Source organism: Glycine max, chromosome 11 (genome assembly GCF_000004515.6).
Source record: "Glycine max cultivar Williams 82 chromosome 11, Glycine_max_v4.0, whole genome shotgun sequence".
Taxonomy (NCBI): domain Eukaryota; kingdom Viridiplantae; phylum Streptophyta; class Magnoliopsida; order Fabales; family Fabaceae; genus Glycine; species Glycine max.
The window spans coordinates 17,742,045-17,814,133 of NC_038247.2; the positions used below are offsets into that span (position 1 = coordinate 17,742,045).

Consider the following 72,089-nt stretch of genomic DNA (forward strand, 5'->3'; position numbering starts at 1 on the left):
TATCAGAGATATGAGGTTTTTAAAATTGATTTATTAAAATTTCAAGAATTAAATTCAAATTCAAATTAATTGATGTTTAATTAAAATAATCATAGGATTCAAATTATCAAGATTAGAAAAATAATTATTAGTTAATAATAGTAAAATAGTATTATAATACATACTTAAAATAAGATAAACATATTTATGATATTAATGAACATAATAAAATGTTAACTAATATTTAAAATATAATATATATATATATATATATATTATAATCTTCAAAAAAATTTAAAGTAAATAAAAATAACACCGATAATGAATATAAACAATACTAATAACATATTTAAAAAATAATAGCAAATTAACACTATAATACTAAGAGAACTTTTTTAAACACGTTACTACAAAATAGTATAATAATATCAATTTAAAATTGCGCAAAAATATTATAAAAAGAAAAATAAACATGAGAAAAAAGTATTACTCATTAATAAATGGTTATTATAGTAACAATAAAAACTATATAATAATATAAAAATAAAAAAATAGGTTTAAATATGATTTTGGTTCTTAAAAAATATAATCATTTTAATTTTGGTCCTTTAATTTTTGGTTTTATTTTGATTTTACTCCTGGTAAATTTTAATATTTTTTATTTTAATCTTTGCTGTCAAGTAATAAAAATAATATATGACATAGCAATGAAATTAACAATTAAGTGACATGTCAAAATTATGTGTAGTTAGTAAGGACCCACCTTTGTTACATAACTAACAAAATTATTTGATTTTTATGTAATGTAGAAACTCTTTCATTAGTTTATTTATGAAAATACTATAATTTTTTAATTTCCAAAATCAACAAATAAAGCTCAAAACTACAGATATAAATGATAAGTTTATAAAACATGACTAAATCAAATATAATGTCTCATGCCACTTCAATCTTTTAAAAGAAGATATAACTTTAATTACATAAAACTCTTAGAAACACATGCTCAATTCAAATCTAAGTTGGTCATCTCTATACATGAAACTAAACTAAGGAAAAGAAAGAGAAGAATGCATAGTTTGGGATCATCCCAGTCCTAGTCACGTGTCACACACAAGAGCTAACTTACCAAAACAAAATATACACATATACAAATGAACAAATTCCATTTAAGGAAAAGAGAGAGAAAGATAATCTTATATACTTCGAAAAAGTTGAGGGATTAAAAATCTTAATGGAAAAAGAGTTGAGAGACCTTGACCAGTCAAACAAAAGTTTAAGGACTAAAAATAAAATTTTGAAAAAGTTTAGAGACTAAAAACTTAGTTAATCCTACTTCAAAAATACTTTCCATAATAATTTGAAATTTGTAATAAGAACTTAGCTTATATAAAACTCATTTCCTATTAATAGTCAATAATCACCAACATTTTTTCGTTCAACTATCTCAATTGATTCATACAACATAATTATAACACAAAACCTCAATTATCATCAACAACATACTTTTATCACTAGTTATCATCATGAACCATCAAATATCACGAATCACATATAATCATTAGCTATCACAAATTCTCATTCTGCCTAATCCCCAACAACCATCATCATAACCAAAATATATCATAAATCAAGACAACCTCAAACATTGACTCTGCTCCATGCAGTTTCAACACATGACAACATCTTTGGAAGGGTAACTTATCTTTTAGGTCCCTTAACTTTTTAAGATTTTATATTTTAGTCCCTAAACTTTTTTATTATTGTTTCTATCCCCTTAACTTTTCTTGTCATTACTTTTAGTCCTTAAACTTATTTTTATCCTTGTATTAATTTTTAAGGACTAAAAGTAAGGGAGAAAAAAAGTTAATGGACTAAAAATAGCAATAGAAAAAAAATTAAAGGACTAAAAACAAATAAAAAAGTCTAAGGACAAAAAACATAAATTCTATAAAGTTTAAGGACTAAAAATATAGTAAACCCTATTTGGAATTTATGTGCATCCAATGTGTTCCCAACAACAAGGTAATATTTTTGTCTACCCACCGAATTCCCAACAACAAAGGAATATTTCTATGCACCAACTAGGTACCCAACACATTTCAATGACAAAACATATTTGGAATCTCCTTTGATTCTAGATACATCATCTCCATATCCATCATTTCAAATGGTTTGACTTAAGGATCCAAATACATCTCAACAAACAACAATTCAGACAACAACAAAGAATCCATCTTAACATAATATAAACATCATATCCTCAACATAATCATGACCATATGATAAACTCACCAACATTTCATTCAAATCTCATTCCATCTTTTCAAAATCATTCTCTTCTTAACAAGAAACAATATTTCTCAACACATATTTTAAGTATCTTAACCAACAATAAAATAGTTATTTCTCCTCTTTATAGGTAAATAGAAACTTGAGGACAAAAGGTATTAATCTCAATTTTCTTTCAAAGTTTACAATATCATTAAAAATTCACCTCTTCAAATCACAGATATTTCAAACAAGGAAAATAATCCTCTTACAACACTGACAATTTTAATCAAGTTTGCAATATGTTTCCTTGCTTAAGCAAGAATTCCATAGACCATTTCCTTTATTATGGTTTTGGTGCTTAAGCATGGGTCAATCTATGCTTAAGTGTCATCTTGCTTAAGCCTGAATTCACTCTCGCTTAAGCCCCACAATCAACAACAAAATTATTAGACAAGTGGTCTCAGAAATTTTAAGAAGGGGGGGTTGAATTAAGATTTTGTTGACTATTCCTAATTGAAAATTTCCCTGCCTTAGATATTCCCTAGATTCAATTATTTCTTTAATTATAAGTTACTCAAATAATAAATAAGGAGAAGTAACCTTAAAGAAATATAAACACAACAGAAAGTAAAAGAGATTAAGGGAAGAGAGAATGCAAAATCGGATTTATACTAGTTCGGCCACAACCCATGCCTACGTCCAGTCCCCAAGCAACCCGCTTGAGATTTCCACTATCCTTGTAAAATCCTTTACAAGCAATGAACCACAAAGGACTTCCCTCCTTTGTGTTCAATGATTACAACCAAGAAGTTATTCTCACTTCTTGCAATGAACTCCAAGGAGCGTTGGTCCCTTGTGTCCAATGATAACAACCAAGAAGTTATACCCACTTCTTGCAATGAACTCAAAAGACGTTGGTCTTTTGTGTCCAGTGATCAACCAAGAAGCAAATCCTGTTTCTTACAATGAACCCAAGGAACGTTGGTCCCTTGTGTTCAGTGTTTGCAACCAATAAGACATTCTCTTGAAAACAATCACCAAGAGTAGGTCTCTTAAAAAGCTTTTTGTAAGAATGAAGGAGAGGAAGAAAATAGAATAGCACAAGTTTTTGCCCAATGAACTTTTCTTGACAAAACAAGTGTTGAACAAAAACTCTTAGAAATATGTTGAGAATTAGTGTTAATCAATGTGTTGAAATTCGTGTCATGGTCATATATTTATAATCATTTGATGGCTCTTGAAGAACCATGTTAAAAGTTGTGACTTTTGACAATTTCTTCAAAACCAGTCACTTTAAAAAGTTGTGACTCTTGGCAATTTCTTCAAAATCAGTCACTTTAAAAAATTGTGACTCTTGGCAATTTCTTTTTCAAAACCAGTCACTGGTAATCGATTACCATTATGGTGTAATCGATTACACAGTTTATTTTATCAAATGTTGTGACTCTTCATGTTGAAGTTTGAAATCCAACGTTCAGAACCACTGGTAATCGATTACAAATATTGTATAATCAATTACACTATTTTGAAAATAATTTGTCACAAGTTGTGACTCTTGAGATTTGAAATTCAACGTTCAAAAACATTGGTAATCGATTACATGCCCATGGTAATCGATTGCTACTTTGTAAAACAGTTATAAAACTGTTTTGGGCTTTTGGTAAACGATTACTGCCTTATGGTGGCAGTAATCAATTACCAGAGAGTAAAAACTCTGGTAAAAGATTTTTCTTTGAAAAATTCTTTTGGACAAATTGTGCTATTCAATCTTTTCTTTGAAAAATTCTTTTTATACTTATCTTGATGCTTTTCTTGAGGTTCTTGTATATCTTGAGTCTTTTCTTGAATCTTCACTTGAATCTTCTTGATTTCTTTAATCTTGTTTGAATGTATCTTTTTAAAAATCTTTGGCATCATCAAAATAATCTTGGAAGCTTTGCTTCTACAAAAATTTCCTCTGCAACCTATCTTGCTTAACTGAGAGTAACTCTTCGTTTAAGCAACACAAGGAGTTTGAAAATTTTCATATTCGTCTCCAATGGCTTTTATATCAACCCCAATTCGAATTCTACTCAAAATACATGCTTTCAATACCAATCAACACCAAAACAACACCATAGAAGGTTCCCAAAGACATAGAGGCAAGCTTCCCTTACCTACAACATCCACAAGCTAGGTCTTTGAAGGAGATACGGGATCTTGAGCTCCATCCAAGGGATTTCCTAAAGTCAACAACACCATCGCACCACAAACATGGAACCAAAACCAAAAACATCACTCAATTAAAGGTTCTATATCAAAAACCCATCATGGGTTTACCCAAGGGAAAAAAAAAGAGAAGAGGAAGGAGCTCACTTTCCATGGAACTCAACCCAAGCTCACAAAGAGAAAGAAAAATTAGTTGGCCATGAAGAGTTCCAGCCTTAACTCAAAGAGATTCCATCGGAGGAGGAAGGAAAGGAAAACATGAGTGGAAAAGGAAGAAGGAGAGGGCTCTAGGAAAAGCAAAGGGAAGAGAGGGCTTTGGAGAGAAAAATGAGATTTTCTATTTATACTTGCTACCATCGACCATTCTTGCTTAAGCGCCACCCAAAACTCGCTTAAGTGCCACTTCTAGAGACCCATTTCATCCCCTTTAACACTTGCGCTTAAACATAGATAAAATTGAGCATAGGCATCATCTCACTTAAGCTCAATTTTACTCCTGCTTAAGCCCCAACTCGCTTAAGCTAGAATCTTCCCTCGCTTAAGTGACAGTTTGGCTGAGATGAATCTCTCCTCTATCACTCAACTCTCTTCAAGATAAGTGATCCAAAAAGTTAATGGGAAAAACCCAAACTACCCCATAGATCACTCACATACTTTATTACTTAAGGTTTTTAAATCCTCAAAATTATACTTAATTTCTCTTGCATTTTAAATCAAACACTTATCATCCATTATGAAAATCATAGTGTTACATAGTTTTTTTTTTTTTATAATAAATTGTTTTTAAATCCCTCATTAGCTAGTTTGATGTTATCAACTATTTTGAATTTAAAAACAGATCACTAAAAAAATTACACACAACTACTTGTCATATTCTTCAATGACATGATAAGTCATTGGGATGTTAACGTTATTATGTCATCAATTAATGATGTTACTTGACTACAAGAATTAAAACAACAAATATCAAAATTTACAAGGACTAAAAAAAATTAAAGGACCAAAATCACATTTAAATAAAAAAATTAAACTTATACGAGATACCAAGTCTATTTATATAATGTGTTGAAATTTACTTAAGCTTAATTATATATTTTACCATCCAACTTTTATTGTTTCACAATTTTTGCCACACAAGTTTGTTTTTCACAGATACCACTCAAATTTTTATTTTTAGTGAAATTATGTTGTTTTGTTACTAATATGATGATAAAATGTAAAAAATTAAAAAATTGAGTGTTAGAATTAGCAAAATGATAATAATTAAGTGACAAAATATATAATTAAGCCATTTACATGTTGGCAGCCCTTTTCTTATATACTTTCTGAATCCGTACGTCTTTGCTTGCTAGCTAGACGTTTTGTGGGATTTAGTATCGTTTGCCTTAAAATCATGGTGTTGTTACGGAGGGGAGAAAGTAACTTTATCAAAGAACTCAGCGGTTATCATGCTTAACCCATATGGGGGATAACATATTACATTTTAAATTTATTTTAATTAAATTTATGAATATTTAGTGGATGAAAATGACATATTTTAAAAATATATAATATTATTTTATCTTTTGAAAATATAATACAATGAAAAGCATATGGAATAAACCGAATATTTATATTATAGGTGTTAATAATACATCATATCTTACTAATTCAATGTGACTAAAAGTTACTTTTTGTTTTAGTTTAAGATATTAGCTGTGTGGGATCATTAGGGTGGCTGGTGCTAACCTAGATTAGTAATCCTCTAATGTGATGCCGTTATGAGTAGTTTCATGCAAAAACAAAAATAGTCTACATGAATTTAAAGGCGAATTTGAATTATATTTCACACCATCTAAATTTAGTTTAAATTTTTAATGCCTTATATCTTTTAAGAAAATATAAATTCTAAATTATTATGTATTAATAATATTTTTTATTTAATGAATAATATTTTATGCAATATTATATTGTATATATATATATATATATTATTTATTTTAAAACATAAATTATAAATATGTTTTAGTTATAATTATTTACTTTCTACAATATTAAGATTGCCATATATTATGGCAATAAATCAAATTAACCTAATTTTATCTCATATAAAGTTGAAGTCTTGATTAAATTAAATTCAAATATAATTATAAAAAGCGATCAAAATTTTAATTCAAACAGAGACAAAAAAAATCATTTTGAACTCGTTGGACACAAATGCTATCAAATGTGTACTAGCTTATTCAACTAAAGAGGGAGAGAAGTTGCAAGAATCATTAGATTTGACCAAGTTTATATAGAAATATTAAACAAGACTATGGAAGACGCACAAAGAAAGACCAACTCTCACCATGTTCTTGAGTCCGGTTGATGTGATATACGATTCTTAGTGCATGAGACAATTAACCCAAGAGAGGTGCGACAAGTTAAAAATTTCACGGTTAGGTTAGATCAAAGGTGATGTGATTGTGGTTAATTCTAAAAGGTACACATGACTTGCTCACATGTTGTTGTTGCTTGTAAGCATGTTCGTCATGAATATAGGACCTACATAGATCCTGTGCATACATTGAAAAGTGTCTCAAACATTGAAAAGTGTCTCAAACGTGTACAAAGGGTTGTTTGGCAAATTGCACAATGAAGTATATTGGGCGCCACAATGTCATGAAACACGAATTTGTCCAACAAAAAAATGTTTAGAAATTCAAAAAATCATCCAATATCCTCTCGTATACACACTGAAATGAATATGAGGGAAACAAATCAACCCAACAAAGATTCCATGTGCCGCATCCCAAAACATTCAAAAAACAAATGTATTCAACGTGTTAAAAATGCAAGCTCAAGCCAACAACATTAATTTTATGTTGTATTGTTTGTAATTATCAAATGAAAATGAAAATAAAATGGAAATCCACTCTTAAAAAAATGAAAAATAATTGAATAAACAAAAAATATGCAAAAAAAATTAAAAAAATATGCAAAATATTTTTTTTAAAAAACAAATATATACGATTGATAAAAAAAAAATATTTTAAAAATATAGAAAAAAAGGCAGTTAAGAAATTGGTTTGAAGTAAAAAAAAAAAAAAAAAACTGTGCAATAGTGATTTGTATTATTGGGATAAATAATTTTTGCCTTACGTAATTTTTTTTATATCTTTTATGTAAAAAACTCTCGTAAAATCGATCAAAAAGTTGATCTAAAATGCATATTTCCCGTAGTGTACTTAATTTATTTTTCTCCCAAGTCACCGAAAATTATCATTTGGACTTAAACCAATCCAATTCGGCCCATTCCACTTAATCACCATCGATCGACTACCGTATCATCTTGGGTCTATGTTACTGAAAATTTAAATTTCGATTAGCAACACTAATATATCTTAATTATTTTTACATTTTTTTTTTATCAATTTAGTTTTCTACAATGGCTAACATATTTATATAGGGAAGCTTAGGTGACAAGTTATATTGATTGATAGGTAAAACAAGGTAAGACATAAACCTCATTCCATTCATTTTTATCCGAACAAATCGGATATCAGAGTTATATATTTTCAAATTATTTGTTTTCGGATGTTGGCCACAGCCACAACTTGGGCCATCTAGAATGATTTATAATCAATCTCTCTACTAGATTATACCTTGTGTCTCTTTTTAATTATGTGGTCCTATACATATCTACTTCTATATTTGGACACTCTTGTTTTGCCTACTGCTTTATTCTCGTTCTGATCACTTTATGTAATCTCTTTCATTAATAGTGGATACATGACAAAATATTGTTCTCTTGTATATACAGTAGTTATTGTGAGATGACCTTTAACACAAGGCATCATGGGGATGATGGCCATCAAATGGGTAAAGCTTCATGTCTTAGAAGAGCCATGGAAGATACTCAAAACTTAACATTTTGTATTTGTCCATTTAAAGATGCTTTTCTTAGAGTATTTCTAATGCTAATTGCTTAATAAGTTGTTTATTTTTAGACATTATTGTTTAATTATTTTTACCATTAAAGATGATATACATGTCATATTACCTAGGTTGCTTGAAATTAAGTTTCAATTGCTTGTATATACAATGGTTGCTTATGAGTAAGAGAAAATATTTTCTTGTCATTTAAGGATAATTTAAGAGCTGCTGAAAACTATCTATTGGAGCAAAATATGAGTTGCTTAATTATAACATGACATTGTAGGAACCAATTAACATAAGATGAAAAACTCAATGAAGTTCTTATATTTCATCCGTTAAAAATGCTCTTATACATGTAAAGTCATTACACTTTTGGTTGCATTTGGTGTATGGAAAATATTTTAGAATAATTTTGGATTTCATTGTTCTTTTAAGATCAAGATTTGATATGTTTTTTTTTCTTGCAGTGATACATTAACATATTATTTTCTAATACTTACATGCAAATATTTTTAATTTAATTAAATTTGATCTTAATTAAAAGCTAACCAAAGATTAACACACTATGATATGACATTGTAGGAACCAATAAACATAAGGTAAAAAATTCAAAATGAATTCCTTAAATTTCACTCATGAAAATACTCTTATACGTATAAAGTCATCACACTTTCGGTCGCATTCGGCATATGGAAAATGTTTTAGAATAATTTTGGATTTCATTGTTCTTTTAAGATCAAGATTTGATACATTTTTTTCTTGCAATGGTACATTAATATATTATTTTCTAAGACATACGGTGCATGCAATTTTTTTTAATTTAATTAAATTTGATCTTAATTTAAATTTAATCAAAGATTAACACACTATGACGTGACATTGTACAAACCAATTAACATAAGGTAAAAAAACTCAATAAATTCCTTAAATTTTACCCATTGGAAATGCTCTTATACATGTAAAGCCATCACACTTTCAATTGCATTCGGCGTATGAAAAAAGTTTTAGAATAATTTTGGATTTAATTGTTCTTTTAAGATCAAGATTTGATACATTTTTTTTCTCAGTGATACTTTAATATATCATTTTCTAAGACTATACATGCAAATATTTTTAATTTAATTAGATTTGATCTTAGTTAAAAGCTAATCAAAGATTAACACGTTATGCATGACATTGTAGAAACTAATTAACATAAGATAAAAAAAACTCAAAATATATTCCTTGAATTTTACCCATTGAAATTGTTCTTATACATATAAAGTCATCAAAGATGAACACTTTCGATTGCATTTGGCATATAGAAAAAAATTTAGAATAATTTTAGATTCACTGTTCTTTTAACATCAATATTTAATACAATTTTTTTTAAGTGATACATTAATATATTATTTTTTAAGACTTACAGTAGATGTAAATATTTTTAATTTAATTAGATTTGATCTTAATTAAAAGCTAATAAAAGATTAACACACTAAAGATCGACAACAAGCTTGCCCTTTATCTTTCTTGTCAATGGAATCAGAGCAACAAATGTAAGGGCCCCGGTCTTAATTTATATAAGTACCCTAAGCTTTACAAAGGGAAATTAACAGGCATTTTGTTTTCACTTGATGAATAAATGACACTGATCAAAGTCACAACAAGAATAGAATTGGGGTGATAAGGGATTTAGCATTTAGATTTAACCTCTTATGATTGGTGGTGAGACAAGGAGACATTGATTAAAGTGGAATAAAGTGGGATGGGGAACATGATAAGAAAAAATATTTATAATCTAATGGTCTTTAGCATCCTAAATCAAATTTGTGCCCTACCAACCCCTCTAAGGAGAATATTTTAATCACCATGGGATGATGATGGGGATCGAGAGTACCCTTATGTGGCGATTCCGCCTCTCAAGTTCGGCTTGGTGGGTCCTTATCCTATTTGCAATATTATCATTCGTCAGTGAACAATTTCTGACTATCCAATCGTGATGAGGCTGATGCAGTAATATTTTTTGTTTTAGTTTTAATAATTAAATGGCTCGATTGTGAAATAACACTTGTGGGCAAGGATCCTCTCCCGTAATGGTGAGAACTGGAGGTGCACTCAAGAAGATGTCAGCGGTTGGATCATTTGAATTTCTCTGATCTCGTCACCTGTCCTTTATTAATAAAAAGAATAAATTCATATGGGTGAGAATAATTTATTTAATAAAAAATTTATATAAATTTATCATGTATAAATTTTTTTATTAGTGATAATCAAACATCATAAATGAAATTAGTTTATTGCCAAGTGAATTGAATGATCCACCTGACAAAAAGAAATTCAATCTCTTAGTACTTCAGTTCAGACTCTAAAAAATACAAAACACTGTTGTCTATCTCTTTACTATGTTATTACAGGAAAACTGAGAAAGATTACCCATTAATCGCATATTGACATGGCAAACAGGTGAACATAAACTTTCTCTGCAGTTAATGTAAATCGTCGGATATGACAACTCATTCTCTGCCACTTTCACCCTCTCAACGGCCTATATTTGTGTCCACGCATGTATGAAGGGAGTGTAGTGCCTTTCCATATGAAATGTTCACTGAGCAGCAATCAAGCCCGGCTCAATTATATAATTTCCATCTTTGGGCTTTTGGAGTTGGGGAAAGTTACCAAAAGGGTAATTATTTTTGTAATTTACTAAATGAAAGTGAATTTCAAATTAATATCCATAAAAGAATAAGTCCCATTTTATGAATTTTGAAGATAGAGTCGTAAATTATTATACAATTTTTTTTATTGGAGTCGTAGAAAAGTAAACGACTTCTATTTTTTTAAAAAAAATTATTTTTAACGAATTTAAATTAATTTTAATTTTTAATTTCTAGTTCAATGTTTTTAATATTTTTGTTACTAATATTAACAAATAATATCAACTTAAAATTTATCAAATATTATTAAATTCTTTTAAAATATTTTTTATTTAATTTTTACAGTAAACTAATAATTTCATACAATATTATTAATTAATTTTATTTGATAAAATTATTTTAATATTAACAACAAAAAATAATTTAGTAATAAAAGTAGTTGTTAAAATAAAAACACCACACTACATTAATATAAAATAAACAATACAAATTAAACACAAACATAAAATTTAAAAGTAGAAACAATATTAGTCGTCAACGTGCTTGTATGGACAATTATCACGATTATGTCCTTCAGTTCTCCACAATGAGTATCTCTTAAGCCTATTTAGAATTGGTTCGTCCATCTCATTATGTATATGACTAGTGGTTGACCTTCTTGCTATGTCTTATCGCTTCGAAGGACCAGACATAAAATATAGTCCTAGATATTGAAGTCATTTATCTTCGCTTCCAAGGGAATGAAATTAATGATGATAAACTTTGTAAATGTTTTTCAACTTGTATACAGGGTAAAAAAAGTCATCGCATTCTAAATTGCAAGAAGAACATGCAGTAATTGCATGCGAGCAAGGAATTTGAAGTGCCTAAAATTCTCTACAATCACACCACCATTTGTTCAATTTGACCGTGTATGCCATTCATCGTCACCCAAGTCGGGTATTTGCAATCTATTAAACCTCAAACTCCCCTGCCTCCCGAACGTACATCCGAACATAATGTAAGGAAGTAATGTGTCGATTTTCTTGTATCATGACATATACCTTTTCATAGTACCTATGTCCTGCTTTTATCATATTCATGATTTTAATCCCATTAGTAACAAATGAGTAATTTATTTTATTAAATGTGTCCTTGACTAAGGTAGTAATAGGCAATGTCTGGGCTCCTTTCAAAATAGAATTCATACACTCGACAAGGTTGGTAGTCTTATGCTCATATCATTTTCCTTCATCATAGACCTTAGGAATTTGGTCCAACCAATTTGCTGCTTGTCGAAACTCTTATTGCATTGCGATAAACTTTGCCTTAAATCCTAGTTTTCTCATCTCATATCCTATGACAAAAGAAAAAACATAATGAGTAATAAATATGTTGAACATGTAATAAATAAATTATTTGACACATGAAGTGCTTAAATGTTTACCCATATTGATGACTTGTTTTATTAAGTCAACATTTTTAAACTCTTTATAAAAATTTGATGCAATGTGGTGAATTAATTACACAGAAGCTACGTCCGGTCCAGTCCATCCAACTCATTCTGATTGCAAAGCTGCTAGCAAATCGGTTCACTTATCTAATATAATACATAAATTTGGTTTATGTGTGACATATCTCCGTGGCATAGATATGAGATGGAGAAAAAATATTTTTTGGCCTTACAATCATCGTCACTGGATTAACAAATGGAATCATTAAAATGATTATATTGTTCAAGGTGAAGTTCACCATGGTATTTTGTATGAAAATTCAGAATAAATGCAATGATATATATGTCTAATTAGACGATATATATTGTGAAGGGACACTATCTATCGAAGTTGTAAGTTTACTTAAGAATTTTGATAAAGTATTACTATTATTATTCATTATTATTTCTAACTTGGTAATTCTTAATTTTTAGTATTATCCAGCTCATCACCACCATTAATCACATTTGAACCCAATGTAACTCTAGTGCATGTTTATGGGTATATGCCCCAACATCATTAATTGCGTACACAATCTATTTATTGATTAGCAGGCTTCTCTGGATATATGTCTCAAGGATGTGAACAAAGTTTTCAAAAATCGAGAGTCTCATCATATATGTCTCAATACTCATTTCAAGTTCTTTCTACTTCAAATATTTCTGAAGGACACTTACAAAAGTTTGCTATCACTTTCAATACTCTGCCATCTATATACAACCCACCAAAAATAGTTTCTTTCCTGTATTTTTGAGGATTTTCTTGTAATGGAAGGCTAAGCCTCTTTGTTTGGGAGTTACTACTGAACCTTTTGATGTAATACTCTTACTACTTATTTAATGTTATTTCTCTGTGTTCATTGCTTCTATGGCTTGATCACCCATTTGTATGTGTAGTTAGGCTTTTTAGTATTGGAAAATGCTTTAAAACCTTAGAACTTGATAGAGCAAGCTAGAAATTTGTATGTCTAGGAATGAAGTACAGTGATCTAATCCATTTTACACTGTAGGCTTAGTGCAACTCTTATAGAACAAGTTTGTTGAGGAATCAAGGACAAAGTCTAAAGAGAGTTAGGCTCATTCATGTGAGGAATCATGATTTGAGTAGTTTCTCAGTGTAAGAACACTAGGATAACGTTAAATAGAGAAAAACACATTTTATATAGCAAGAGAAATTCAGTAGGACACTCCCCAACGCTTTTAACTTGATAGTTGTCACTTTTTATAGCTTTAAATATTTTGTTTATGTTCGAATAGATTTTACAGTACAAAACCCAACATTTGCTTTATTTCAACCCTTATAAGTGTTTACATACCGAATATATGTGGTCTAGGTGAAACAAATTTCCTGAGGATATGATACTTAGTCTTACCGCTTTATATACTACTTGTGCGAATCAGTACACTTGCCGATAGCTACCAACAAGTTTTTGGCGCCGTTGCCAGGGAATTTCTTTCCTCTTAGATAGTATAATTCAGTTTAGAAACATTTATTCTTTGATTATTTCCTGTGAATAAATAGAATTCAATTTTTTTTCTCGACTTGGTTAACTGCTGCTCTGTTTAGTTGTTTCTTGTATGCGAGGTAATTCTTCAGCAGGGGATTTAGCTCCATTAGATTTGGAGATTGAAGCTACTTGCAGGAGGAACAAGGTAGAAAGAAGGAGGAAAGCTTTACAAGAGAGGACAGTCCAACCAAGTGCCGAGGGAACTCTTTCATCATAATCATCTTCGTCATTTCCAACAAACTTGAGGGAATCCGAAGTTGTTGCATCTAAAGCTCACATCATGGTGGATGAGCAACCACAAAGGGTTACTCTTGAGGACTACTCCAGCTCTACCGTGCCACAATTTTTCCCAAGCATTGCGCGACCGGAAGTTCAAGCTCATAATATTTCATATCCATATTCCTTGATTCAGCTGATTCAAGGAAATCTATTCCATGGTTTGCCTAATGAAGACCCTTATGCACACCTTGCAACTTACATAGAAATCTACAATACAGTGAAGATCGTATGGGTGCCGGAAGATGCAATAAGGTTGAGCTTGTTTTCATTCTCCTTAGCTGGTGAAGCTAAAAGATGGTTGCTTTCTTTCAAAGGGAACAACTTGAAGACATGGGAGGAAGTAGTAGAGAAATTTCTGAAAAAGTACTTCCCTGAATCAAAGACAACTAAGGGCAAAACGTCTATTTCCTCATTCCATCAGTTTCCAGATGAGTCTTTGAATGATTTCGTGGTTTGCTGCGGAAGACACCTACTCATGGATTGACAGAGCCTATTTAGTTGAATATCTTCATTGATGGTTTGAGACCACATTCCAAGCAATTGTTAGATGCTTTTGCTGGAGGATAGATTAAGTTGAAGACTCCAGAAGAAGAAATGGAACTCATTGAGAATATGGCTGCTAGTGATCATGCTATTTTGTGTGATAGAACTCATATACCCACCAAGAGAAGCCTGTTGAAACTTTCTTCACAAGATGCATTGTTGGCACATAATAAGCTGTTATCTAAGCAGCTAGAATCACTCATCGAGACACTCAACAAGTTGCCAACATAGTTACAAACGACTTAGCCTTCTCATTCAGTTGTTATGCAAGTTGGAGGCTGCAGTATTTGTGGAGGAGCTCATGAATTCGGCTATTGTATACCCTAAGATGATGCTGCTAAAGAAGTAAATTACATGGGGAATCAAAACAGGCAGGGATTTCATTCAGGCGGCTTTTCAAGTTACCAGCAAAGAGGAAATTTCAATCAAAATCAAGGGCAAGGATGAAGGTCACATCCAGGGAATCAGTTTAACAAGGATTAAGGAGGACCTTCCAATAGACCTCCTAATCAAGGACCTAACTTGTATGAGAGGACCACCAAGCTGGAAGAAACTTTGGCTCAGTTTATGCAGGTGTTAATGTCTAATCATAAGAGCATTGAGTCAACCATCAAGAACCTGGAGATCCAAGTGGGGCAGCTGGCCAAGCAAATAGCTGAGAATTCTTCTGGAGGCTTTGGAGCTAATACTAAGAAGAATCCAAAAGAAAAGTGTAAGGCTGTCATGACCAGAAGAAAAAGGGAGACCATTATGGAGAATGAAGGAAGGGATAATGACGAGGAGGAGTTAGGAGTTGAAAAAGAAAAAGAAAAAGAGGGAGATCATATGGAGGAGAGAAAAATAAAAAAAATGAGGAAGAAAAAAATGCAAAAAAGAGAGATAGTGAGGAGGAGAAGAAGACTAAGAGTGAGTTGGCAAGAAAGAAGAAGAAGAAGGTTGTCCCAAGTTCTGGAAAGGAAGCACCATACCCTTTGGTGTCATCTAAGAAGGACAAGGAACGAAACTTTGCTCGTTTCCTTGATATCTTCAAGAAATTGGAGATCACTATTCTGTTTTGAGAAGCCTTGCAACAGATGCCACTCTACTCCAAGTTTCTCAAAGATATGCTGACCAAGAAGGGAAAATGCATCCACAGTGACAACATTATGGTGGAAGGAAATTGTAGTGTTGTCATTCAGAGGATCCTTCCACCAAAATATAAGGATCCAAGGAGTGTTACCATCCCTTGCTCAATTGGTCTTGTGTTAGTTGGAAAAGTACTTATTCACTTAGGGGCTAGCATCAATCTAATGCCCCTATCCATGTGTAGAAGGATTGGAGAATTGGAAATCCTACTAACAAGAATGACATTGCAGCTGGCGGATCACTCAGTTACGAGGCCATATGGTGTAGTAGAAGATGTATTGGTCAAAGTGCGTCAATTCACTTTCCCTGCAGATTTTGTGATTATGGACATTGAAGAGGATGTTGAGATTCCATTGATTCTAGGCCGTCCATTCATGTTGACAGCCAATTGTGTGGTTGATATGGGAAAGGGTAACCTTGAGATGAGTATAGATGATCAAAAGGTTACTTTCAACCTATTTGATGCAGTGAAACATTCAAAGGACCAAAATGTCTGTTCCAAGATGGAGAAGATTGAGAATGAGACAACTCAGATTGCCAGAGCTAAAGTGTTACAAGACCCTTAGAGGTAACATATGTAAAGCTAGTGACGTTAAAGAAGAGCTTACTGGGAGGTAACCCAACTTTTTCTTAATTTTCTCAATCATTTTTCTGTTAAGCATTGCATGTAGTTAGGTTTTGACTCATTTGAGATTCCTAGAGTAAGGTGTTACGCATGTTTTGTATGATAAACGGGTCGGCCAAAAGCTTCTCAGAAGCATTGGATGAGGAAAGAACTTAGGAAATTTTTAGTCATCCAACTCGCTCAGCGTGCCCCATGCGCTAAGCGAGATGTACCCTATGCGCTGAGTGAGTATCAATTCTCGCTAAGGGAGCCAACCCCCATCCATTGGTTGTTGGGGTCTCGCTAAGTGAGATAGTCGTGCTAAGCCTAAGATCCTCTGGGGTTGTGCATTTATTGAAATTGGGCTAAGCGAGTCATCTTGCTAAGCGCGACATAGTCTCTCGCTAAGTGCGCCTATGCGCTAAGCGCAAAATGCTCTCTACCTGGACCTTCATGATAATTGGGCTAAGTGGGCCATCCCGCTAAGCCCAAAACCCTCTTTGGAATGGCAATAGCGCTAAGTGAGACCATCTCGCTAAGCGCGACCCCACTACTACATCAAAAGAGCTGCATAACTCGCTAAGCGTGCCTCCTGAGCGCTAAGCCCAAAAACCTCTCGGGTTTCCTATTTTTCGAATTGAGCTACGTGAGTCAGTCTCGCTAAGCGCATGAGTTTAAATTCTAAAAATTCAAACATCATTGAGTGCTCATTTAGTGAGTCACTCGTGCTTAGTGAGCAGATCAAAATTGCCAAAAATAAAACATAACTGCCTTAGGCAGTTACCTTTGCATAATTTTATAACCTCGTACACACATCATTGGAAATCATTTGCATTCTTGCTTTGTGCTCATATTCTTTCTCTGCTTCTTGCCTTCAATTCACTTCAATCTCAGCAATCCAAATAAGTTTCCTTATTCTATTGTCATTTTAATTTTCTGAACCCTAGGGTAGAAGACCTATAAGTTGTTCTGTGATTTTGTGTTGTTGATGTTGTTGTTACTTTGTGTTTACTTGCTTAGTTAGTATGTTTTTAGGGCTTTAATTGAGTGTATAATGTAGGTTGTTTGTAGGTCTAAGCCTCAGGCTTCCTATGCCTGAAAGTGGCTAGGGAGTTGAGGCATCAAAGCCCTATTTTCTGGAAATTTCGATGCACTCGCTAAGCGAGCCCTGCCCGCTAAGCGAGTACATCCATTTTGGTTAAATTTCTGGGTTTTCTGATGAAAACGCTAAGCGGACCCTGTCCCGCTAAGCGAGTTCATCATTTTTGTTTAAATTTCTGCATATTTGTATGAACTCGCTAAGCCATTGCACTACGAGTTAGTGAGCCTTTAAATTTCAGTTTTTAATTTCTGAGTTCGCATGAACTCGCTAAGCTGGCATGCCGTGCTTAGCGAGTACACTTAGTTAGGTCTGTTACTAAGAGGCTTTTTGCATTCCCTTCTGTGAATGTATGAATACATGATTTTGATGATGCCAAAGTAGAATCAAACAAGGTTGCTTTAAAGGAGAAACATTGCTTCAAAATTTATACAAGGTTGCTTCAACAAACAAAGCCTTGCTTCAAGATTAACTAAAGATCAAGCCTTACCTCAAAACAAAGTGTTTCCAAGACATCCAAGGCTCTGTTAATGTTAAAAAGGGTTTTGAATTTGAATTTTGAACCTGTAATCGATTACCTGATGTTTGTAATCGATTACCAGCAACGAAACTCTTGAAATTGAAATTTAAAAGTCATGACCCTTCAAAATATAACTATGTAATCGATTACTAGAAACTCGTAATCGATTACCAGTGAAAAATTTCAGAATTTTTGTTTTTTGAAAAGACACATCTCTTCAAACCATTTTGAAAAGGCATGAAGGGCCTATATATATGTGTGTCTGATTTCAAAAAGCAAGAGAGAGATATTCCAAAAGAACTTCATTGTAAAATGCTCTCTCAACAACTCTTGGGTAAACACTTGCAAATCTATTGAGAGTTCATCCAGGAACTTCAAATTGTATTATCCACTATAAAGGAGAGAAATCTTTCTGTTCTTCTCAAAAAGTCAATTGTAATCAAGAAACTGGTTGTCTCTTGAATTGTGAGTTTCCTGAACACAAGGGAAAGAGATTCCTTGGGTGTTCAGAAGTTGTAAAAAGGTTTTTTACAAAGATAGTGGAAAATCTCAAGTGGGATGCTTGAGGACTGGACGTAGGCATGAGAAGTGGCCGAACCAGTATAAATCAAGTTTGCATTTCTTTCTTCCCTTATCTCATTTATGTTATTGCAATCAATTTTGTCTTACATGTTTAAAGAATACTATTAAATTGATTGCTGCTTCTTCTGCATTATGAGCCTATCATTTAGAAGGGGGTTAAAAGTTTGTTAGTGGGAAATTTTGAAACTTAATTCACCCCCCCTCTTAAGTTATTGAGACCGCTTGTCCAACACCTTCGCGGCTAAGCGGGCCATGCTCGCTAAGCCCAAAAGTGCCTTTGTAATAAAATTGGGTTAAGCGAGTCTGTCTCGCTAAGACCAAGGTAATTTAGTTTCTGTAGGTTTTGTTCATGCGCTAAGTGAGTCATGCTCACTAAGCGCAAATACCTCTCTGTCTTAGAATAAGGCTTAGTGAGCCTGTCTCGCTAAGCCATTAATGTTGTAGTAGTTAAGTCCGCTAAGCGCTCACTGGCGCTAAGCATAGGTAGTGTGTCGCGCTAAGCGAGCCATGCTCGCTAAGTGCAATTAGCTCTCTTAGAGAATAAAGCTTAGTGAGTCATGCTCGCTTAGCCAGTGTGTTGTTTAAGCTAAGCGAGGGTGTCTCGCTTAGCCAGAGTCTATGTTTTTCTATTGTCGTGCTAAGCGCGCCCTGGGCGCTAAGCACATATCTATTATTTTCTGAAGGCGCGCTAAGCAAGCCTGTCTCACTAAGCGCCTAACTCTTTTTTCCTATTTTGATTTTCTGTTATCTATTTTCAATAAACCTTATCTAACTTCATTTCTTTTGCTTGTTTTGGTGCAAATGGCCTCCAGGAAGAGAAGAGCGTCCACCTCCCGACCTCAGGAACCCTATGACACTACACGGTTCGTTTTTGAGGTCGCATGGGAGTGATATGAGTAGAACATTCACACCATGAACATCCTCCCCGAGAGGAATGTTGAACTGGCTATTACACAGTACGATGAGTTCTGCTAGGAGCTCGAGAAACGCAGATGGCACAGGGCCTTGACCAGGCAACCGGATAACCACATTGATGTGGCCCTGGTCAAGGAATTCTACGCTAACCTCTTTGATCCAGAAGACAAGTCCCTGAGACAGGTCAGAGTGCGGGGAAAGCTAATTAAGTTTGACGCGGCTACACTGAATGAGTTTCTGGAGAGCCCAGTCGTCCTAGAGCCTGAGGAGAGATATTCTACATACTCCAGATTCTGTCACACTCACCCCGTTCCCCAGGAGCTCGCCGCCAGACTATGCATTCCAGGGCGGGGTTTCGTACTTAATGTTGAGGGAGCGCCTTGGAAGCTCCTTAGGAAGGACCTCACCATACTCCCACAGACCTGGAGTGTCCTATCCTACTCTAACCTCGCCCCCACTTCTCATATGTCTGATCTTAACATGGATAGGGCGAGGTTGGTATATGGACTCGTCATGAAGATGGACATGGACGTGGGATCGATCATCTCTGGACAGATTTCTCAGATGGCCCAGTCTAACTCCTTTAGGCTTGGTTTCCCTGCCCTGATCACAACTCTATGCATTGCCAGAGGAGTTGTCCCTGATCCCTTAACCTCTGAGTCCTTGAGCCCAGCCATTAACTTGGCCTACATCAGGAAGAACTGCTGGAACCTGGATGATCCTACCATCACATTTCCCGAGTCCCGTGAGGCCAGGGCTCGGGGACCCTCAGATGCTTCCACTTCTGCCCCTGCTCCTACTCCAACTCTGGTTCCTCCTCTAGCACCTCTAGGACTCTCCGGTCCTTCCGTGTAGACCCCAGACGTCATAATGCCGATACTGCAGAGCCTCCACCATGGCTTATGCCTGGTGATGCAGAGTATCCATGACTTGGCTCAGCATCGGCCCATCATCAGCATAGAGGACTTTATGGCCCAGGTGGCCTGGCCAGGAGTCTAGCCTTCTTCTGCGGGGGAAGGTGAGACTTCTACAGCCCAGGAGCCGCAGCCAGAGCCAGAGGAGACGCTTAAGGGCACTCCTACTGCCACACCTATGGAGGTCACAGATGAGGGATATGGCACTGTCGACACAGATTACATAGCAGATATCACAGCAGCGCAGGGCACCTGGGATCCTTGGCCCACTACAGCTCAGGACACACCTATGCCAACTCAGGATGCCCCCACATCACCTCATGATGACCTAGCACCGGCTCAGGATGATTGATGACAAGATTCCATTTTATTTTTATGCTATTTAGACAACTTTTTAGTTTTAGTTTAGTTTTATTTATTTACTTAGCATAGTTTTATAGCTTTTTGAACAGTTTATGGTTTTTAAACTATGCACAGTGGTTTTTGGTTTTTGAAACATGTTTTGGTTTTAATTTTTGGTGTTTTTTGATTGTTTTGAATTTGATTGATTGCATGAATTGAGTGATTTGCGATACTAGACCACATGCCTTAAATAAGTATGCGGTAGTTAAAAGAGAAAGAACATGAAATTAGGGTTGTGAGTGAAAATGTTAGTGTGTTTGACAAGTAAATAGCGAAGGTAATCATTGGATATAACCTGGTGAGATGTGTGAATCAAAATTGTGAGAGAACGGCTAACATCAAGTACCGATTTTTGCATGAATCTCTGAATGCTGAATGAATGCATGATTTGGAAATAATGAAGGCCATGATTGATTGATTTAGCCACTTAGCCAAACAGCCTTACCTTGTTCATGAATGATTAAACCCTTGCACCCATTTTGAGCCTGAATATGATTGAATGAATTCTTGAACCCTAAGCCTGATTGAAATTATAATCTTCGTTGACCTTTCCTTAGGTTATAGGAGACCATTATGGTTTAAGACAAATTTGTCCCAAAATTGGGGGAGTGTGTTTGGGTGATTTTGATTGCAGGAAGGAAAGCAACAACCATAAAAAGTTATATATAGTAGCAGCAATCATAAGCTACTAAAAAAAAAGAGAAGATGGAAATTTCAAGAATAAGTGAAGCTTTGTGTGTTGTTGCTTGAGCTGAATGTCTATTATGCTTGTGGCATATCAATAAAAGCTGGGGATTAAAGAAGAAGGTGATCTAAGGATGAATGCTCTCCTAGAACCTAAGATTTGCATCCTAGAAAAACCATGAATTGTTTGTAGCCTAGCCTCATTACAAGCCAAGAAAGTCCTTCAGATTCATTTTGTGTATTTGTGATTGTATGAAATGAGATGAAGTGAAAAAGTTGAGACTTGTGTTAGTTGTTGATTGAAGAATTACCTTAAACACTTGTGCTTATGAGAGAAATAGTTGTCGTGAGGATTAAGCTTGGTTAACCTTCCTTGATACCTGTCATGCTTGCTAGTTTATTTCATTTGTGCTGCTTAATAGACATGTTCATATCTTTGAAATAATGCATATCTTTGTGAAAGTTTGTTGGTTGAAGCATTGCTAGGTTTCTCTATTCATATGATTGAAACATTTGAAACAAGCACGATTTTGGCTAACCACTGTTGATTCCTTTCACTTGAGGACAAGTAAACTATTATTTCTTTGTTTAAGGACAAGCAAAACTATAAATTTGGGGGAGTTTGTTAGTTTCTATTCATAAGTTAACTTGATATTGAAAATTTGCAAGGAAATAGCAATGTGCCTCCAATTTGTGGTTCCTTGTGTAGGAATTATACATATTTTCTTTATGGTGTGATTTTAGAGGGTAGAAACTCCAATTTTGTGACCTTATGTTGAATCCAACTCAATTTCAGGCCAAAGAAGAGAAGGTTAAAGCTGTTGATGCCTCGCTTAGCGAGGCAGATCCACTCAGCGAGATGCATCTGCTTAGTGAAGCATCCAGCTTGCTTAGCGGATGGGAGACCCTAAAAGAGGACAAGCCAGAGATCTGCACGCCCAGCGTGCAGCCAGCCCACCCAGCGAGGATGTTGTCTTTTCTCACGCTTAACGCGCCCATGCTCGCTAAGTGAAAATTCACTAACTTGCACTCAGTGAGACATGCTCGCTGAGCGAGTCTTCGGAAGTTGAAGAGTCCAAGATCCTTTAAAACACTGAAGTTGGCAGAGTTTCAGAGAGAACCAGTAGATAGTAGGTAGAGAATGAGTTTTGAGCAGCAAAGAGAGCTTAGCTTAGGAAAAAAAAAGAGATTTAGGGTTTAGAGGTTGGAGAAGACATTCTCATCATCTTCTTCCAATTTCTTTCACCAAAAATAGTTTCTTTCTTGTATTTTTGAAGCTTTGCTTGTAATGGAAGGCTAAGCCTCTTTGTTTGGGAGTTACTACTGAACCTTTTGATGCAATACTTGTACTGTCTATTTAATGTTATTTCTCTGTGTTCATTGCATCTATGGCTTGATCACCCATTTGTATGCGTAGTTAAACTTTTTAGTATTGGAAAATGCTTTAAAACCTTAGAACTTGATAGAGCAAGCTAGAAATCTGTATGTCTAGGAATGGAGTGCAGTGATCTAGTCCATTTTACACTATAGGCTTGTGCAACTCTTTTAGAACAAGTTTGTTGAGGAATCAAGGACAAAGTCTAAAGAGAGTTAAGCTCATTCATGTGAGGAATCATGGTTTGAGTAGTTTCTTAGTGTAAGAACACTAGGGTAACGTTACATAGAGAAAACACATTTTATACAGTAAGAGAAATTCAGTAGGACACTCCCCAACGCTTCTAACTTGATAGTTGTCACTTTTTATAGCTTTAAATATTCTGTTTATGTTCGAATAAATTTTATAGTACAAAACCCAACATTTGCTTTATTTCAACCCTTATAAGTGTTTACATACTGAATATACGTGGTCTAGGCGAAAAAAATTCCCTGAGGATACGATACTCGATCTTACCATTTTATATACTACTTGTGTGAATCAGTACACTTGCCGACAGCTACCAACAGAGCACTACCCCTAAGAATCCCATTAAGCTTCAATATCGACTGGAGTGACCAAAAGATCCAAAGTTAGCCAGCTAGGAATATCATGATCTGTTACAGGAGGATTCTAACGAGCTCCTACATCATCCACAATGGCAAAAATCGATTCAAGAATTGATCTTGCAGATTTATTGGTGGTGGATTTGATACGTAATGCCTCGCTAAGAATCGAATCAAGGGCATGGTGTTCAACTGTCGTGACCGATATGGGTACTTCAACGACAAACATAGGAAAATAACGAAGATCAAAAGTTGTAAGAACCAAAGAGGGTCAGAAACACTACTTAGGCTTTGTTTGGTTTTCATTTTCTCTAAAAGCAAAAAGATGGATTTATAAAGAAAAGACAAAAATAGGGAGCTTGTGGCCATAGGATTATCTTATTGAAGCAAAGTGATGTGAGAGGCATATTCAGATATAATGGCTTTAGGGTAGGAACAAATGAAGTACTCACAGTACCAATAGAGCAAAAATGCATTGTGTTTTTTTTTTTTTTTTTTTATCTAAAATCATTGCATTTGATTTCTTCAGCAATGATTAAATGGGAATAGTTGTTTGAAGCCCTAGAAAAAGCGATATCCAGATTTTCACCTACAGTGGCATGACTTGAAGGGAGCTCAAGTCCAGCTATCGACAAGCCCAAGATTAGAGCTACATCGTGAAGGGTAATAGTCATTGCACCAAAAGGGAAGATAAATGCATTTATGATTGTGGACCAAAAGCTGAGGAAGCTGAAAATCAGAGGATAGTTGGGTGTGACATCCTGTTTGGAAAGATTGATGGCATACAAAATACCCCAATGTTTCCATTGAGTTTCCTTAGCTTTGGTCATTTGGCTAAGCCAACTGAAATAAGGGTTAGAATTGTGTGGCTAGGTACAAGATTGGAGGGGATATCTTGGATTCTAAACCAAGAGGTAATTAGCAATGCTTGACCGTCTTGATGATGAAGGTAGTGTTTGAGGAGCGTAACACCATCCTCAATGTCAAAGGCATTAGGAAAAAGGTAGTAATGGCCTTCATGAGCACCGAGTGCTATGTCTTTACCAAAAGAGAAGATGCAAAGTTGCGATGGCGGTTGCGACTCATCGTCATCATCATGGTCATAGTTGTGGTGAGATTGAGAGCTACCGTTGGAAGACATGGTGGATTGAAGTGCAAGAAAAACAAGAAGCAGAAGGGATAAGCAAAGAAGGAAGAAGGGTAAAGGTAATGTAGATGGTTTCACGGAACAATATAGTCTGCTATTTAAAGAAAGGTGAAAGAAGTGTTTTGTAATAGCTAGAATTTGAAAAATAGTTCAGATTAAATCAAGAAAAATAGAAAGAGATTAACATATATCTTAAGTGCTTCATTTAAACCAAACAACATTAAGATATAAGGGGTCATTTGTTATCTCTCAAATTATTTTGATTAGCCGATATGATAAAACTAAAAGATAAGGTTGTTGTTGAATTATAGGAATGAAGATAAAGGCAAATAAATTCAAAGTTATTTTGAATTATTTGAATTTATTATCGTTAAATGGTTATGATTTGGCAGTCAAAGTCAAACCAAAGTGAACAAGATCTTCCCTTATCATGGGGCCAAAAAACTTGGGACGATCAAAGGGTTAAGGAAAGAGTCGCAATGGAAGATTAGCTTAATTGGGTATGCCTTGAAGATAAGAGCAAAAATTAGAGCCAAAAAAGTGTGTATGAAGATAAGATTAGCCAAAGCCTTTGTAAATAAGCCGAAATTGATAATATGGCAGCCAAGTAGTGGCCTAACGTGAGCAAGCACGATCTTAGACGGTTATAATTTTTTATCTTTTGTATAAATATGTGTTTGAAAAACGTTGGAGAATGGTTGAACCAATCAATCAATACAATTATCTTTTCCTAGCTATTTTTCTTCCAATTTACTTGCTTTCTATCTTGTTATTTTGAAATTCATTTATCTTTTAGTCCCATATCTTTCTAAATTATGTTACAATTCACTTCCAACCAAGTGTTTTTTGGAGTAACTTGGGAACCCATTGAAATTGAGAGGAAAAATTTCCCTTTCAGCTCACAAATCGCTTGATCACGGATTCAAATTTTGAAATCGGGTTGGAGCAAACATTAGTCGAAACACATTCGGCTAACCTTGTGATTTCACGCGACAACAATGTCTTATGAATGAAATTTCAAAAGAGATTAATCATGAACAAAGTTAACAAATATTTTACACCAATATCATAATGAAAAAAGAAACTAATTTTTCCAAATACCTTTAATTCCATAAAGCTTAACATCTTTTAATTAAAAGCTAACTTTTCAACAATATTTTTCCAACTATTGATGAAGCATATTTTGGTTTATAAAAGTAGCATATGACCATGTTATAAACTCTTTTTGAATTATTTCGGTAAATGTATCAAAATAATCATTTTTAAGAGACCAAATTAAATTTATTATTAGCAATAAAAAAATATTAAGTAAACACTTAATTAAGCTATTTCATTTTTAATGTCCAAACATCTAATTAATAGGAGTTCCATCTCCTTCTATTCTCATGCTTAATGAACAACTTGATTGAGCTCGATCACTAGTTTGACTTTAATTAATAAACAACCCTCATTATATCGATTTGACTTCTCTGTTGTCTCTGTGTTGCCCCATTAAAACTATACAGTTTTCATGATTTTTAAAATTAAATGTCACTATTAAATATTAACATAGTTGTTGTGCATTGTTATTTTAATGGAACAATACAAAGACAATATGTAAAAAAACAGCAAAGAAGCCAAATTCCTCATTGTATAATACATAACCATTTTATGAGTATCATGTTACCTATGCAAGTTATTAATATGGTTTTAATTTTGATCATTTTATTTAATTTTTTATAATGTTAACTCGTAATTAACTCACATTGTATGTCATGTTACATATATGAACGTATCTATAAGTTTCTTATAAAAGATTCAACAATACTGACCAAAGAAAGTCTCAACATGATTTTCTCATCACCGCCCGCTTATTGTTAAATATTGTGACAATTCTTCATTTTACGCTGCCTAAAAGGTGTCTCTGCTCTCCATAATCTAGGCATCAATGGTCACTAGAGTAGCCCAATAATGTGACCACCACTATACTTGATTAAGAGCATTCTCACATGATAATCACTCAGCTAACAATAATTTGTGCCCTGATTTATTTATTAATGGTCGGTCTCCTTCTAGAAAACGTTGTCATCGATTAGGTTTCTCACCATAATTAATTAGGAAGACTATTACTTTTGTTTACATTTCACACTATTATAACCTAATTTTTCACTATTTATCACTCTAACAATAACAGTGAGAATGCACTCTTACTATAGAGACAAGAGCCCTTGCACTAGATATCAAGCTCGGGCACCAATCAAGTATTATAGAAGAATAAGGACTAAATTATACAAAAAACGAAATGGTAGGACAGGCTAAAGAAAGGAAAAGAAAATGAAGAAATAAAGCAAAATAAAACTAGAGTAAGAAAGGAAAAAATCTTAGCAATAAAACGCCAACATGTGGAATCCATAACCATGAAATTGAATATCCTAATTGGAACTCCTCACTAATTGACTCGACAGAAATAGTAATCCAACTTATTAAGGAGAAGAAAACAAAAAGAGAGACAAACACTTATCAATTATCATCATTATGTTTTCCCCTCATTGAAACATAGATGCTGCTACCTAGAGGCTATTTCCCACAAGTGAACATTTCCCACATAGATCAAGAAGGGAGAGGTTTTCTTTCCAATTCCAGGACCACATGCAACCCATTGGTGACCAAAATAAATTCAACAAGAGATTACGAATGCATGCTGTATAGCTTTTCCAATCCAATAAAGTGACAAGTTTTTATCACTCTAAGAAGCTGTAAAATCTCTCATTGGACCAAAAACTCAAGTTGCTATGAAAAAGGATAAAAGGCACACAAGAGTACAAGTACTAGAGTAATTCAATGCCACCCAAATACAATAACAAAAGAAAGCACTAATAAAAAAACTTGTTCAATAGCTGTGTACTAAAGATTCTAATAAAAAACATAGGCAGCAACAGCAGTGGTGGTTGTGCAGCATTGCATCAGAATGTAAGTAGCAGTCTTTCATTGTTTCCATTTGTTCTTGCAATAGCTTGACCTACAAAGGAGGGCCCCAAGAAGACCCTACATGGCCAATCAATAGCACAAATGGAACGAAACTTCACGTGTCACATGGACCAACATAGACCCCACCAATGTCATATCTCTCTCTTGAATGTATTCATACAACCCTGCAAGTCCTTCTCATTCAATTTAATGGCAGGAATACTCGATGTTTACACTCCGACAGTAATGGATTCACCACCACCACGACATAGTGAGGTAGACAGGAGCATTGGCATATCATAACTGCCCCAAGAGGCAGAGAAAAATATATGAATATGCAGTGACAAAAGGACTTGTTTTTTTTCTTTTTTCTATTTTTTCTAAATTCGGAAAAAATAGAGCATGCTTAAATTGGTTAATGATCAAAAAAATAGAAACATGTCTGTCCTTGATGGAAAGATGGGGGGGTTGTGGTAGGAACTGTTTGGAAAAGTGGCAAGATTTGTGAGATCTCTCTTTGGTGTCACTTTTTCCTCTTCAACTTGGCATAAGTATGATGGCTTCGGTTTCTCTTTTAAACAAACTCGCCCCAAAAGTGAGAAGAACCAAAAGGAATCCTTCCAAGAAATAACCATTCTTCATACGGATTCTCATAACTGAAAGGTTGACTCAACCACCTACAAACAAACTTCTATAAATTCTGCCCCTACCATCTCCTTCTTCACTTCATCCCTTACCCTTTTGTTTGTACTCACAAACCAAACCAAACCAAACAAACAAGCAAAGCCTACAATATGATGATTAAACTTCTCCACCACCCTTTAACCACCAACAAGTCTTCCTACAGAAAAATGAGATATCCGTCATTCAGCCTCCTTAGAGAACACAACATTCTGTTCATAAGGGGCTTCATGATCTTGTTCCTCAGCTGCATAACCATTCAGCTTAATTTCTGTATTTCCAGCACCCCTTCTTCTCTCAAAGCACTTCCCTTGGAGGGACACTTCAGTTTTGAAGAAGCTGACCTTAAACATGCAGCCAGTGACTTTGGCAACAGGTACCAATCTCACCCCATGGCAGTGCTGCATCCAAAATCAGTTTCTGACATTGCAAACACCATAAAGCATATCTGGAACTTGGGGCCAAGTTCTCAGCTCAGTGTTGCAGCTAGAGGCCATGGCCACTCACTCCAGGGGCAAGCACAGGCCCATGGAGGAGTTGTTATCAACATGGAATCACTCAGTGTCCCAGAAATGCAGGTGCATACAGGAGAATCATCTCCTTATGTTGATGTCTCAGGAGGGGAATTGTGGATAAACATCTTGCATGAGACACTAAGGTATGGATTTACACCAAGATCATGGACAGATTACTTACATCTCACAGTTGGTGGCACTTTGTCCAATGCTGGTGTAAGTGGCCAAGCATTTAGGCATGGTCCCCAGATAAGTAATGTTCAGAAGCTGGAGATTGTTACAGGTTGGTAACTTAGTGAAAAATCTTATGATATGGCAGATAAGAGCAACAAGGTCAAGGGTCTAAAGGGGAAAAACATACATATAAAACATGTTCTACATACAACAGCTACTATTTTGTCTCTTGTGAACTAATAATAATTCACTTGAAACTGACTTAATAACTTCCCATATATAATTAATTCCTTAGTAAACATTGTTTTGCTATGCTTTCTCTTGGATGAATGAAAATGATGGTCTATATAATAATGACTGCAGGAACTGGAGAAGTGGTAAACTGTTCTGAGGAGCAGAATGGTGAACTCTTTCACAGTGTACTTGGAGGGCTAGGTCAGTTTGGCATTATAACAAGAGCAAGAATATTCCTGGAACCAGCACCTGCCATGGTAATAATGCATCAAGGACAATAATAATATACCAGAAACAAGGTCCTATCAATTTTAATTAGTGGTATGCAATTAAGTACCGGTTGTGATCATGGAGTATTTCTGTTTTTGAACAGGTAAAATGGATCAGGGTGTTGTATGCAGATTTCACAGCATTCATTAGAGACCAAGAGAAATTAATATTTGCAGAAAAGGCCTTTGATTATGTTGAAGGATTTGTGATAATAAACAGAACTGGTCTGCTAAATAACTGGAGCTCATCCTTCAACCCACAAGACCCAGTTCAAGCTAGTGAGTTCAAGTCAGATGGAAGAACTCTCTTCTGCCTAGAATTGGCCAAATACTACAATCTTGAAGAAACCCTTCTAGTGAATCAGGTGAGGGACTAACTCCTTACACCTAAACCTAAAGTTTGATTTGATTTAATTATTTTTGCAAAATACAAAATCAAATAAATAATTATGATTAAATATGTTTAAGGTATCTTATAAATGATTCAATTTTTTTAATCCTTAATAATTTTTTTTGTTATTTTAAGTTTTGATATATTGAATTTTTTATTTTGAGTCTCTATTACTAATTAAGTGAGATATATCATCTTATAAATTGATCTTCTTAATATTATCGACACTTGATGGTAGAAATCAAACAAAAATTTTAATATATTGAAAACTCAAAACAACAAAAAAATTATTAAGAAATTAGAATATAATTCGTTCATTTACCATTTACATTAAATATATATTAAGTTAAATAATTACTTTATTATTACACAAAATCAAATTAAAACTAATTTAACTATCTCTCTCTCACTCACTTTGTTATGTTATATTTATTTTTTCTTTGCAGGAAGTTGAGAAACATTTGTCCCGCTTGAACTATATCCCATCAACACTTTTTCTAACGGAAGTCACATATGTAGACTTTCTAGACAGGGTGCATACCTCAGAGGTCAAGTTGCGTTCAAAAGGCTTGTGGGATGTTCCACACCCATGGCTCAATCTTTTTATACCCAAAACCAAAATACACCATTTCGCAGAGGTTGTCTTCGGGAACATCGTTAAAGAAACAAGCAACGGCCCTGTCCTTATCTACCCAGTAAATAAATCAAAGTAATGCTTGTTTTCTTCTTTCTTTCTTTTTTTTCCACCACCAATCTTTAACATAAATTAAAATTGAGTTTATTAGGCATGAAATCATTGATGAGTCTAATTATATTCTAATCAGAAATTATTATTATTATTTTTAAGATAGTTACAATGAAGGGTCAAATATATAGTCCTCTAATTAATTTATAAAAAACTAATAATTTTTGTTCCTCTTCACAGTAAAAATTATCTATGATTAATAGACAAAAATCATTATTTTTTTAAATTCAGAAACTAAATTTATTAAAGTTAAAATATAAATCAATTTTTACCGAAAGTATAATTAACTAAAAACATATTTTACACATGATAAATCTTTCACATAAGAAAATTTGTTACTAAATGATAATATAATGCCAGTACATGTCCTATTTATTAATGTTTTAATTTTATTTTATTTTTTGTGCAGATGGGACAACAGAACTTCTGTTGTTATTCCAGAGGAAGATATTTTCTACTTAGTGGCATTTCTTGCCTCTGCAGTCCCCTCTTCCAATGGTCCTGATGGCCTTGAGCACATTTTGAGTCGGAACAAAAAAATTTTAGAGTATTGTGAAAGAGCCAATCTTGGGGTAAAGCAATATTTGCCCCACTACTCTACACAGGAAGAATGGACGGCGCACTTTGGTTCCCAATGGGAGATTTTCAAGAAAAGAAAATCACTTTATGACCCTTTGGCTATACTTGCCCCTGGCCAAGGAATATTTCAAAAATCAATAACCTTCTCATGACGGTAGCCACGTTTTAGTAATGAGAAGAAAAAAAAGGCCCTTATGGCATACATATGTGAATATATTCCTGCATATGCATACTGTGTGTGTTGCACCAAGACAGCACAAGAGTTACTGGGTCAATACAAGAGAACAAAGGTTTCAAACGTGAATTATTATTATAGGGTTTCAAAAAATATACCAATATTATCAGTGCTAGAAACGAATGTATATATCAATTTTGCAAACAGCTCCTTATTTTGTTTTGTAATGTAGCCAATTTCAAGAACAAAAGTTATGTGCCCCTGCTACATAAATATTAAGACAACTAAAGCAAAAATCAATTCATCCATGTCATGGCTCTAAAATGCAGGACAGTCACCTGAAGCAGGGTCCATGGCATCACCCTGCAATAATTTTTTTGGCTTATCGCACTATGGTTTTACACTATTCATACACTGCTCATTAAAAAATTAAATAAATAAAAAAAACGCTATTCATACACCCAACCATTTGTTGCATAGGAAAGAGTAGAATTTTGGAGATTTTCTTTTTCATTATTTAAATAAGATGTTAGTGCAAATATCAACATAAGCAGAAAAACAAATTGTTTATAGGAATATAAAAGACGAATTGAACAATAGGGCCGAGTCACAGTCTCACAGACTAGGTCACTCTCTTTAAGATATTTCACAACTAGTTCTGCCTGAAGTGTGCAACAATTAACAACATCGTCGTTCCTGGAATAAAATAGCCTTCCAATATGAGTCAAAACCCTCTCTGTCCCACAAACTAACATCCACGTAAAATTCTAAATTACTCGGAAACTTAAAATGGTAAAGAGCATTACCTTTAATTTTTTTTCTATATTGTCTCGCATATTGATGCCTCTATATTTTTTTTCTCTCAATCATATACCTTTTAAAAAGTTTTTTTTTTTGTTTTAACTCTCTAGTTCATTAAGAAGAGGGCCTCTGATTAATTTGAAGTTCGACCGAGAGGTAAGTGAAACCTAACCAAGAATTGTTTCCGTCAAGTATCAAACTTGGGTAGTACCCGAACTATTTAACCTTAACTTCAACACATTCAACACTTCAATCACTTGATTGCCTTTAAAAAGGTTTGAAACGGTCCCTTTAACTAAGTCGTACCTCGGAGAAAGGAGACCTAGTCAAGAAGCATTCAAGTGTAAAGTGTAATATGTATCTCTAGGTCAAATGACGAGATATATATAGTGACTGTCAGACCTTAATTTCATCTGAGTATGATGTTTTTATCATTCACCTGTGATGTTTTGATCATTACTAACTAAATTATGGTGTTTGGCACCGGTTGCAGCACAAGGTCAAGGGATCGCTCAAGTTGATATTTGATTGTCAGATCCAAGAACAAAAACCACGAGGAAAGGGGGCAAAATGACCATTTTTTGGATGTTTCTAAGCTTGAGTTCGCTCAGGCCAACATCTAGCTCGCTTGGGCCATGGAATGCCTTCATCCTTAAGCAACCAGCTCACCTGGGCAAGCTTACCTTTAAGCCTAAGCAACTGGCTCACCTGGGAGAGCTCCAGCTCGCCTGGGCTAGCTTCCCTTGCCCCAAATGCCTTTTTCTATAAATAACCATGCAGGGGAAAAGGTTAAGGTGTTGGGGGAACTGAAGAAAACAGAGGGAAAACGCAAAAGGAAAAGGAGAAGAAGAAAAGTAAAGTCAAGGCGTTGCCGAATCGTGAGCGTAGATTATTTCTTTTGTTGTTTCTCTTGCTAGCCTTATGCCCTGTGCAACGATCAGTTAGTTTTGCTTAAGAGTTGAATGTAATCCATGTACCCTTATGGGTCCCTCTTGATGTTATATATGTAATCTTTTCTGCTCAAATATCACTTGAGATCGTTTCAAGATCCAACGTCTTAACAATTCTCTCCGCTTTTCAAAATTTAAAACGTCGTTTCAAGGTCCAACACCTTAACAACTCTTTATTCGCAATTAAAATAAATCTTTCAAAACCATAAAATCAATTTAACACACAAACATTCAGGCTTAAAGAACTACGTATGCCTGATTTCCCCATTGCACCTGAGGATACGTAAGAGCAAGGGAAACGCCCTCGTCGATTCGAAATAATAATAATAATAATAATAATAATAAATAATTTTGAAGTCACGTTTTGCACACTCGATTAAAGGCTGTCGTCTCTTGTGATGGACGCGTGTGGTGCTAATACCTTCCCTATGCGTAAACAACTCCCGAACCCTTTTTTTCAAAATTTGTAGACCTCTTTTTGGTTTTTCTAACATTTTCCTTAAATAAACGTTGGTGGCGACTCTCACTTGTTTTTTGTCTGTTTTCTTTCGTTGTCCCGTTGTGAGGTAGGTTGCAACAGATGACGACTCCACTAGGGAAATTGTTAGAGAGTTAAGCCACTTGATCATTGTGCAATTTTATCGTGACTTTTTCTTTATTTATGTTCCCTTTTCTCTTTTATCCTTATGTTATGCTCACGTTCATGATCATTTCATTCTGCTATAGTTCTTTTTGTGGTTTTTGCTTTAACCCCATTTCTTTTATCCTTTGTTTTGTTCATACTTGTATATAATCTTTTCCATGTTATTACCTCTTGGTGTGTATCTTTGTATCTATTACCTTCATAGTTAGAAATAATTTGTGCCATTGAATCCTGGGATAGATGACATGTGATGTGCTTGTTGTATTTACTAGGGAATTTTTTGTCTACTTGGCAGGTAGGGTTGGTTAATTCTTAGGTTGCTCCGTTCACACATGACACCTACACTTTTTGCACACACTTTGAGATATCAAGCCCTATACCTGGGTTTGTGTGAGCCATAGGGAGTGGAGGTCGATCTGTGGTCATGCTGGGTCCCCGACTCGCTTGATAATAGTGAAGCCTCATCTAGAGTTTTCCTCTTTTGGTGATGCATTGTCGCTGATAGTCCCTATCGCCATAGTGTATTACCTAAGAGGATGATATCTCTAGAGGCCGGTAAGGTTACATGAAAATACCCTTGGGAGTTGTCACTAGATAGTGGACTTTTGGATCCTTTCCATTAGGTTCCTGAATTAAGGACACAGAGCAAACTCACCATGCCTAGTTTCCTTGATCGCATCATGTATCTCTTCATGGCATCATAATGGACATATCATTACTGCATTTATCATTTATCATATTCATGCATTGCATTTGCGTAAGTCATTGCATTGTCATACATTATTCATTTAGCATGTTTTTGTTCAGCCAATTGCATACATTCTGTTATCATCGCTCGCATGTTGCATAATCCTTTCGTATAGTTGCTCATGTCTTGCATTCCCTTCTTTGTCACCAAAAGTCATAGGGAAGTGTGAAAGTACACCCCGTTTTTAGTTTCATGTGTTGGGTACCATGGTAATAACTATAAACAAACCTTGTTGGGGCTATACAATCCGTTCTCCCGAAAATGATTGAAATCACATGAACATGGTACCCAATGCATTGTTAACAAGAAAGGGTGGTCTTCCGGGTGTCTTGTGTCAGTTTGATAAATACATTTGTCATGCATAGCATAACTATGCCCTGATTGTTCATCATATCTCCTCTATGATAGGTTGTTGAAATATTGGCGATCAAGATTTCTATTTCTGCAAACATAGGATCGAACCAAGCACAGTCTTTTGAGAAGAGGATTTTATCAAGTCAAGGTCAAAGTATGGAAGTAACCAATTTGCAAAAGTTGGGGCAAAAGATAGGTCAAATTTACATAGCTTCTTTGACTATTTCCAACACATGATTGAGCTAATAACTCATAAAATTAGGAACCGTTGATGTTCCATGTTTTATTTCCAGTTGCACTTTGACTCTAACGAGATTTAATGAAAACTAGAGTTGATTCGACCCTATGTCCTGTGTAAAATTCGCAATACTTCATGCTTGCTTGTCTTTCCACTTTGATTGCATTGCTCATTGCATTCTTTCCTTGAAATCAGAATCATAATCATTGTAACCAAAAAGAAAGATCGCGCTTTATGGCACCTTACCAGACGCATGCCAAGGCCAGAATAATGAGTGAAATCAAAGAAGTATAGGAACAAATGAGGGCCGATATGGAGGCCATGAAGGAAAAAATGACAACAATGATGGAAGCAATGATGAGAGCATGAGGAAGATGATGGAGGATAACACTGCTACAGGTGTTGCTGCGAGTACTACTACTGAGATGGACCCGATTCACCCGGCCGGTTTTGATAAAGTGAATCGTCCAGTCTTAGATGTAGTAGGTCAAGGAGGCAAGGCAGGGAAAAATGCATGTGGGCCTCATCATGTTTAGGTTGAGAATATCAGCCCATTGTTGTATATGCCGCCCACTATTGTATACGCTTCTGGTGAGAATATCAACAATTTTGCACCCATACTCATTGAGAATAAATGACCCCAATCTGATCATGCACATGTCTCTCAACCCATGGGGGAAACACATGAAGTTCCCCAAGACCACACTTTGGCCGAGTTCAGGGTTTATCCAGGATACACCACTAAAAGGCAGACATTTTCTAGCATCCATGTGCTGAACACTCCTGAAATAGTACTTGAGAAGGAAAGGATTGAGCATATAGAGGAAAGGCTACAAGCCATTGAAGGAAGAGGAAATTATGCCTATGCTGACATGGTAGAGTTGTGCTTGGTATCCAACGTGGTTATTCCTCCAAAGTTCAAAGAGCCAAATTTTGATAAGTACAAGGGAACCACTTGCCCAAAGAATCACCTGAAAATGTATTGTAGGAAGATGGGGGCATATACGAAAGATGAAAAGTTGTTGATGCATTTCTTCCAAGAGAGTCTTGTTGGGGTAGCTATTACTTGGTATACCAACCTGGAACCTTCCTGGGTCCATTCCTGGAAGGACCTAATGGCTACCTTCATTAGGTAGCATCAATATAACTCTGATATGGCTCCAGATAGAATGCAAGTACAAAACATGTGCAAGAAAGACAATGAATCTTTCAAAGAATACGCTCAAAGGTGGAGAGATCTAGCAGCTCAAGTAACACCCCTGATGCATGAAGACATAGTAGTCTTTTGAAAGCATAAATGATTGAAAGCATTGAAGTCTTTGAAATGTAAATGAAGACATTGTAGTCTTTTGAAAGCGTAAATGACTGAAGACATTGAAGTCTTTGTAATGTAAATGACAGAGGACTTTGAGTCCTATGAAAGATAAAAGTGAGGACTTTGAGTCCTATGAAAGATAAAATCAAGGACTGTGAGTCCTATGAAAGATAAAAGCAAAGACTTTAAGTCCTGTGAAAGATAAAGGCAAGGACTTTGAGTCCTATGAAAGATAAAGGCGAGGACTTTGAGCCCCATGAAAGATAAAAGTGAGGACTTTGAGTCCTATGAAAGATAAAAGCAAGGACTTTAAGTCCTGTGAAAGATAAAGACGAGGACTTTGAGTTCTATGAAAGATAATGGCGAGGACTTGGAGTCCCATGAAATCATAAAGCAAAGGACGTTGAGTCCTATGAAACAAGCCAATAGGCACTAGTACCAAAGGGCTCAACCATATGAGAAAGCAAGAGGTTGACTCTTTGAGAGGGCCTCTCATCCTAAAATTAAAAAATAGGACATTAAATTTAGAAAATTGGTATATAAAGAGAAATCTATGCACTTATAGCCTAATATGAACATGATTTTTCGAATGCAGATGCATGCAACCTTCGTCTTGAAATGCTAGTAATGCAAAAGGTTTTAAATCATGAAAATTGGGTAATGCTCATGACATTCTTTCCTATTTTTGTGATTTTGATTTTGATTTAATTTTTTTTTCTTTTTTTTTCTTTTTGTGGAAAACATAGATTGATTGTCTCTTTCTGAAAGACGTGATAACTCATGAGACCTCGTCCTATCTTTTGGCAAATATCTTTGGGGACTTCCTCAGAGTGTATGTTTTGTTTGATTTAGTCACTTGACAATTTTGGAGTGACGACAATGGAGCCGTTTGACATTTAATCAATCAATCGAAATATTGATCCTAGGGTTTTCCCCTTTCTTTTTTTAAAACCTCAATTATTCTGCACAGCAAGAAAACATAAGGCTTTGGGATCGATCGTGCGCCCCATTGAAGGATGGTAATGGATTTTCACACTTTGGTATGTGACCAAGTGAAACTTTCCCGATTTAAGATCGTAGAGTGATGCCAAGGGTCTGTCGATCCTGCTGAAACTTGATGACATGGGTTGATCCCAAAAGAATTTATACAACAAAGGACACCCTTGGATTCAAAAGGAGTCCTAAGGGGTCTGCGTGACCGACTAACATCAGATGTACCCTACTATCACAATTGTCTTTGGGCATTTTCCTTGAGTTCCTGGTCGAATGAACCTTCTTCTCAAATGTGCAAGGGCAAAACCTCAAGGATTCTTTGTGTGTGTGTATATATATATATTCAACAATCACAAGTGTGTGCGGGGTCCATTCCAAAATCCAAACTTAAAAGAAAAATTAGTCATTCCTTGATTCACATGGGCTTTACTGGGCTTGTAACGTGGTCAGGGGTAAGAAGGCCACGAAAGAAAGGATCAGAGAGGCTCAAAGAGTGTTTAAGGGTTATATTGAGTCAAAACTTCGAGATCGTTGCTTGTACTTTTATTCATTTCAACTTTTGGGTTGGGCTCTACTCCTTTTGTCTTATACATTAATCCTTATTTCACTTTTGTAGCTTCCTTGTAAAATTTGGAGATCTTTTCTCTCTCCTTTTTTCTTCACTCTCCTTTGGCGGATTTTATTTTCTTTTTCTTTTCATTGTTGTCCAACTTCATGCATGTGTTGTTTGCATTGCTCAACAACAAGATTACTTCTAGGAATTGATTTAGAACATGTTATGAACTAAATAACATGCATGAATTAGACGCAAAATTCTAAAGATACGCTAAGAATGACAAGAATACATGAACAAATGTATCTAGAATTCAATCAACAAAATAAAAATTCAACACAAACTTAGAACATAATGTGGCAATTACTATGACTAAACATGACTCTAAGACAACATGGATTAAGTGATTTACAGTTAGATTTTTGTGTTTTTTTTTCTAATCAATATTTTGGAAGAAAATTTAGATCTAAAGGTTCAGCACAAGAATATTATGACTGAAAAATGATAGAACCTAAAATCAACACAAAAACATGATTCAAGAGTAGATCTATAAAATTTGAACCATAGAAATGCAAGAACAAGTGTAGATCTAAGATTTAATCGATTTTTTTTTTTTTTGAATCTACTCTAAACAGAACCAAATCACAAGACAATGGAGGATATACATATAGAATAAGATGAATAACAAGGAATTAAAGTGAATTGACTGAACAAAAAGATAGAGGAAGCAAAAGAACATCACCTAGATGAAGATGCTCTTGATACCACATGATGTAGCTCCATGTGGAGCTTGTAGGCCTTGGATCTTCTTCATCAATGGAGTCCTTTGCTTCTTGAAGATCATGGAAGCGGAATGGGGAAGGAAGAAAGATGATTGGAGACGCCACTTCGAGGAGAAGCTGAGTCAAGAAGAAGCTCATCACCATAGGAAGCCATGAATAAGAGCTTGAAGGAGGGAGAAGATGAGTGGAGGGAGAAAGAGAGAAGGTGATGCAATCCTACCCCACAAGGGCATTAGATAAAAGACTCCAAGTAGATTGGGCCAGAGATCCAAGGGAAGGCCCTAGGGTTCTCATTAGAATAGGTTTTTCCTTCGTTTGGGCCTTGTATTTTGGCCATTCTAGTAGTATAGGGTTTTAGCCTTGTATTTCAAGGCATTTTGAGTAGTCTTTGTGATGGAAGCTTGCTTGTGGGGCTTCTATGGAGGCTGGATCTTTGAGCTTTAATGGGGTCCTTTAATGGTGATTTTCCACCATGGAGATGCAGCGGAAGACAAAGGAAAAGAGGTGAGAGGAGGCGCCATCCATTAAGGAATAAGCCATGGAAGAAAGAGCTTCACCACCAAGATGAGCCTTGGATAAGAAGCTTGGAGATGATGCTTCAATGGAGGAAAAGAAAGAGAGAAGGAGGGAGCACGAAATTGAAGGAATAAAAGAGGGAGAGAAGTGGAACTTTGAAGTGTGTCTCATAAGACTTTCATTCATCAAAGTTACAACAAGTGTTACACATGCTTCTATTTATAGACTAGGTAGCTTCCTTGAGAAGCTTTCTTGAGAAAACTTCCTTGAGAAGCTTCTTTGAGAAAACTTCCTTGAGAAGCTAGAGCTTAGCTACACACACCCCTCTCATAACTAAGCTCACCTCCTTGAGAAGCTTCCTTAAGAAGATTCCTAAAGAAGCTAGAGCTTAGCTACACATACCTCTCTAATAGCTAAGCTCACCTCCTTGAGATGAGAAGCTAGAACTTAGCTACACACCCCTAATAATAGCTAAGCTCACCCCCATGACAAAAAACATGAAAATACAAAAAAAAAGTCCTTACAACAAAGACTACTCAAAATGCCCCGAAATACAAGGCTAAAACCCTATACTACTAGAATGGCCAAAATACAAGGCCCAACCGAAGGAAAAACCTATTCTAATATTTACAAAGATAAGCGGGCTCATACTTAGCCCATGGGCTCAAAATCTACCCTAAGGCTCATGAGAACCCTAGGGCCTTCCCTTGGATCTCTAGCCCAATCTACTTGGAGTCTTCTACCCAATGCCCTTGCGGGATAGGATTGCATCATTCCCTCCACCTTGGAAAGGATTTGACCTCAAATCCCGAGGTTCTTCATACTCTGGGCTCCTTCCCTCAACACCTGTAAAAAGAACAAAAACATATATATTAGTGGTGTTTGGTATGTTGAAGTAAGGTAAGGTCTGAAAACCCATTTCCTGGGCATCTTCCCATGAAAGAACAAGGTTTCTCACCAACTCAATGAGTGGTGCTACAAGTATAGAAAAATATGGGACAAACCTTTTGTAAAAGTTTGTTAAGTCATGGAAGCCCCAAATTTTTCTTATACTTGGTGGAGTGGGCCACTCAGGAATGACCTTTATTCTCTTAGGGTTCATGGGAACCCGTTGATTACTATTTGAAAAATTAAGAAAAGTAACGCAATTAAACATACCTTTTTCTGTATTTTCATATTGATTATTCCTACCAAAAAGTATGACAAACCTAAGGTGTCCCATATGAGTACCTAAGTTTGTATTGAAACTAAAAATAAGAACAAACCTACCTAATGGGTCCCTATGTACACACACCATGAACATGTTAGGTGTACGAGTGATTTTACAAAAGAGGGTTGCACCACTCAAAACATTCATCATACCACCTATTTTAGGGACTTGGTGCCTAATAATACCTATTTTGGGCACCAAAAAAGCACAAGGATTTAAGCTCTTGCGAACCAAACCCTCATCCAACAACTTCTTTACTTGAGGAATAAACCCAAGCCCAAGAGGTGTGGCAATGCTAGCAAGTGTCTTTTTACAAAAGAGAAAATGTGGAGGTTGTCTAAGAGGAAAAGTTTCTTTAATGTTTGTCTTTATTGTAAAATGAGATTCCTTCTTAGCTAACCTCTTGGAGGAGACACTTACCTCCTTACACTTCTCTTTAACCACTAATGGTTGTCCATCTTCTTGGGGGTAGATTTCTTCACTAGATTCTTCCCATTTTGCTTCTTCACTTTCACTAGAGGAAGGTGAAGTAGTAGCCTCATCTTGGCTACTATAAATGTCTTGGCCCCTCATAATCATGGTTTTTGTGGTGGGGCATTGAGAAGTAATGTGTCCTCTTCCAAGACATTTAAAGCACTTTATAGAGCTAGTTTTCTCTTGCATACTAGCCTTAGGGGCTTGCTTTTCTATTGCCTTCCCCTTATCATCTTTGGGCTTAGAAGGTGTCACCCCTAAGATGCCTTGACCTTGGTCTTTCTTTGGATAAGAGTGAGAGCCATAAGATTTTGAAGTAGACTTCTTTTTAAGTTGTTGCTCTACCCTTATTTCCCAATCTAAGTTAGCCTCTACATTGTCCTTCCCATGGAAGTATGAGAGGTTAATGTTAGCCTCTTGAGGCTTTCTTTCCTTTTCTCTTCTATGGGAGTGAGGTCTAAGATGTGACCTATGCCTTCCTTCGTAATAGTCACGAAGTTCTTCACTTAGGCTCTTGCAAGAGTTATGACTACTATAGGAGGCATGTTTTTCTCTTTTCATTTCTTTCATTATTTTTCTTCTTTCTTCCTCTCTTATTTTCTTTCTTTCATCTTGACTTATTTCTTCCACTCTTTTTTTTCCTTTTTCTTTTCTCTCTTGTTTTTCTTTCCATAACTTGAGGGAACTCAACTCATCTAAGATTCTAGATAAAGGGTCTTTATGACTAGTACCCTTGCCATTAACACTAGATGAATGATGACTCATGTTGGTTCCTAAGTAAAAATTGCCTAAAATTATTACACACAAATGGAAGTTTGGTAACCTATTGGAGGCTCCCAACACACTTCCAATGAAAGGCCTTTTTGTTACAAAAACTTGAAAGCAATGAAGGTAAGTAAATTGCAAATTACAAAATTACAAAACGGTCCTCAATTTTGGTGGTTGTTCTCTCTTTGGTGATTCACTCAATTTGGAGTGCTTCTTAGTCCAATAGCTCTTAAGGTGGTTGGCCCCTTACTTCTGGACTCAAATTCTTCAAGGGATGGCACCAATCCTCCTTCCAATTCCTATATGGCAACCCACAAACAAGGAAACAAAGAGACAAGCAATAACCAAAGACCAAAAAAAATAAAATGAAAGCTAAACCAATGGAGTTTTAACAAGACAATTTTTCAAGGATTATTCAACAATTAAAGCAATGAAAAGGACATAGAAGCAAGCTAGGACTCAAAGAGAAACTTAGAATGGCTCTAGAGTAGAGTAAAAAAAACTGAAAAAAAAAAGACTCAACAAAACTCTAGCTTTGGCACTTGTCTTCACACTAATTTTGAATTGAAATTTCCAATTATAGAATAAATTTTGAGCCAAACCAACAAGCACCCTTCCCTTTCACCTTTTTTTTCTGGATACTGATTTTCCTGCAAACTTGTGCGATTTTTCGTATTTTTTCCTTTAATCCAAATCAATTGTTTCTTTTTTTATAACTTTTTTCCAGATGTCTAGAAAATTCAGTAAAAATTTCAGCTCTAAATTCGAAGTAACCAATTCTCAGTAATTTTTACAATTTTGTATGTCCAAGCTGCCAGCACCAGCGATTTGTTTCTTTAAGCATGGTATATTGATTGCCTTGGACTTACTTTCAACCTTCCTATGTATGTTGAACTCACTAGGATTGTTTACCACAGTTTTAGGAGTTCAATATTCACTTAGGATCAACATTTCAGCCAGCAATTCAATCACCAAAACTCAAATTCACAATAGACACAATCATAAGGAAACCTAAAAGTTCAAGAAAAGGTTCACAATCAAAGACTCTCTAAGAATTTTGCATGAACATGTTAAGGACTAATTAACATGAAAGATTTGACTCAAATCAAATAATAGGCTAAAAGAATTTCATACACTCATGAACAAATGAGTTAGACAAAGAAACAAGAAAATAAAATTCAGCACAACATAAGAAATCTTATGTGACAAGTTTCATGACTAGACATGACTTCTATGACAAAACTACAATAGGTGAACAAGTCACTCTAGATTTTTGAGGTTTTCTTCTACTTTAATATTTTTGTAAGAATTTTATGGTTTAGGATTCAGCCACAAAAAATAACAAGAAAAAACTCAAAGGAACCTAAACTCAACACAATTCATGGTTCAAGAACAAGAACAAGAAATTTGAACCATAGAAAATCAAATCTAACTTCTATAGCAAGTTTAATCGGTGGAAAATCTAAAGAATCATGTTAACAACATTTAGAACAAGACATGTGAAGAGATACATGGAGAAAAATGAAGAAACAACAATGGAAGAGAAGGTAAAGAAAAAAAATAATGGAGGTTTAAGGAGCACCTACTTGAAGCTCTTGTGCTCTGATTACCACTTGATGGAAGCTTGCTTGTGGGGCTTCTATGGAGGCTGGATCTTTGAGCTTCAATGGGGTCCTTTAATGGTGATTTTCCACCATGGAGATGCAGCGGAAGACAAAGGAAAAGAGGTGAGAGGAGGCGCCATCCATTAAGGAATAAGCCATGGAAGAAGGAGCTTCACCACCAAGATGAGCCTTGGATAAGAAGCTTGGAGATGATGCTTCAATGGAGGAAAAGAAAGAGAGAAGGGGGGAGCACGAAATTGAAGGAATAAAAGAGGGAGAGAAGTGGAACTTTGAAGTGTGTCTCATAAGACTTTCATTCATCAAAGTTACAACAAGTGTTACACATGCTTCTATTTATAGACTAGGTAGCTTCCTTGAGAAGCTTTCTTGAGAAAACTTCCTTGAGAAGCTTCTTTGAGAAAACTTCCTTGAGAAGCTAGAGCTTAGCTACACACACCCCTCTCATAACTAAGCTCACCTCCTTGAGAAGCTTCCTTAAGAAGATTTCTAAAGAAGCTAGAGCTTAGCTACACATACCTCTCTAATAGCTAAGCTCACCTCCTTGAGATGAGAAGCTAGAACTTAGCTACACACCCCTAATAATAGCTAAGCTCACCCCCATGACAAAAAACATGAAAATACAAAAAAAAAGTCCTTACAACAAAGACTACTCAAAATGCCCCGAAATACAAGGCTAAAACCCTATACTACTAGAATGGCCAAAATACAAGGCCCAACCGAAGGAAAAACCTATTCTAATATTTACAAAGATAAGCGGGCTCATACTTAGCCCATGGGCTCGAAATCTACCCTAAGGCTCATGAGAACCCTAGGGCCTTCCCTTGGATCTCTAGCCCAATCTACTTGGAGTCTTTTACCCAATGCCCTTGCGGGATAGGATTGCATCACTTTGTAGTAGGGACTTTTTTGTTTTTTTCATGTATTTTGTCATGGGGGTGAGCTTAGCTATTATAGGGGGTGTGTAGCTAAGCTTTAGCTTCTCATCTCAAGGAGGTGAGCTTAGCTATTAGAAAGGTATGTGTAGCTAAGCTCTAGCTTCTTTAGGAATCTTCTTAAGGAAACTTTTCAAGGAGGTGAGCTTAGTTATGAGAGGGGTGTGTGTAGCTAAGCTCTAACTTCTCAAGGAAGTTTTCTCAAAGAAGCTTCTCAAGGAAGTTTTCTTAAGAAAGCTTCTCAAGGAAGCTACCTAGTCTATAAATAGAAGCATGTGTAACACTTGTTGTAACTTTGATGAATGAAAGTCTTATGAGACACACTTCAAAGTTCCACTTCTCTCCCTCTTTTATTCCTTCAATTTCGTGCTCCCCCTGCTCTCTTTCTTTTCCTCCATTAAAGCATCCTCTTCAAGCTTCCTATCCAAGGCAATTATTGGTGGTGAAGCTCCTCCTTCCGCTGCATCTCCATGGTGTAAAATCACCATTGAAGGACCTCATTGAAGCTCAAAGATCCAGCCTCCATAGAAGTCCCACAAGCAAGCTTCCATCAGAAGGAGCACGAAATTTAGTGCCTCTAAAGAAGTCTGAACTTCGAAGTTTAATTCTCAAATGATCAAAGTTGAAAAAATGCACACACATGACCTCTATTTATAGCCTAAGTTTCACACAAAATTGGAGGGAAATTTAAATTTCTATTCAAATTTCACTTGAATTTGAAATTGAATTTGTGGAGCCAAATTTTGGAGCCAAAATTTCACTAATTATGATTAGTGAATTTTAGCTATGGCTCAGCCCACTAATCCAAGATCAAGTCCAAGATTCTCCACTAAGTGTGTTTGGTGTCATGAGACATGTAAAGCATGAAGGATATGCAAAAAGTGTGACTATATGATGTGTCAATGGGGTGTAGGAAGCAAATGTCCACCTCCCCCTCTAAAATTTAATTGGATTGGGCTTCTCCCAATTCAATTACATTTATTTCTCAACACACACATCAAATATTCACTTAATGCATGTGAAATTACAAAACTATCCCTAATACAAAAACTAGTCTAGGTGCCCTAAAATACAAGAGCTGAAAAACCTTACATTTCTAGGGTACCCTACCTTCATTATGAAGCCCTAAATACAAGGCCCAAAAATAATGAAATCCTAATCTAATATGTACAAAGATAAGTGGGCTCATACTTAGCCCATGGGCCTAAAATCTACCCTAAGGCTCATAAGAACCTTAGGGCCTTTTCTTGCATCTCTGGCCCAATCTTCTTGGAGTCTTCTATCCAATGCCCTTGGGGGTAGGATTGCATCATGCCCCTCATTGCCCTAGTGTAGGGCTCTGAGGTATCTATTGTTGTCTTTTGTCGTGACCTTGCAGCAAGGGAAAAAAAAGAAAGAAACTGTGCAGGTTCTCGAAACTGAATCTTCAAGGACGAGAAATATTTAAAAGATTTTCAATTTAACAGATTAAGTCGAATGACTCTTGTTCTTGATGGCTCACCTTTCTCTCAAAAAGACAACTTTTAAGAATGATGGAATGAGGTCACATGAATGTTCGTACTTCTTATTTTTTATTTGAAACACACTCAACCAAACGTTTTTCTTGTTTTTTAGAGGAAAATGCAAGGCATGAGCAACTATGTGCACGATCATGCATGAGTGAACATAACATGTGAGGAAAGATCACATTCAGATCTTAAAAACAAAACTAACCGACGGTCGCACGAAGAACACAGAACAAGAAACAAAGTAAGGAAAGATCGTGGTTGCGATTCAGTAGCGCCTCGACCTCATTTTCTCTTCTTTCTTCTTCTTCTTTCCCTCTTCTCTCAATATCCTTCAATGCTAAACCTTGGAACCCCTTCCTCATCCCCCTTCATGCATATTTATAGCCAAAAATGGCATTTGGTGGACCAGCAGCTCGCCCAGGCGAGCTGAGACTTAGCCATGAAGTAGCTAGCTCGCCCAGGCGAGTTGGTTACTTAACATGGAAGTCTTTTGGTGGCCCAAGCGAGCAAGAGGCTAGCATGGGCGAGCTAGGGTCCAGGAAGCCCAATAAAAAGACCCTTTTGCCCTTCTTTTTTGGTATTTTTCGCATTCTTGATCAAAACACTGAATGATCATCTATTTTGCACTATAACTGGCGTTTAACACCGTAATTCGACTAGCAAGGATCAAAAGATCAACATTTGATAGCCCCCGGATGAAATTATGGTATGACAAGCTGTAAAGTATGATCGATGCGGGTTGGCTGAGATTTGAGGAGGAGAATCGCTTGTGAATTCTGATGTCGTCAAGCAATATTATGCATGATGCTTGGGGCAATTTGAAGGTGTCATACCCTAATTTCGTCCGGGGACCATCCGTTGTTGGGATGCGACCCTCGTTCGACCACTTCGAGGTACTTGGCACTCGTCGTTAGGCGATTCGTGAAGTTCCGTGACATGCCGAAAGTCAAGAGAAAGCATTGTCGCACAATCCGTGAAATTTCGTGACATGCCGGAAGTTAAAAGGAAGTGTTAGTGCGTAATCCGTAAAGTTCCGTAACATTCCGGAAGGCAAAAAGGGGATGATTACGTAATCCGTAAGGTTTCGTAACATTACGAAAAGAAAACAAGTGTCGTTACGAAATTCGTAAAGTTTCGTAACGTTACGGAAAAAGAATCAGCAAAAAAAAGGGCAAAGGGGGGTGTATTTAGTAAAATCCGTGAAGGTTTTCCTCCGTTATTCACCGTTCTTCATCCGTTCTTCATTCTTCAACGGGTAAGTTTCCAAATCGAGCTTTTCAATTCATTCTATGTACCCGTGGTGGTCCCCATTTGTTTTGTGTACATTTATTCTCGTTTCATTTACTTTCTGTACCCCCTTTTGACGTGCTTCAGTCATTTGCTTAAGTCATTTTCTCGCCTAAATCAAAAAAAAAAATTTCCACCGATCGTTTGAATTGTAATATCCGTTAATTTCGTTTAAAATGAAATCTGACCGTTCGGTCATGCCGTAACCACGTTGGAAACCAAAAAGAGGTAAAATAATAATATAATAATAAAAAATATCTTTTAGTAAAATAAATCAAAAAAATCAATCGGACATTTTCCTTTGGGATTTCTCTTTCTTAATCGAATCGATTAATAACCAAAGTGAAACTAAGGGCTAAAATCAACATGTAGCTTTATTACCTCTTTCAAAAATAAAGAGAACATTAAATGGTCCAATGCCTTAATGTCTTCTCTCTTTTTCAAAAGAATCGAAAGTTTGTTTAACGGTCCAACGCCTTAAATAACCTTTCATTCAACAAAAACATATCTTGCAAAAAGGATAAAAACAACTTAACCAAACATTTTGTTCACAAAGAACTACGTAGGTCTGATATCCTTATCGCAATTAAGGAATACGTAGGAGCAAGGGAAACACCCTCGTCGACCGCAAAAAGATAAAAAAAATATAAAAAGGAATAAAGACGTAAAAGGGAACCTAAAATTGAAGTCATGTTTGCACATTTAATTAAAGGTTGCCGTCTCTTGTGACGGACACGTGGGATGCTAATACCTTCCACGTGCGTAAACACAACTCCCGAACCTTTCACTTAAAGTTCGTAGATCACGTCTTTTCTGGTTTTTTCGACGTTTTCCTCAAATAAACGTTGGTGGCGACTCCGCGCGTACTCCTTTCTTGGAACACGCATCCCGCGAGTCACGCGTCGCCCTCCCGCCGAAGGGTAGGTTGCGACAGTTGGCGACTCCACTGGGGACAATTTTTAGAGAGTTAGGCCATTTAATCTTGTGCAATGTTTTATCATGACTTTCTCCTTTGTTGGTTTCCCTTTATTTGTCTTATGTTCTTGTGTATATAAACTCTTTGTTGCTTTTAGTGCGTTTTAAAATGTATGCATGAGGTAAATATTTATTCATTTGATGCACACAAACACCAACACTATTTGCACGCACGGTGAGTTGAAAAAGGGCCCTATACCCGGGTTCATGGGAACATAAGGAGTGGAGGTGAATCTGTGATCATGCTAGGTCTCCGACTTGCTTGATTACAGTGAACCCTCGTCTAGAGTTTTTCTCTTTGATGACATATTGTTGCTAGTAGTCCCTACTACTGCAATATGCTCTTCGAAGGGGATGATACCTCTAGAGACCATCAAGAGAGATACGACCACCTCGGGAATTATCACTAAAAGCCCTTTTAGCTCCCTCCCATATAGGTCCCTTAAATAGGGGCACGGAGCAAACACGCTGCGTGCCATTATTCACACTGCCATGCATAAAGTGTCATGCACCCTTTTTTGCTTATATTTGTTTGTGAATACTGTCGTACTATGTACATCCCCGTGTTGTACCTTTCGCATATGCATCATGCGTAGGTTCCGTCTTAATCCCCTCTCTTTGGCAAACCAACGGAGGGTCCGTGTCACCTTCTTAAATACATACGTCGGGCACTGTGGCGTTGTATCTAAGAAGGAGGCAATTTCCCGGGCTCCCGTGTTCATAAATTGCATCTGTATCATATGCATCTCTTCATGCATTCATCCATTCCACCCATGATAGATGTCGGGGTTTTTGATTAACACTAGATTTTGTTTCACTTTAGCAAATTAATGCGAATCAAGTTACTCCCGCATTTTATCTCTAGCATGCATTGTATGTTGGTCTCGTCCTTTGTCACGGGAAGCCGGAAGGTCCATATCACCTTCTTAACTGTACACGTAGGGCACTACGCCCCCAAATGTGCAAGTAAGAAGAGATAATTTTTTGGGCTCTCGTGTCCGTAAATGCATTCATATCATGCATCGCATAAACATATCTTCATGGCATCATAATGAACATATCGTTCCTGCATTTGTCTGTTATCATATTCCAGCATCACATTTTGCATGAGTCATTGCATCATCATGCATATGCGTTCAACATACTTTTTGTTCTACAAACTACATACCTTTTTCATGTTCGCTCACGCATGATCCTTGCATTTTCCTCTGCGAAACTAAAACGGAAGCATGAAAATTCATGATGCATTCTTAGTTGCATATATTCGGTACCATAAGCCAACCATGTTGGGATCATAAACCCGTTTCACTTAAAAACAAAATGAGTGAACATGGTACCTAATGCATGGTTAACTAGGAAATGATGTTTCTTTGGGCATCTCAATTTCATAATTACATTTTCCATGCATAGCTTAAAGTATGCCCGAGTCATTCATCCCTATGAAAGGTTGTTGAAGTATTGGCGATCAGAATTGTCATTCCTTGGATTATAGGGTTGAACTAAGCTCATGCTTTTTCGAAAAAAGTTCATCAAGTCAAGTTGAAGTATGGAAGTAACCATCTTGCAAAAATTGGGGCAAAAGATGAATCGAGTTACATCAGTGTTTCGTCTACTGCCAAACACATTTAGGACTATTGATATCCTTGTTACTTCCAGTTTCACCTTGACCAAGATGTCATGAACCATGTTGAAAAATCTAAATTGATTCAACCCCATGTCCAGCATAAAAATTTGCAATACTTCAACTTGCATCATTCACATACATCCATGTTTTTCATTGGTCGCATTGTTCATTACATTCTTTCCTTGAAAAAAGAAAAACGAACTTAATCATTGTTATAAAAAAGAAAAGAACATGCTTTACGGTGCCATTACCGAACCCGTGCTAGAGCTAGAGTAATGGGTAAAGTAGAAGAGGCGCAAGAGCAGATGAAGGCTGACATGGAGGCCATGAAAGAGCAAATGGCCACAATGATGGAGGCCATGATGAGCATGAAGAAGATAATGGAAGCCAATGCGGTTACAGTTTCCGCTATCAGCGTTATTGCTAAGGTGAACCCGATGCCCCCATCTGGCCTTAACCAAATGAATCATCCAACCTCAGATATGGTAGGCCAAGATTTGGGAAGTACGGGCGGCCCCCCATTATGCACAAATTCAAAACAAGCATACCTTCCCACCATATGGCTGGCCTCCCAACTATACACCACCCAATGTGGCATACATTCCCAATGAGGATGTCAATAACTCCGCTCCCATACTCATTGAAATGTCTCTCAACCCATGGGGGAGGCACATGAAATTCCCCACCACAATCTAGCTGATTTCGAGCCTTGCCTCGGATATGCCACTAAAGGGCAAGCAGTTGGTGATATACCCCTGCAAAACACTTTGGAGGGCCCTCAGTTTCGCCCACAACCACAACCCTTGCATTTTGCGATGGGAAGAGCCCCTCCTGCTATGGCTGAAAAGGGAAAGGTGGATCATCTAAAGGAAAGGCTCAGGGCCATTGAAGGAGGTGAAGATTATGCCTTTGCTAACCTAGAAGAGTTGTTCCTAATACCCAAACATGGTCATTCCCAAGTTCAAGGTGCCAAACTTTGACAAGTACAAGGGGACTACTTGCTCCAAGAACCATCTAAAGATGTATTGTCGGAAGATGGGGGCATACGCAAAAGATGAGAAACTGCTGATACATTTTTCCTAAGAAAGTCTTACTAGGACAACTGTCACCTGGTATACTAACTTAGGAACCTTCCTGAGTCCATTCTTGGAAGGACCTAATGGTTGCCTTCGTTAGGCAGTGTCAGTACAATTTTGATATGGCTCCGGATAGGATGCAACTACAAACATATGCAAAAAGGGGGCACGAATCTTTCAAAGAATACGCCCAAAGATAGAGAGACTTGGAAACTCAAGTAGCACCCCCAATAACAGAGAAAGAGATTATCACAATGATAGTAGACATGTGACCGGTGTTCTACTATGAAAAATGGTGGGTTACACACCTTCAAGTTTTACAGATTTGGTCTTCGCCAGCAAAAAGATCGAAGTGGGTCTGAAAAGAGGCAAATTTAATCATCCTGCTTGGACGAATGAGAAAACTGGGGCAAATGAAGAGGGTGAGGATGAGGGAGAAACCCATGTTGTGACTGCCATTCCTGTACGGCCAAGTTTCCCACCAACCCAACAATGTCATTACTCAACCCTTCTCCTTACCTACCGCCCATTTATCCACAAAGGCCATCCCTAAATCGACAACAAAACTCACCTACCACACAACCAATGCTAAACACCACCTTTGGCACAAACCAAAACACCAACCAAGAAATAAATTTTGCAGCGAAAAGCCTATAGGATTCACCCCAAATTCCGGTGTCATATGCTAACTTGCTCCCATATCTACTTGATAATGCAATGGTAGCCATAACCCCTGCTAGGTTCCCTCAAACCTCCATTTTTCTGAGGATACGACTCGAACGCAACATGTGCATATCGTGGAGGAGCCCTTGGGCATTCCATTGAGCATCGTATGACCCTGAAGCATAAGGTGTAAAGTCTAATTGATGTGGGCTGGTTGAAATTTGAGGAGAATCGCTTGTTGAATCCTAACACTGACAAGTGACACCACACATGGGGCAATTTTGAAGGCTGTTGTTAGGTGTCTCTAATGACTCATTAGGATTTCCAAGTTTATGCCATTATTGTAAACCACAGTTACAATGCTAAAATGAATGAATTTGACATCCTTGTCTCTCTCATCCTTTCACAAACACATCTTTTCTTATTCAACTTCCACCGGAATGTGAGTGTAAGCCATTGGTTTGTTTGCTCTAAGCGACCTGCGCTCTTGAGTCTTAACTTCCAAGACCGTTCAATCAGAGATTTCTCATCCTGCACGTTGGTGGGGGTTCCGTAAAACAACGAGTAAAGTTCAAAACAAATAAGTTTCAAAAAAAAAGGAAAAAAGAAAAAAAAAGCATTTGATTGACTGTGTTTTCAAGACGTTCATGTGACCTCATTCCGAAAAGTTTGTCTTTTTAGAGAGAAGTGAGTTATCAAGAATAGGATGTTGGACAAATGGCCTCAGTTATCTTAAGAAAAAGGGGGATTGAATTAAGATACAAAGACTATTCCCCAATTAAACTTTCACTCTCTCTTTTCGGATTAACAATGCACCCTTAACATAAATTACTCAAAAGACAATTCAAAATAAACTTCTTTAAAGAAAAAGATAAATAGCAATAAATAAAAGAAGTTTAAGGGAAGAGAGGAATGCAAACTTGATTTATACTGGTTCGGCCACTTCCCGTGCCTACTTCCAGTCCTCAAGCAACCCACTTGAGATTTTCCATTCTCTTTGTAAAACTCTTTTTACAAAGTCTGAACCACACAGGGACAACCCTTCCCTTGTGTTCAGGAATCCTCTACAACAAGAGACTCATGGTCTCTTAATCCCTTTTCAGAAATAAGAAGAAGAGAAGAAGAAATCTCTCTTAAAAGGGATAGATTGTACAATGAAGATCAATCAAAATTCCTTATTGAATATGCAAGTGGTTGACCAAGGAATCTTTTTGAGAAGATAAGACATTTCAATTCAAAAAAACTCTCTTAATCTTTTGAGAGGATAAAACCATTTTGGGCAATGAAAACTCTCTTTAAATTCGTGTTTCCAAGTCACCTTTGATGGCCATTCATAAAACATTTGAATATATGTGACTCTTGGAAATTATTTTCTGAAAATCCCCTCTGGTAATCGATTACAAGACTTGTGTAATCGATTACTGGATTTAAAATTTGAAGTTCAATAAACTACTGGTAATCAATTACCATCCATGTGTAATCAATTACACATTATAAATTTTGAATTCAAATTTCTAGTAACTGTCATAAACATTTTCAGCTGGTGGTAATCGATTACCAGAGAGTAAATCTCAATTTGAAATGATTTAGATAGAATTCTTTGGCCAAACCTTTTGCTTTTTCAATTTGGAAACTTCTTCCTAAGATTCTAGAGATCAACTTGATCATATATCTTGATTTTCTTGGATTCTTGGATTCTTGTCTTGAATAAAACTTAGAAGCACTTGATCCTTTGGCATCATCAAAGCATCAAAACATCTTGCTTCTACATAGGAGTCATTTGACTTAATCCATCAACTGAAAAATCCTTCAACTATTTCTCGTCCTTGGAAAATTCTTTTTGCAAGAATCAACTGCTTCTTTCATTCTTCCTCACTACGAGGTTGTGAAAACAAGACGACAATTGGTACCTCAAAGCCTTACAGTGGGGCAATGAGGGGCACCATGCATAAACCTCAAACGAACCTAGGGGCATATTAGAAGTTCTCACCCAATAGGTTCCTTGCTACAAGGTCATGACGAAAGACAACGATTGTACCTCAAAGCCTTACACTGGGGCAATGAAAGGCACCATGCAAAAACCTCAAGCGAACCTAGGGGCAGATTAGAAGTTCTCACCCAATAGGTTCCCAGCTACAAGGTCATGACGAAAGATAACAATTGGTACCTCAAAGCCTTACACTGGGGCAATGAGGGACATCGTGCATGAGCCTCAAGTGAACATAGGGGCAGATCAAAAGTTCTCACCCGTCGATGTTTTTAAACAAGAAAGAAAAAGGGGGGGAGACAAACCCTGGAATTTCAATAGATTGATTAAACGTCAAACGACTCCATTGTCGTCACTCCAAAATGGTCAAGTGACTAAATCAAACAAAACATACACTCTGAGGGAGTTCCCGGAGAGATATGCAAAAGATAGGATAAGGTCGCATGAATTATCACCTTTTTCAAAAGGACAGTCAATCTGTGTTTTCCAAAAAGATTAAATCAAAATCAAACTCACAAAATAGGGAAAGAATGACATGAGCATTGTACAACTTTCCGTTACATTGCATTATTTCATATGAAGTCCGCATTTACCAAATTTCACAACAAAGGTTGCATGCATCTGCATCCCTAAAAATCATGTTAACTGCATAGATTTCCTACATCTAATGTCCAAATCTTTTGAATTTGGGATGACCGGCTCTCTCGATGAGTCGATCTCTTGCTTTCTCATAAGGATGGACCCTTGGGTACTAGTACCCTTGCCTCCAGAGGACTACACATCCTCGCCTTCAAAGGACTACACGTCCTCACCTTCAGAGGGCTTCACGTCCTCGCCTTCAGAGGGCTTCATGTCCTCGCCTTCATAGGGCTACATGCCCTCACCTTCAGAGGACTGCACGCCCTCACCTTCGGAGGACTACACGTCCTAACCTTCGGAGGACTAAACGTCCTCGCCTTGAGAAGGCTACACGTCCTCGCCATCAGAGGGCTGCACGCCCTAACCTTCAGAGGGTTGCACACCCTCGCCTTCAGAAGGTTACATCCCCTCACCTTCAGAGGGCTTCACGTCCTCGCCTTCAGAGGGCTTCACGTCCTCGCCTTCATAGGGCTACATGCCCTCACCTTCAGAGGACTGCATGCCCTCACCTTCAAAGGACTGCACGTCCTCACCTTCGAAGGACTACACGTCCTCTCCTTGAGAGGGCTACACGTCCTCGCCATCAGAGGGCTGCATGCCCTAACCTTCAGAGGGTTGCACACCCTCGCCTTCAGAGGGTTACATCCCCAAACTTAAGAGGACTACACATCCTCACCTTCAGAGGGCTACACGTCCTCAAACTTCAGAGGACTACACGTCCTCACCTTCAGAGTGCTACACGTCCTCACCTTCAGAGTGCTTCACGTCCTCACCTTCAGGGGACTGCACGCCATCGCCTTTAGAGGGCTACGCATCCTTACTTTCAGTGGGCTCCATATCCACGCCTTAAGAGGATTTAAGGTCCTCTGTCCTTAAATGCTTAACTGAGACTTGTGCTCCCGGCTAAGGGGCCAGTAGTTTCCTTTTTTTAGTTCCTGGGCCACCCCCTGATATTGAAGGGAGACCAACTGTGCGAGCACGACCAGAAAGGGAAGCTATCAAGAAGCTACTATGCATATCGGGGCAAGATTTCACCCGTGCCACTGCAAAGAAGCGAGTGCGGATCATGCGCACCAACATGACCACTCTTACACAGATATAGATGACGTTGCTACTTAGCAACATTTTGCCCAGCGACCGCAGTGTCGATCTCCCCCTGCGGAAGTATCAGTTGGTCTGTGTCGTCACGACATAGGTAAGTATGCATTTGGTTCAAATGATTTCTGATGTCATCTATTATTTGTAGGGGTAGCGCCCACAAGACACCCAGTGGACCCGAAGGAGCCCAACAGGGCCCTGGGTTTCCAGTTCTGGTTACGGGCCTCTGTCAGTCCTATAGGGCGCCCGTCCCCCCATCAAGTTCATGCCATCGTGACATAGGTAAGTACGCACCTCCCCCAACTGATTTCTGATGTCATATATTGTTTGCAGGGATCATGCCCGCAAGACACCCAATGGACCCGAAGAAGGCCAACAGGGTATTGGAGTTGCCAGCTCTAATTACGGGCCTCTGTTAGTTCTACGGAGTGCCTGTTGCCCCCAGCAAGTTCATCAGGCCCCCTATTAACCGGACTTTCATCAAGAAGTACTGCGCCCCTAGACAGGCGCAAGGCAAAACACCACAGCAGCCTGGGGAGGGCTGGCAGCGGGCAATAGACGCACCGCCACCACCTCTAGAGTTCACCTCAGCTCATCCACAAAAAGGTTAGAGCATTGCCTACGGCACGCGGCCGACCAATAGGCGACCAAATCCAAAGCCAAAGGTAAGCAAAGTATTAGGTCCGTGACCGACAAGTCATAAGGCGTCCAGCTCAAGATGTTAAAGAAGCGCTACTAGGAGGCAACCTAGTAACTTTTAAATTTTTGCTTGTTATTTGATCACCTTTTATTTCTCAAGTCATAGTAGGACACACCTAGTTGCTCATGATCCTAGGAATTTAAATAAATCATGCATGTATGTAACAAAAACATACTTCACAAAATATATATATGTATGTTTAGGTAGAAAGATACCTTAGATATGCATGTATGTAAACAAAAAAACACTTCACAAAATATATATATGTATGTTTAGGTAGAAAGTTACCTTCGATATGCATGTATGTAACAAAAAATACTTCACAAAATATATATATGTATGTTTAGGTAGAAAGATACCTTAGATATGCATGTATGTAAACAAAAAATACTTCACAAAATATATATATGTATGTTTAGGTAGAAAGATACCTTGGATATGCATGTATATAGCAAAAATACCTTACAAAATATATATATGTATGTTTAGGTAGCAAGATACCTTGGATATGCATGTATATAGCAAAAATACCTCACAAAAATATACACATGTTTAGGTAGCAAAATACCTCATGAAAAAAAAGGAAAAAAACAAAAAACAAACAAGAAAAAGAAATAAACAAATGATAATGATAAAAAAAAAGGAGAAAAAAGAATAATAAGTTGTCTAGCTAAAAAACCAACATGCTTTTGAAAAGAGATAACTTTCAGCTTTTCTTTGAAAAAAATTCACTGATCATAACCAATTTTCGAAAAAAAAATGTGTGTACACATTTGAAGGGTAAATGTTGTGAAAGTTTTTCCGAACACCCAAGATAGACTCGGATGAATGCACAAATTGATAAAAGAACATATTTTGGAAATACTGGGTTGACTAAAATAGAGGAAATGAATCCTGAGCCCTAGCATCACATGACCATAAAAATTTGACACTTGAGTGTCCACATAGGTGCATGCATGACCAATTTTGCATAAAATTTCCAAATCATCATTTTTGCATTTGTGTCATGGAAATAATGTGGGGCATCCCTTTTATCCTTGAACCAAACCAAACCCTGACATGTGTCATGTCTAGCCATTTTACAAGCCTTGAGCCAAAAATCCTAACTTACCATAAACTTTGACCCAGGGTAAAGAATGTCAATCCTTACCCTTGGAAGAAAAAGAGTGGGAGAAAGCAAAAAAAGAAAAGAAGGAAAATTCCCAAATCAAAGAGTGGGAGAAAGCAAAAAAGAAAAGAAGGAAAATTCTCAAATCAAAGAGTGGGAGAAAGCAAAAAAGAAAAGAAGGAAAATTCCCAAATCAAAGAGTGGGAGAAAGAAAAGGAAGGAAAGAAAATTCCCGATCAAGGATCGAAGGAAAACAGAGGAGATGTGCAGAAAGGTCGTTGGACCAGGCGATATCTGAACAATACAGAATTGTCACCAAATAAACAAAAAGAAGGAAAGGAAACCACGACCTAAAGTGGTCTTCTCCCTTAGATTGCCAACCAAAATCTTGTGCGTCGGTGACTTGTTCGCCTTGTGTAAAACAAAAACAGAAAAGAAAAAGGCCAGAAAACTTAGAGCCAAATTTCCCACCAAAAGAACCCAATTCCCAAGAAAAGTCCTATTGATCCATGATCGCGCATGTAATCTTTGATTTGATAGGAAATGATTTGCAAAGTCAAGTCATGACATATCTATGGTTCGGAATTAGGATGAAACACTTACCTGTGTGAGATTGATACACTTTGAGTGATTTTCTTCTGTTTTTGTTGAACCCAGTGTTTCCTCTAAATGGTCATTTAGAAACGAAATGCTAACATCCAAAATCTCATTTGAGGTTATGGGAGGATTTCATCAGCGTACTCTCCTTCCCCAGTAGACACATTGTTTTTCTCCCAAAAAGCATATGTTGCTCTAATCATTTGGAATATTTGTCTCTTTACTAAAGCATGTTCGCATTTTAGTGAAGAAAACACCGAGACTATTTTTAGTCTCACAAGGTATCCAGAACTACGTAGGTCTGAATTTCTCATTTGAGGATACGTAGGAGCAAGAGCCTCGCTTTTGTCGGCCGCCCCACAATTTTTGTCATACTGACACTGGAGTCATGTGACATGCGGAGATACCCGAGTGGTTGTCCGCACTTTCAAAACTTTCTTTTGCTATCTGTAAGACAAAAAGCCTGATAGCATGCAGAGACTAACATCGTCATCTGCATCCTTCGTCAATCGTAGCCCAACAAGCTCGTTGACACGCGGAGATTTACGTCATCTTCCGCGCTCACAAGATTTGTCATACTGACATTTGAGTCACGCTGATGGGCGGAAATACCCGAGTGGTTATCCGTATAAACATTCTTTTGCTATCTGTAAGACAAAAAGCCTGATAGCATGCAGAGACTAACGTCGTCATCTGCATCCTTCGTCAATCGTGGCCCAACAAGCCCGTTGACACGCGGAGATTTACGTCATCTTCCGCGCTCACAAGATCTGTCATACTGACATTTGAGTCACGCTAACGGGCGGAAATACCCGAGTGGTTATCCGTATAAACATTCTTTTGCTATCTGTAAGACAGAAAGCCTGATAGCATGCAGTGACTAACGTCGTCTTTTGCACCCTTCGTCAATCGCGGCCCAACAAGCCTGTTGACACGCGGAGATTTACGTCATCTTCCGCGCTCACAAGATCTGTCATACTGACATTTGAGTCACGCTGACAGGCGGAAATACCCGAGTGGTTATCCGTATAAACATTATTTTGCTATCTGTAAGACAGAAAGCCTGATAGCATGCAGAGACTAACGTCGTCTTCTGCACCCTTCGTCAATCGCGGCCCAACAAACCCATTGACATGCGGAGATTTACGTCATCTTCCGTGCTCACAAGATCTGTCATACTGACATTTGAGTCACGCTGACAGGCGGAAATACCCGAGTGGTTATCCGTATAAACATTCTTTTGCTATCTGTAAGACAGAAAGCCTGATAGCATGCAGAGACTAACGTCGTCTTCTGCATCCTTCGTCAATTGCGGCCCAACAAGCCCGTTGACACGCGGAGATTTACGTCATCTTCCGCGCTCACAAGATCTGTCATCCTGACATTTGAGTCACGCTAACGGGCGGAAATACCCGAGTGGTTATCCGTATAAACATTCTTTTGCTATCTGTAAGACAGAAATCCTGATAGCATGCAGAGACTAACGTCGTCTTCTGCACCCTTCGTCAATCGCGGCCCAACAAGCCCACTGACACGCGGAGATTTACGTCATCTTCTACGCTTACAAGATCTGTTATACTGACGTTTGAGTCACGCTGACAGGCGGAGATACCCGAGTGGTTATCCATATAAACTTTCTGTTGCTATCTCTAAGACTCAAAGCATGATAGCAAGCTGAGTGGGCAAACGCACAGATACATATTATGCGCCCTTTATCATTCAGGAACAAGCAAGCAGGGTGATAAATGCGCAGATACATATTCTGCGCCCTTTATCAGTCAGGAACAACAAGCTGAGTGGGTAAATGCGTAGATACATATTATGCGCCCTTTATCATTCAGGAACAAACAGGCTGAGTGGGTAAACGCGTAGAAATAGATTTTGCGCCCTTTATCATTCAGATTTCGCAAGTTGGGTGATAAACGCACAGAGACAAATTTTGCGCCCTTTGTCATTCTGCACACCTTTTCGCCACCCAGAGGCGATCGTGTCCAACAAAACGGGAGAAAAATTATGGTCATTCTGCGTCTTGTATCAACCGAGAGGAACAAGTTCGACAGTATCGGGATGATGTGTCGGTACTGATTATTTTCAAATTTTTGCAAGTTTCGCTGCCAGGAAGGTTCACTGGCCGAAAGGTGTTTCGCTCGAACGAAATTAGTGTCTTATCTTTACTTCCCTTTTATCTCCGATAAAAGACAAGTAAAGAGGGGCAACTGTCATACCCTAATTTTGTCCGAGGACCATCCGTTGTTGGGATGCGACCCTCGTTCGACCACTTCGAGGTACTTGGCACTCGTCGTTACACGATTCGTGAAGTTCCGGATCCCCCTGGTGATGTATTTGAGCTGTTTTGGGTGAAAAAAAATTGTTTCCGTGAAGAAAATCCAAGCCGAGGTGCTTCCGTAATTCTTCCGAGATGTTTCCGTAAGCAAATCCGTGAAGGTTTTCCTCCGTTATTCACCGTTCTTCATCCGTTCTTCGTTCTTCAACGGGTAAGTTTCTAAATCGAGCTTTTCAATTCATTCTATGTACCCGTGGTGGTCCCCATTTGTTTTGTGTACATTTATTCTCGTTTCATTTACTTTCCGTACCCCCTTTTGACGTGCTTCAGTCATTTGCTTAAGTCATTTTCTCTCCTAAATCAAAAATAAAATAAATTTCCACCGATCGTTTGAATTGTAATATCCGTTACTTTCGTTTAAAATGAAATCCGACCGTTCGGTCATGTCGTAACCACGTTGGAAACCAAAAAGAGGTAAAATAATAATATAATAATAAAAAATATCTTTTAGTAAAATAAATCAAAAAAATCAATCGGACATTTTCCTTTGGGATTTCTCTTTCTTAATCGAATCGATTAATAACCAAAGTGAAACTAAGGGCTAAAATCAACATGTAGCTTTATTACCTCTTTCAAAAATAAAGAGAACATTAAATGGTCCAATGCCTTAATGTCTTCTCTCTTTTTCAAAAGAATCGAAAGTTTGTTTAACGGTCCAACGCCTTAAATAACCTTTCATTCAACAAAAACATATCTTGCAAAAAGGATAAAAACAACTTAACCAAACATTTTGTTCATAAAGAACTACATAGGTCTGATTTCCTTATCGCAATTAAGGAATACGTAGGAGCAAGGGAAACACCCTCGTCGACCACAAAAAGATAAAAAAATATAAAAAGGAATAAAGACGTAAAAGGGAACCTAAAATTGAAGTCATGTTTGCACATTTAATTAAAGGCTGCCATCTCTTGTGACGGACACGTGGGGTGCTAATACCTTCCCCGTGCGTAAATACAACTCCTGAACCTTTCACTTAAAGTTCGTAGATCACGTCTTTTCCGGTTTTTCCGACGTTTTTCTCAAATAAATGTTGGTGGCGACTCCGCGCGTACTCCTTTCTTGGAACACGCATCCCGCGAGTCACGCGTCGCCCTCCTGCCGAAGGGTAGGTTGCGACAAAAGGTTGTTGTTAGATATTTCCAATGACTCGTTATGATTTTTAGATTTATGCTATTATTGTAAACAACAGTCATAATGTTAATAATATGGATGAATGAATTTCATGTTGTTATCTCTCATTCTCTCGCAATTACATCTTTGCTTATTTAACTTTCACTTAAATGTGAATGTACGTTGTTGGTTTGTTTGCTCAAGTGACCTGTGCTCCTGAGTTGATCTCCAAGTCTGCCCAATCATAAATTGCATGCTCTACATGTGGTGGGGGTGTCGTAAGCGACGAGTAAGGTTGAATAAACATTTGATTGATTGTGTTTCCAAATCAAAAATAAGAAGTATAGACATTCATGTAACCTCATCTTATCATTCTTAAAAGTTTTCTTTCTCGAAAAAATGATAAGTTATGAAGAACAAGAGTCATTTGACTTAATCTATCAATTGCAAATCATTTAAATATTTCTTGTCCTTGAAAATTCTTTTTCGAGAACCTGCACAGTTTCTTTCATTTCTTCTTGCTACAATGACTTGACAAACAACAACATATACCTCCAAACCTTACACTGAGGCAATGACAGGCACCATGCATGAGCTTCATGCGAACCTAGGGGTAGACAAGAAGTCCTTACCTGATAAATTGAAAACCCAAAAGGGTGGCCTAGGCAAAAGTTAGGAAAATAAAAAAGGAAAAACAATCAGGGGCGTGTTATCAAAGGTTTTGTCCCAAAATCCAAACTGCAAAAGTCTCTAGTCAAGATTTGAAATGACACATGGTCGTGTTTCATCATCCCAAACACTAATTTATCCTTTGTTACCCCTTCCAAGCCAAAGCATATTCATTTTTTTTTAAAAAAAAACAACAAAAACCCCTAAGTAGAAACCACCACTAAGCTAGCGGAAAGAGCAATGCAAACAACACATGCATGAGATTTACCAAGCTCTAGGTTGGGCAATAATGATGTCAAGAAAAAAGCAGAAAGCAAATCCGCCAAAGGCGAGTAAAGAAAAGAGACGAAAGATCTCCAAATTTTACAAGAAAGGCACAAAAGTGCAATAAAGATTAATGAATAAGACTAAAACAGTGTTAGAGCTTCTCTGATCCTTTCTTTCATAGTCCTCTTACCCCTGACCACTTTACAAGCCCAATAAAGCCCATGTGGATCAAGGAATGACTAATTTTGCTTTTACATTTGGATTCTAGAATGGAACCCGCACACGCTTGTGATTGTTGAAAAAATATATATAAAAATAATTAAAAAAAAAGAATCCTTGAGGTTTTCACTTGCACATTTAAGAAGAAAACTCGTTCGACCAAGAGCTCATGGAAATGCCCAAAGACAATTGTGATAGTAGGGTACATCTGATGTTAGTCGCTCATGGAAACTCCTTGGGAGTCTTTTCGAATCCAAGGGTAACCTTCATTGTATAAATTCTTTTGTGATCAGCCTATGTCATCAAGTTTCAACGGGATCGACAGACCCTTGGCATCACTTTATGACCTTAAATCAGGAAAGTTTTCCTTGGTCATATACCAAAGTGTAACAATCCATTGACATCCTTTAATGGTGCATGCGATCGGTCCCAAAGCCTTATATTTTCTCGTTGTGCAAAATAATCAAAGTTTTTAAACAAAAAGAAAGGGACAAACCCTAGGATCAATATTTCAATTGATTGATTAGATATCAAATGACTCACCACCATCACCCAAAATTGTCAAGTGATTAAATCAAAACATACACTCTGAGGGAGTCCCCAAAGAGATTTGCAAAAGATAGGATGAGGTTGCGTGAGTTATCACGTCTTTCAGAAAGAGACAGTCAATCTGTGTTTTTCACACAAAAAAAAAATCATGAAAAGAGGAAAGAATGTCATGAGCATTGCACAGTTTTCATTATTCAAAACCTTTTGCATTGCTAGATACAAAGCCTACATTTTACTGCATTTCAAGACGAAGGTAGCATGCCTCCGCATTCCAAAACTCATGTTTATATCAAGCTCTAAGTGCATAGATTTTTATTTATATACCAATTTACAAAAACCAATGTCCTATCTTTTGAGTTTAGGATGAGAGGCCCTCTCAAAGAGTCAACCTCTTAATTTCTTATAAGGTTAAGCCTTTGGGTACTAGTACCTATTGGCATGTTTCATAGAACTCAAAGTCCTCACCTTTATCTTTCAAAGGACTCAAAGTCCTCATCTTTATCTTTCATAGGACTCAAAGTCCTTGCCTTTATCTTTCATAGGACTCAAAGTCCTTGCCTTTATCTTTCATAAGACTCAAAGTCCTCGCCTTTATCTTTCATAGAACTCAAAGTCATCGCCTTTATGTTTCCATAGGGCTCAAAGTCCTCGCTTTTATCTTCCATAGGACTCAAAGTCCTCGCCTTTGTCTTTCATAGGACTCAACGTCCTCTATCTTTATGCTTTCAAAGACTTCAATGTCTTCTTGTTGGATCAAGTGGCCTCGGAATAATTAAGAAGGGGGGGTTGAATTAATTATTAATGTGTCTTGACTAATTAAAATTTATCCTTCTTAATATTACTAGATTCAATTAGGCTTTACTACTAAGTTATGAGAAAGTAAAGAACAGAAACAATAACTTAGACAAAAGTAAAGCGGAAATAAAGACTGCATAGCGGAAAAGTAAAGAGTGTAGGGAAGAAGAAAACAAACACAAGATTTATACTGGTTCGGTCACAACCCGTGCCTACGTCTAGTCCCCAAGCAACCCATGGTTCTTGAGATTTCCAATAACCTTGTAAAATCCTTTACAAGCAAAGATCCACAAGGGATGTACCCTCCCTTGTTCTCTTTGAACAACCAAGTAGATGTACCCTCTACTTGAAGCGAACCACAAAGGATGTACCCTCCCTTGTGTTCACTATTACAACCAAGAAGTTACCCGCTTCTTACACAGAATTCTCAGACGGTTAATTCTTTGAATTCAGTGTTTGGGCAAAGAATTCTCAGACGGTTAGTTCTTTGAATTCTTTGTTTAGGGAATCAAAAGAATTCTCAGACGATTAGTTCTTTGAATTCTTTTGGCAGGAGGGAGAAGGAAAGAATCAAAAGAATTCTTAGACGGTTAGTTCTTTGAATTCTTTTGGCAGAAGGGAGAAGGAAAGAATCAAAAGAATTCTCAGATGGTTAGTTCTTTGAATTCTTTTGGCAAGAGGGAGAAGGAAAGAAAAAGAAGAATAACACAAGTTTTTGGCCAATGAACTTTTCTTGAATAAAGAAAGTATTGAACAAAAACTCTTAGAAGAATACTTTGAATGAAGGAAAGAAATCTCTTTTTGAATGAAAGGAATCTGAAAGTTCTCTCTTTGAAATTCGTGTCATGGTCACATATTTATAGTCATTTGATGACTCAAGTTAAATTTTGTGACTCTTGACAATTTCTTTAAAACTAGTCACTGTAAAAGTTGTGACTCTTTTGAAAACTAGTCACTTTAAAAGTTGTGACTCTTTTTTAAAACTAATCACTTTAAAAGTTGTGACTCTTTAAAAAATCTTCAGAAACTAGTCACTTTAAGAATTGTGACTTTTGGTAATTTAATTTTTAAAATAAGTCATTGATAATCCATTACTATCATAGTGTAATCGATTACACATCAACAGATGTGACTCTTCATGTTTAAATTTAAAAATCAAAACCATGGGTTGAAATAAAAAACATTTAAATTATGCTTATAAATATTTTTTGTTTTTGTATATATACTATATTATTTTCAAATATGTTCTGAAATAGTTATTATTTTTTTAAATGTAAATATGTTTTGAAATAGTTTTTTAAATGAAAATATATTATTTTCAAATATGTTCTGAAATACTTATTGTTTTTTTAAATTAAAATATATTATTTTTAAATATGTTCTGAAATAGTTATTGTTTTTGTTAAATGAAAAGATATTATTTTTAAATATGTTCTGAAATAGTTATTGTTTTTTAAATGAAAATGTATGATTTTTAAATATGTTTTGAAATACTTAATGTTTTTTTAAGTATAAATATTGTATTTAGAATGTTGTTTTTAAATATTTAATCTATTTTAATAAAAAAATAGATTATTTTCAATTTTGTTTGTAAATAGTTATTGTTTTATTTTTTAATTATAAATATATTTATAATTATTATATATTAGTTTTATTATGTAATTAATTAATTATAGTGTTTTTTGAAGTTGATTTTAAATATAAAAAAAAGTTAATTCACTATATAAATTTTTATGTATGTGCAAATTTGCAGATTATGGTTAGAACTAGAGGTTTAGGTCGTGCCTTAGACAGAGTTATAGGAAGAGCCCTGTGGAGAGAAGATAATCATGATTCAGATGATGCTTTCCAACAACGAAGGCTCACACACCCGCACGTAGGCAATAGGAAGTTGTCGTTGTTGCAGAGGATGCTTCTCACATGGATGATGTAGCTGAAGAGGTCTTTCAACATGTTGAAGAAGTTGGTGTTGATGCGCAGGGTTTTCCAGGTGGGTCGCATGACACATCAATGTTGGTTGCCTATGTTGATCATGTTGCAGTCATTATTTGGAATGGAGAGGTATTTATAGTTTTTAATAAATTATATTTCAATAAGTATTTGTTATTATTGTTAAAATTATTTAAATTTTTTAAGGAACGTCCTGAATTGAAGCTATCCTCCCATGGAAGAAAGGTTCAGAAATTTGGGAGGCCTACTATTGAGATTGAAGGGTTAGTCGCTATCACAGGAATAAGTCTTTTGATCGCATGTTCATTGGACACTGGCGATCGGAGACTTATATCGACTTTTGTGGAGAGGTGGCATAAGGAAACGAGCAGTTTCCATCTTCCAATAGGAGAGCTCACCATCACCCTCGATGATATGGCCTCTTTGCTTCAGTTGCCCATCATATGTGCATTCCACAGCTTCAACACTTTTCATGGCGACAAAGCAGTGTTGATGTTAGTGGATTTTCTTGAATTCACTTGAGATGAAGCTAGAGCTGAGACAGTACAGTGTCATGGGGCATACGTACGCCTATCATGGCTACGAGAGATTTATCATAGTAGATGTGAGACCGGACACTGGACTATAGCAGTTTGAGCTTATTTGCTGCATTTGTTAGGTTGCACTCTTTTTGCTAACAAGAGTGCAACACACATGCATTGAGACCTCAGTCAGAGTGTAAGCTATGCATGGAGAGATGCTGTCCTAGTGCATATGTACGATAATTTGAAAGATGCTTGTAAGAACGGCGGCAGACAACTTGTTGGATATATCACACTATTACAGGTAATTTTCAATGATTGTTATTTAATTTTTTTTAATATTTTTTAATTTGTTCATTTGAAATTTTTTTTGTTGTGATCAAATTTGTGTAGTGTTGGATTTATGAGCATTTTCCATCTATTGTTGAGGCTTTTACGGACTCAAACTATGATCAAAGATCACCACGTGCCTGCCACTAGACATCTACAAAGGCATTACCAGCATTGACGTATTGGAAGTGTCTAGATCGACTAATGATTGTTGATGTTGTTGGATGCCTTACGGTGACCACCATGCAGTTTGAGAGTTTGACCTCATTTCATGTTTTTCTGGACACATCCGATGGGGTCCCGTTGTCGTTATACACCGACCAGAGAGGGTGGTGCGGCAATTTAGGTATATTAAGACGATTCCTCCACACTCTCCGGGTTCAAGGTTATCCTTCCAAGATATTGATAACAGATGGATGCATTTCTCTGAGTACCTTGCATCGGTAGGTCAGATTTGTGTTGTGCCTGGACAATGTGCACCAGACTACATCAACTAGATCTACATGATTTCGCATCCATTTATGACGCCGATACAGCCCGAGGATCCACCCAAACATCTACCTGGCATGCAAGATGAGACATATGTGGAAGCAGATATGCCTGAGTTCCTGATGATGACAATATCTATAGAGGAAGCACATGCACATGCACCTTCTGATGTGGAGCAGCCTAGACATACAATGGTAACATATATATTCATGTTATTTTTAATTTCATTTAATTTAACTACGCAATATGATAATACCTTATCCGTTGTTGTCAATGTCATAAAAGACTTGCCAAGCAATTGCAGAAAGGTTGGAGTGGTTGCTCAACCTAAGGATAATGACTGAAGGCATAGAAGCACACGATATCATGCAAGACTGTCTAAGGATCGCTAGGGGTGTCACTGTAGATCACAATGTATATGTGAGGTCGCGACTAAGGTGGTGCACAGATCACGCATGAAGAAATTTACAATTTTTTAGGAAAATTTTTAGACTATGTTTATCATTTTATTGTATTTGACAATATTTTTGTTTTAGCAATTTTGTTTGAATTTTTTTATGTTACTATTGACAAACATAAATTATTTTACCCTAAAGTGTAACACTAAACTCTAGTTTTCATGTCACAATTGACTCTAACAACGCACGTAAGACTAAACCCTAAGTTAGGGAGTAACCCTAAACATTTAACTTTAACGTAAGGTATAGTACATAATTACATGAATTTCCAGTGAAACAATTAACTTAAATCAACATAGTCTCTTTTGAACATCATCAAATTTATGTATTATTGCATTCTACTAATATATGGAGTTGGTCACTGCTTTGCCTAAGGATGACAATTCCTAGACCATAACAAAGCTAGAGGCGGTAGGAGACAACGGCCTCTTAAATAAACCCATTGCACATGCACAAACAATTTCAAGTTATGATAACACAATTAATTTTATTAATTGAAAAATATAAACATGATGAATCTACCTGAACAAAATGATTGTCAAATACTTGACCAATACATATTATGCGATGCACAGAAGAATCTGTTGGTGGTTGACTTCTAAGCAGAAAAAACGTCATGCTTTGTTGCAAAGACAACGATACAAGGATAACATTATACCTTGATGCAATGACATATCCCATATTGGTTATATCCATCCACTTATCCATAGTAACCTACATGAACTAGCTATATGAATTACATTTATTTAAACTAAATTTAAAACAAACATAAATTATATACCATGGATAATCCATCAACAAGTAGGGACCTCTTTAATTCCTCAAATCTGTCTATGCCACCAAAGAGGTTGATGTACTCATCAGACCATTTGCCAAGTTCTTTAAGCAAATAGTTGCGCACCAATGACCATGAATCTTCATCCATACCTAATAACGCAACAATTGCACAATATCCACACTTATTGTCAGCTTTCACATCAACAATGTTTTCAATGGAATCATGAATGAACGAATGAAATTGATCCAACATCAGCATAGTCCTTCTTGGAATGGCTTGGTCAGAAGATGATGCACTATGTTTGACTGAAGAATTACTATTTTGCACAGAATGTAAAGCATCAACATACTCCCAGTAAGATGGATCACACTTTGTTGATCTTTGGTGTTTGTTCATCGGTTTCTTCTATGCACCTTTGGTGTTGACCTTTTCTGGAGAAGGACACATAGAGTTTAGATCAGGGTAGGCAATTTCCTGAAGTTTACTCTTTAGAGTTACTTTGCCATAAACATCAAGCTTCTCAAATCGCTTGGATATGGTTTCCATTTCTTCGGTTATGGTCACTTGGGGCTCAGATAACCCTTAGTTTAAAAAACTTAGCCTCCGCCAAAACATATGGATTGTCTCAAGTGGGATGGTACCAAGAACATATTTGGAAAGCTCACATGCATATGGAAGACCATGAGTAGTTCTCATGACACATCCACAACGAGAAAGGTTTTTGCCAGCATAATGTACACGTTCATACTCAGCAGCAATCTAATTTAAAGCATACCTTGATACCATGTCAAGTAGCCTCTTGTATAAGGTAACTTTAAAAACATGTCCAACCACATGTGTACTTGTCTCAAAGGATGCCTTAATTTCAGTGTGTTGCAACATGATCATGGTGTCCATGGTATCCCAAACACTACATAGATCTCCATGGCTATTTTGTAATAGTCTTTTTAAAGCCCAGTGAGCAGATTCAACCCTACATTTCAAATACACAAAAAATAATAAACAAATACAATAATTAAAATCCATGAATTCATCAACCCTAATAAAAAAATATGAACATTTTCATACTTGTTTGTTGTTGTGTTTCCTAAGTGCATCATCTTATTTGTCTAGGCTTTAACAATTTTTTCCTTGTGGTTATCCATGTTCCGTTGACATAGTCAACAAACATTGGCCATAGTGAACAAGCAATTTCAAACATCTTAAGGCAATCATCAAACTGATGCTCGGAACGACAATCAACCATACTCTTGTTGGATCAAGTGGCCTCAGAATAATTAAGAAGGGGGAGGTTGAATCAATTATTAATGAACCTTTACTAATTAAAAAACTATCCTTCTTAATGCTACTAGATTCAATTAGGCTTTTACTATAATGTTAAGAAAGTAAAGAACAGAAATAGAAACTTAACCAAAAGTAAAAGCGATAATTAAAGTGCACAGCGGAAATTAAAGAGTGTAGGGAAGAATAAGACAAACATAAGAATTTAATACTGGTTCGGCAACAACCCGTGCCTACATCCAGTCCCCAAGCAACCATTGGTTCTTGAGATTTCTTTCAACCTTGTAAAATCCTTTACAAGCAAAGATCCACAAGGGATGTACCCTCCCTTGTTCTCTTTGAACAACCAAGTGGATGTACCCTCCACTTGAACTGATCCACAAGAGATGTACCTTTTCTTGTTCTTAGTTACAACAATCCAAGTAGATGTACCCTCTACTTGTACCACAAAGGATGTACCCTCCAATGTGTTAAGACAAAGTTCTCAGGCAGTTAGTCCTTTGAAACTTTGTAAAGGGGAAACAAAAGATATCTCAGGTGGTTAGTCCTTTGAAATCTTTTGTTTAAGGGAAAGGGAAGAATCAAAAGAATTATCAAACTGTGTCCTTTTGAATTCTTTGAAAAGGGAGAAGGGAGACACAAAAGAATTCAGGCGGTTAGTCCTTTGTTCTTTTGGAAAAGGGAGAAGAGAGACACAAAAAGAATTCAGGCGATTAGTCCTTGTTGAATTCTTTTTGGCAAAGGGAGAAGAGAATGAAAAGATATAGCACACTTTTGTTTTCTGCAGAAGAACAAGGTTTGGAAAACATAAAAACTTAGAAAGTTTTTTGGCAAAGAAAGAAGAAGAAAGATGAGAAGCGAAGGTTTCAAGATATCTCAAAAGTTGTTCAAAGAAGTTCAAAAGTTGTAAAAGTTATAGAAATGCAAGTCAAGGTCTTGCTTTTATAGACTCTTCATGTCTAGTCAAGAAAACCATTAGAAGAGTTATACCCTTGAGAAAATCTTGAGAAAACCATTGGAAGAGTTACATCTCTTGACTTTTTATTCAGAACTTGTCACTGGTAATCGATTACCATAACCATGTAATCGATTACACAAAACATTTTATGAAAAGATGTGACTCTTCACAATTGAATTTGAATTTCAACGTTCAGATACACTGGTAATCGATTACCAATATATTGCAATCAATTATATCATTTAAAAACATTTTGAACGTTGCAAATTCAGTTAAAAGCTTTTGAAATCAAACTTTACCACTGGTAATCGATTATAGGTAATTGGTAATCGATTACCAGAGAGTAAATACTCTGGTAACTTAGAAAAATTTGGAAAAACTTTTCTTGTAAAATAAAATTGTGCTATGTTTGGTTTTTGAAAAATCTTTTTCAATACTTCCCTTGCAAAGTCTTGACTTGTTGCTTTTTGGTTTCTTCTCTTGAATCTTGAATTCATCTTCTCTTGAATCTTGATTCTTCTTTATGTCTTTTCTTTAATCTTGATCTTGAACTTGTTGACTCAATCTTGACATCATTTTTTTGGGCTTTTTGTCATCATCAAAACTACTTGAATCATACTTGATTCATCATCATGAAGCTTGCTTCTACAACTCCCTCAAGCATCCATGACATACTCCCATGCATTTTTTTGACCAATTAGGGATTTACATTTTGCCTTGACATTCTTGTCAATGTGAAACCTACACAACAAGTTAGTACACTCAAGGAATACAGTTTTCACTGTATTCATCAATGTTAGGTCTCTATCGGTCACAATAACTCCAGGGAGGGCATCACGTCTTAGAAAAAGACCTTGAAATCATTCTAGAGCCCAGACCATATTATTTAGACGTTTTTCCTCCAAATATGCAAAACCAACAGAGAATGTCATTCCCGTTGGTGTCGCACCAACAAAGTCAAGTAACGGGAGTATGTACCTATTTGTTTTGTAGGTACTATCTATCAAAAACACCAAATTACATGCATTGCATAACTTCAATGCATTAGGATGACACCAGAAGATATCACGTACAACATCTTCATCATTTAATCTATGTCAATGAATATACTAATCCCGTTCAAGAAGCTTCATTAGATGTTGCATTTCAGTATCACTACCTCTTATGGAAGAACGGTATGCACTTCTTGCGTTGTATATTTGTTTGATTGTTGTACAATTATTGGCATTATGCTCCTTCAACATTAGCATAATGTTTCTTGGTTTCACCATTGACTTTGTCATATCAGCAATAATTGTCTTCTCATCCTTAGTCAATCGACCAACGTATGGATGTCCAACTAATGACTTGGCCAATTCATGATTGTTACTCTCACACATTAACTTCATCATCCATCCTTGGCCTCTAACCACTGGTTTCCCACTAAGATTAAAAGGGCACCCACATTTCCTATTGCCAGTATCTCTTCTATCAAAATCTTTCTTCCTAAACTTATACTGACTACTCCTTTCACAACCAATTGACACAAACGAAGTTCTTCCTCTCATACCAGTGTTTCTGTATAACCTCATAATCACCGCAACAAATCCAATTTCATAAGCAACCCGTCGAGCCCACTGCAAAACATCATCTCGGGTAGCAAACACCTATAATGCAATCCACACAAGTTTAGTCTTCAAAGGGACATTCATTTTATTAATTTAATAACAATAAATCACATTATTACTTGGAAAG

At 36.6% G+C, this 72,089-nt stretch overlaps 1 protein-coding gene across 1 annotated transcript; it reads left to right on the forward strand.

Moving 5' to 3' along the window:
• Window positions 1-27,523: 27,523 nt before the first annotated feature.
• Window positions 27,524-31,723, forward strand: LOC100797430 (cytokinin dehydrogenase 6). The gene is made up of 5 exons (XM_003538173.5): window positions 27,524-29,189; window positions 29,444-29,571; window positions 29,688-29,948; window positions 30,421-30,683; window positions 31,129-31,723. Exons 1-5 carry the CDS (start codon window positions 28,505-28,507, stop codon window positions 31,448-31,450), a joined length of 1,659 nt encoding a protein of 552 aa, XP_003538221.1. The 5' UTR covers window positions 27,524-28,504; the 3' UTR covers window positions 31,451-31,723.
• The last annotated feature ends 40,366 nt before the right edge of the window (window positions 31,724-72,089 follow it).

Coding starts and splice junctions, on each gene's coding strand:
- LOC100797430 (XM_003538173.5), top strand. CDS start 28,505: ATGATGATTAAACTTCTCCACCACCCTTTAACCACCAACAAGTCTTCC. Junction 29,572..29,687: donor TGGAACCAGCACCTGCCATG/GTAATAATGCAT, acceptor GTTTTTGAACAG/GTAAAATGGATCAGGGTGTT. Junction 30,684..31,128: donor TACCCAGTAAATAAATCAAA/GTAATGCTTGTT, acceptor TTTTTTGTGCAG/ATGGGACAACAGAACTTCTG.